Source organism: Mastacembelus armatus, chromosome 9 (assembly GCF_900324485.2).
Source record: "Mastacembelus armatus chromosome 9, fMasArm1.2, whole genome shotgun sequence".
Lineage (NCBI taxonomy): Eukaryota > Metazoa > Chordata > Actinopteri > Synbranchiformes > Mastacembelidae > Mastacembelus > Mastacembelus armatus.
Genome location: NC_046641.1, coordinates 19,997,076 through 20,066,261, shown reverse-complemented (window position 1 = coordinate 20,066,261; position 69,186 = coordinate 19,997,076). Strand labels below are relative to the sequence as shown.

At 39.0% G+C, this 69,186-nt stretch overlaps 8 protein-coding genes across 14 annotated transcripts in view; 1 reads left to right on the top strand and 7 right to left on the bottom strand.

Annotated features, from left to right (window-relative positions):
• Positions 1–60, bottom strand: part of LOC113139442 (ras-related protein Rab-27B-like) — a 3,087-nt gene extending 3,027 nt beyond the window's left edge. The window contains exon 1 of the mRNA XM_026322665.1: positions 1–60. This exon is cut by the window's left edge and continues 804 nt beyond it. The gene's annotated coding sequence lies outside the window, so the exon portion shown is untranslated.
• A 967-nt stretch (positions 61–1,027) lies between these two features.
• On the bottom strand, positions 1,028–5,415 carry poli (polymerase (DNA directed) iota). Its single transcript, XM_026322663.1, has 10 exons — positions 5,211–5,415; positions 4,679–4,804; positions 4,406–4,570; positions 3,887–4,033; positions 3,447–3,683; positions 3,047–3,225; positions 2,849–2,940; positions 2,631–2,761; positions 2,332–2,552; positions 1,028–2,005 (listed from the first exon to the last, which is right to left on the bottom strand). Exons 1-10 carry the CDS (start codon positions 5,302–5,304, stop codon positions 1,232–1,234), a joined length of 2,166 nt encoding a protein of 721 aa, XP_026178448.1. The 5' UTR covers positions 5,305–5,415; the 3' UTR covers positions 1,028–1,231.
• LOC113139439 (RNA exonuclease 1 homolog) lies at positions 3,853–14,074 on the top strand. Of its 7 annotated transcripts, XM_033325344.1 has the most exons (17): positions 5,390–6,250; positions 7,064–7,267; positions 8,363–8,598; positions 8,682–8,777; positions 8,882–9,137; positions 9,372–9,694; positions 9,777–9,920; positions 9,998–10,112; positions 10,211–10,282; positions 10,363–10,506; positions 10,670–10,783; positions 11,429–11,502; positions 11,614–11,718; positions 12,007–12,122; positions 12,348–12,486; positions 13,383–13,503; positions 13,751–14,074. In XM_033325344.1, exons 1-17 carry the CDS (start codon positions 6,100–6,102, stop codon positions 13,837–13,839), a joined length of 2,499 nt encoding a protein of 832 aa, XP_033181235.1. In that variant the 5' UTR covers positions 5,390–6,099; the 3' UTR covers positions 13,840–14,074. The 7 variants fall into 7 exon arrangements, with proteins under 7 accessions (XP_026178442.2, XP_033181235.1, XP_026178443.2 ...); XM_026322657.2 differs by lacking the exon at positions 5,390–6,250 and adding an exon at positions 3,853–4,054 and having other exon boundaries at positions 7,064–8,598; XM_026322658.2 differs by having other exon boundaries at positions 7,064–8,598; positions 9,059–9,137.
• On the bottom strand, positions 14,070–17,944 carry LOC113139441 (UDP-glucuronosyltransferase 2A2). The gene is made up of 6 exons (XM_026322664.2): positions 16,959–17,944; positions 16,609–16,757; positions 16,386–16,517; positions 16,121–16,208; positions 15,625–15,844; positions 14,070–14,862 (listed from the first exon to the last, which is right to left on the bottom strand). Exons 1-6 carry the CDS (start codon positions 17,680–17,682, stop codon positions 14,577–14,579), a joined length of 1,599 nt encoding a protein of 532 aa, XP_026178449.1. The 5' UTR covers positions 17,683–17,944; the 3' UTR covers positions 14,070–14,576.
• A 4,065-nt stretch (positions 17,945–22,009) lies between these two features.
• On the bottom strand, positions 22,010–24,410 carry tal2 (T-cell acute lymphocytic leukemia 2). The gene is made up of 2 exons (XM_026322349.2): positions 23,546–24,410; positions 22,010–22,829 (listed from the first exon to the last, which is right to left on the bottom strand). The coding sequence occupies exon 2, from the start codon at positions 22,813–22,815 to the stop codon at positions 22,483–22,485; it is 333 nt and encodes a 110-aa protein (XP_026178134.1). The 5' UTR covers positions 22,816–22,829; positions 23,546–24,410; the 3' UTR covers positions 22,010–22,482.
• A 2,452-nt stretch (positions 24,411–26,862) lies between these two features.
• Positions 26,863–43,553, bottom strand: shoc1 (shortage in chiasmata 1). The gene is made up of 28 exons (XM_026321119.2): positions 43,519–43,553; positions 40,858–40,930; positions 40,156–40,285; positions 39,817–39,907; positions 39,472–39,662; positions 39,232–39,388; positions 38,968–39,073; positions 38,751–38,892; positions 38,547–38,657; positions 38,299–38,422; positions 37,936–38,030; positions 37,267–37,515; positions 36,673–37,149; positions 35,889–36,101; positions 35,250–35,444; positions 34,966–35,058; positions 34,634–34,815; positions 34,313–34,385; positions 34,165–34,234; positions 32,849–33,024; positions 32,652–32,754; positions 32,043–32,154; positions 30,996–31,117; positions 30,265–30,352; positions 29,612–29,743; positions 28,979–29,128; positions 27,464–28,250; positions 26,863–27,024 (listed from the first exon to the last, which is right to left on the bottom strand). The coding sequence occupies exons 1-28, from the start codon at positions 43,551–43,553 to the stop codon at positions 26,939–26,941; spliced, it is 4,563 nt and encodes a 1,520-aa protein (XP_026176904.1). The 3' UTR covers positions 26,863–26,938.
• A 799-nt stretch (positions 43,554–44,352) lies between these two features.
• Positions 44,353–51,513, bottom strand: krt1-c5 (keratin, type 1, gene c5). The gene is made up of 9 exons (XM_026321743.1): positions 51,419–51,513; positions 50,471–50,877; positions 50,007–50,089; positions 49,264–49,420; positions 47,954–48,118; positions 47,720–47,845; positions 45,663–45,880; positions 45,383–45,411; positions 44,353–44,860 (listed from the first exon to the last, which is right to left on the bottom strand). Exons 2-9 carry the CDS (start codon positions 50,867–50,869, stop codon positions 44,745–44,747), a joined length of 1,293 nt encoding a protein of 430 aa, XP_026177528.1. The 5' UTR covers positions 50,870–50,877; positions 51,419–51,513; the 3' UTR covers positions 44,353–44,744.
• A 7,997-nt stretch (positions 51,514–59,510) lies between these two features.
• lhx6b (LIM homeobox 6b) lies at positions 59,511–68,791 on the bottom strand. Its single transcript, XM_026321658.1, has 9 exons — positions 68,596–68,791; positions 67,842–67,972; positions 67,152–67,283; positions 66,700–66,821; positions 63,614–63,834; positions 62,350–62,450; positions 61,718–61,813; positions 61,338–61,509; positions 59,511–60,014 (listed from the first exon to the last, which is right to left on the bottom strand). Exons 2-9 carry the CDS (start codon positions 67,842–67,844, stop codon positions 59,932–59,934), a joined length of 930 nt encoding a protein of 309 aa, XP_026177443.1. The 5' UTR covers positions 67,845–67,972; positions 68,596–68,791; the 3' UTR covers positions 59,511–59,931.
• Between the last annotated feature and the right edge of the window lie 395 nt (positions 68,792–69,186).

Sequence of the window (69,186 nt, the reverse complement as noted above, 5' to 3'; positions counted from 1 at the left end):
GGAGCTACCAGCAGACATCTCAACACTGCATGACACCACTGCAATGCTTAGGTTACACTTGGCAGGTCAATAAATGCTGCATGGAAAATCAGACTTGGTTATGTAAAGGATGCTTGAGAGCCTCTATGGGCACAAACAAGCCTGAAGAACACATTGATTTTATTTTTTGTATTCAAAAAAATCTTACTGCTGGCAACATTTCCAGGTTTGTGATTAATGTTAGGCTGCAGAACTTCATGAAGGCAAATTAACAAAATGCAGAGTAATAAACCATCTAATGGTATTATAGCAGTATTAGGTTTACCTAACAAAAACATTTCCATGTAGAAAACAAACTGTATTTTTGCTGGTTTCCTAAAATACCCCCAGATTCAGAGAAACAAAGTCACATATTTGTCAGTAAACATGACACAGCAGTGTACCACCTCCTTTAAAACCATAACAATTCAGATCCTTACCAGTTTATCTGCAGCATGTGCCAAGGTCCATTCAGAGATCTTTAAACTCGTCCTGATTGTACAAAATAATGGCTATCATGATGTGATGGGACACAGCATATTCTGAACCTTTCCCTCTTCATACATGTGACCCAGGGAGGAGTTTCAGTCAGTAAGAACCAAACAGGGCTGTGCTTACAGGCCTTGTGTTTTCTGGTATTTCTCAGAAGAAAAAAGGGCTCTTTGAAAACCGGATTGTGTTCTCTGTCGATGAATAATGGGCCACACTTCAAGAGGCACAGTGAAATAATCCTGCTTCTCTAAACTGTGAAAACAATATGTAAACAATGAACCTAAACCTGAAGTCTTCATGTGAACCCTTCTTGTTTTTATAATACAATGTTTTCATCCTGGGTAAAACTAAAATTATCCATATATATTCTGTTTAGATGGAATGATCAGGTCACTTCAGGTTTTAAAGCATAGCAGCTGCTCTGAAAGCAATATTTAGCTTTATAAACAAAATGGTAACATCAGCAAATTCCTAACTTTGACATACACGAGTGAACAAAAAAACAGAAACACCTTACTGAAAACTTGACATAGCTTTATCAAACTCAAGTATTTGGGATTAATAAAGGTGTTGATCAGAGTTGGTTTGAGATTAAACATTTAAAAAATTGAATTTATTTCTTTTACTTTGTTCACTTCCTGTACGTATCACATGAAAATTCAACAGTAAGAAATAAATGACTTTCTGTCAAAGAAAAAACACTTCCTGCCAATGTCTCTCTCTAATTGGGTTTGAAATACTTTAACAGACTGTTTGCCTGATTGCCTTTTGCTGCTGCTTTTCTGTCTTTGGTCATCACACTTTGCCCTGTTTTTTTGGATGAAGGGGCCTTCAGTACCAGCTTCCGTTGCTTCCATTCAGACATGAGTTCCCTCTGAACATCCGGCGGAAGCTCAGAAAACACTTTAAGGTCCACGTTTCCAGGGAACTCACAGTCAGGAGACAGTTTCCCTTCTTCTGTGATATTTTCTTCTGGTATGGCATTTGAGCCTGCAGGCTGATGATTCACGGTGGTTATTCTATCAGTTCGATCTAATTTGTACTCTGAGTCTGTTATGTCTTTAATATTTTGAGATTCTGTAAATGAGCATGGAGACTTGTTTTCTGTCACATGGGATTCATCAGGGACTGCAACTGGGGCCGACGAGCTGGCAGAAGTGCTGGTAAGGGAGTTTCTGTAGGTAGGTGATAACAGTTCCTCCTGGATTTCCTTGGGGAGAAGCCTGAACACTTCTGGATCAATATATGGGGGCAACTGATGTGTCAGAGTGTCATTTGCTACACCAAGGCATGATGCTGCTGTGCTGCAGGGTTGTTTTTGATCCTCCTTTTCTGAAACAACCGTGCTCCATTTCCATTTGAACCCATGTAATGCTGCCTCAGAGCTACGAGGGCTTTTTACGGTTACTGACTTTTGAGAGGTGTTTTGAGTAATCATTCTGCTTGTGCTGAACTGATGAGCCATGCAGTGACCATCACTGCTGGGGGAGGAATCCTATTGAAAAATAAAAGAGGAGGAAGACAAATTATTTCAGGATATTAAGAGCAATTACGTGATATTTCTAAGAAGGGAAAATTCTGCAGGCATCAATTAAAACAAGGAGGGACAACATGGCCCAGAATGATTGATTAAATCCCACTTAATCCCAGTACTCTCTGAATTATCTAACAGTAATATTTACATTCTAAATTAAATTTAAAATGCTTTAATATTTTCTAAGGGCCTATTTGTGGAAATGAATTCAATGCTTCTTTTTAAGCCATACAGATATCCTGATGGAACTTCATCACCATTTTACTGCATCTCCTTTACTGTATTACCTGACATTGTGATGACAAGATTTGTGTTTTTCTGGGAGATGAGCCGTTTGTGAAGAATGATGTTATTGAGCCCTTTCCGCTGATGGCAGCTCCCCTGGTTTGCAGGTTACTAAAGCAAACGTTAATGAGAGTGAGGTGGAAGGTAGCGCTGCTGTCCACCAACTTATGGAAGAGCTTCATGGCCAATGGGACTAGCAGGCCCACAGCATCCTGGCTGCTGCCTGTAGAGATGTTAATGGTAGTTATCCACTGTCTTTAGAGACTGAAAAACAGCCCAGAGGGTTCCTACACTAGCTTACCAGATGTGATCTTCTGTCCTGTGTGGCTGGGGATCGGACACTGTCGGCTTTCCCGACTAAGCCACTTGGTCGCAGAGAACCTCCGAATGGTCAGCCGAAAGGTTTGAGGCTGCCTGCCGTCTTTTTGCATTCTAATTTTCAAAAACATGATAAACATGTTTGAATCAGTGACTCATGCTTTAAAGACTGCAATGACATAAAACGAACCTGGCACTGACCTCTCCACCAGACTGCTCAAAAGTTGTTGAATCTTTTCCAAAACACCTTTAGTTGAGGAAATTTTTTTGAAGGAGTCTTCATCACTGAGAGACTGGAACATGAAGATGAGAATAATGAAGGCAAGAATCATGGTAAAATATAGAAATTTTTCATTAAAAGGGATAAAAATTAAAGGATTAACGTCAGTGGCATTTTACCTGAGGTGCTCCAGTAGGTGTGACAGGTGAGTTATCAACACCAAGGACAAGATTCTTCAAGCGCTGAGCACTGGGACCTCCAAACTCCCGCACCAAGTCATTCAGTGAACAGAGCTGTAGGTCTTTCACACTGATAAATCCCAGGGCTTGAAGTCTCTTAGCAGTTTGGGGACCTACCCCTAAGAATGCATGGGAAGGCCACAAATTTATCATTAGGTCTACCTGATTACGGATGAAGTGGGTCAAAAAACATCAGTGTTGAACTGAAAAATATTCTATCAGCACTGCGTACATATGTAAAAATAAATATTTTGTTTAATTCAGCCTATAGCTTTAAAAAACACAGTAGCATGAAATCTGCTGAAAATAACTACTGTACACATAAGTAGGGCATGTATACCTGGTACTTTGCGGAGGCTGCTCAGGCAGCCGATGATGTTGCTGATGTTCTCTGGTAGCAGGGTAGTTTGCTGATTAGGTTTGAAGGTGCCTGACACCAGTTTGGCCAGTAGCTTGTTTGTGGCAATGCCAGCACAGCCTGTCAGGCCCAGCTTGGTGTGGATGGCATCTTTCAGCTCTGCTGCAATGTGTGAACCTAAAGCCAGTCTCGGGTGGTCACTGGCTTTAACATCTGCACCTGAGCAGGAACAGAAACACATCTGGCAGAGGTGAAAACCAAATCATTTAAGAAAATGAATTTTCACATAGCTAGAAACTGAAACTGCAATGCAAATATTTTACGAATCATAGCTTCTTGGGTTGTTTTAAAACTCAATTTCCTGTTTGGATGATGTACAGATGTACATAAATATGCAACTACACCAGACATCTGTGACTTACTGCAATGATTGTAGACATGTCCTTTAAACGAAACGTTATTAGACTGTGGTGTCTGTGCTAGCCTTCTTTCTACCATCTCTGTGACATCCATGAAGTTTTCATCTAATCCAAGCCTCTCTACCAGTGGACAGTAGGACATCAGCAGCTCTGGGTGGAGGACAAAAAGAGGTAAAACAGAGTGAAAACACAAACAGTTAAGCAGAAATTTGCACTGATGAATATGATCTCTAAATGGTCCTCCATCTTGTGGTTTTTTAGTAGAGGAACCTGTACCAAAATCCAGTTTTAAGACCATAATTATTTGTTAATTATTAATTATTTTGGTACAACAAATAATTTCAGTGCAAGAAGAAAGTGCCCAGTTAACTGCATGTACAGTACAGTTATTTTTGCCCTGGGTCACCTAGGAGGTAAATACTTTAAAAAATAAAAACTTTTGAAATTACTACCAAATACTGTAGTTTGTACAAGAACAAAGTAAATTACAGATTTGTCTGTGGCAGTACTACGCCTGCCTACCTGTCACTTTATAGGACATTTCTCTGTAGTGTGTCAGGTCTTCTCCATTAACCAGCACCAGCTGAGGACATTTCTCCTTAGCATCAGTCACTGACATCATCTTGGTGAGACCCTGCTCCCTTGCCACATAGTTACAGGTGACTATGAAGTATTTTTGTTGAATACCTGGGGATATGAGAAAAGCATTGCTGAAACACAATTTCAGTCTATTCTGGGCTTTCATAAAAAAACAACAACATCAGAGTCCAGGTTTATTCAGTTTAATGTGGTTACCTAAAGGGACTTCTCTCAGTGCAGGGTTTCTGATCATCTCCACCTGAGCATAGAAGCAGTCCAGGTCAAAATGCAGAATGACTCTGTCTGCAGGTGTTGACCCAGATGCGTTACTGAGTCCTGGAACTGGAACAGAGCTAGTTAGGAACTTTATTGTCCATTTTCATGGAAAATTACCTTTGGCTTTAACACACCCTGTACCATGAGCAGTCTGAGCAGTCGGTTCAACAAAACAGTATGTGTGATTGTTCGACAATGATTCTTTCTTCCATGACATGTTATAGTTTTAGTTAAATAAAAAAAGAAGCGGGAAAATAATTGCGAATAAAAATAATTGGTTGCATCTGCAGCCTCTATAATTTTGCTAGCTGTACTTCTTATTCCCTGCAATGTCAGTCTATTTCTAACATTCATATTTCTGCAGCACATTAACATAGAAAAAAATAATTACCATCTGACATGTGATACACATGTAGTTAGATAATGTCAGGTTAACGTTGTCAAACAAATTGATTTCAGTTTCAGTGTTTACCAGGAGCAGCTGCAGGGCTGAAAGGTACTGAGTCCACGAAACTGTTCTTCCACTCGGTTTCATCCTCTTCCATCTCATCCTCGCTATTCTCCATTTCCAACCAGCTGCTCTGCCGTGGCTGCTTTATCGGTTTTGGTAATAAGGCAAATATCGTGTTTTAGCTGCAGCTGCAGAGGGAAAACTCCGCCTGACACTGACACTGACACTGACGGGACTCTTGTGTTTGCGCGTCCTGTTTGTGTTTGCCAAGCTGCAGCAGCGCCACCTGCCGACGAGGAGGGATTACTGCGACACTATAAACTCAGTCATTTGCTGAAGGGAAATGTTTATATTTGTGCTACTCTTTGTACTATTAACTCTGGTTTAAGTTAGATTATATTGCAGAAGTTTAAGGGAGGTGGCAGTCGGGTCCACGTTTACATTTACAAGTGAAATTAGAATAAATAAATACTCCATTACATGAAAAATTGAATTAGAAATGTTATGTAAAATAACTGACATTATAATGTACCACGCTGGGCCTGTAAAGTACTGAGTGTTGGCCTTCATATGATTAGATTATTGTTACTTGTTCACTGATGTAAAAAGGATTTTACTGTAAGAAATGTCCATCTCAAGTACCCGGAGCCCAAAGTGACACCTTAATAATGCTGTTTGCAGCTCGAGGTTATTTATCCGCTATTAAAATAGTTTAATTTTCCTAAAAAAAACAAACAAACAAACATTTTCGTTGTTTTTTCACACCAGTAATAGTTTATATAGTTTTCGAGACCCGACCGCGGCCTATATAAGTGACGTCACCAGGCTGGTGGTGACCACCTGTCGGCCGCGCGCTAATCGATCACACCACACGGTTTCAACGTCGTGAAACTTGGCTCTGTCTTTGCTTATGTTTCCCTCCTCTGGTCTCTTCGCCCGCATTAACTGTCCTTTCGTTAAACGTGGACTTTGTGAGCGGCCTAATTGTCTGTACAGACATGCCACAAACGCGCGCGACATGTTTGGTACCTCGAGCAAATCATCGATATTTGGTGCAGCAGGTCAGTGTTTCAGGTGTTTCAGGTATTTCAGGTGTTTTAGCCTTGTAGTTTTCCATGTCGAAATGTGTGTTCTTGGAGACAAACGTCAAGTTTGGTGGAGTGGACGTGCACTAGTTTTAAAAGCCCCAATGGAGCCAGTTAATGTTTCATTAAAATAGCTTTAAGGGCCTGAACATTCAAAAGTTTAATTTAGCTACTCAGTAGAAACACTGTCTGTTACATCATTTGATCAGGCACACCTGTTAGAATCTGTTACAGGTGTTTTTCTACATCCTCTGTCGCTGTCTAAAGGAAGCTTTAATGCATTGTTTTAGTTTTATCAAATTGCTTAATTTTCAGTTTTAATTAACACTGAGTCTGCCTCTGAAAACCAGCAAATATGGAAGTATAGTGGTGCTGGTAAAAACAAGAAAGAAAAAAAACGTTTTTATTGAATTATTTGTCAATTTTTTTTTTTTAACCAAGCAATACAAAATAGTTGGCTAACTCTAGAAGTAGTTTGCCCTAAGATAAAAACCCACAAAAACCACAAACAATTTTTCAGATGCTTTAAAAGCATCTAAAATCAAAAACAATGGTAGCTTACAGATGTTTGCTCCTCCACACACCCTGAAGTCTTAATTTTTTAACATTTAACCTCAGAACAACTCAAGGTAGCGCCAAGAACCAAAAAAATAATATCCCAGCATATCACAGTGAGGTGAAGAGCTTACTGTGTCAGTGAAGACGAGTGAAATTTTATTTATATAGTCACACTGTATTATTTCCCACCATGTCACTGATGCTGTTCTATTTCATACTGCCTTTGAACAGCCCACAGTGCTGGCTATGGCTCATCAATGAATGATGAGACTAGGGATGACTGCGTCCAGGAGCTCGAGCGGATCAACAGGGAAATTGAAACTATACGGCACGAAGTGAAGCAGGAGCAAAGGCGCCTGTCATGCTACCAGACTGTACAGACAAATGACAAGAACACTGTGCCTGATTTCTCTGTTTCCAAGCCTGAGACTGCAGGTAAGCATGTAGATAGCAGTTCTTATGGACTGTCTCCATGCACAGACTCTACTAAAATATACTCCCAAGCAAGAAAGTATGTGGTTGATAACTCAAAGCCCAGGACCGATTTAGAGTATGACCCTCTGTCCAACTTTTCTGCTAACCTATGCTCTTACAGCTCATCATGTAAGGAGCAAAAAGTGAAAAAAGACCAAGGTTTGAAAAGATTAAGAAACAATGTACCTTGTAATCAAGACATGCCACACACACATCAGGCCCCACTTTCCCGATCACCATCTCCAGAGCCACCTGATGACTCTAATGAAGATGACATGCTGATTATTGACATCCCTCTCTCACCTGAAAAAAAAAGAGGTCGAGCTGAGAAACTTGATTGTGTTGATGGTAAATCCCAGGATGCTGAAGAGGAATTGAAGAAGGCCAACACTGTGCCTGTTTTACTTAATTCCCCACCATCGTGCTTTGTAAATGCTGAGCTCTCCGAGGACACGTCTGGATCAAAGGTCAAAGCCAATAAAGTTGACGACAACTGTGATGCTGAAAACAGTTCAGCTAAATATATAGTGAATATTTGTGAGAACAAAGAATTTGAAATTACACCAGGTAAGAGTGTAGTTGACTTAACTGGATGTTTGGAAGACCGGAGAAGTGAATCTCAGGGAAGTACTTGTTTTCAGGTCACTGAAGCAGAAGTGGAGAACAGTGCTCAACCTACAGGTCTTTCTGCCACTGCAGACCAACAAGATCTCAACTGGAATAATCTGGTGGTGGAAGAGGAAAGAAACACATCTCAGGTTGAATGGTCTCAGTGGGAGCTTCCCTGTAGTGCTGAAAAAATGAATCCGTTGCAGCCATGTGATTTTCCACTGAAGAATTCCCTTGTTCGTAAAGCTCCATTTGCTCACTCAGACTCACCATGCAGGCAACAGGGCGAGTATGCCCAGACAACGGAGCAGCCAGCTCTGAACAACGATCAAAACCACCAGCCTCCCAGGAAAATGCTACAGTCATTGGTACCAGAAAGCCAGAAGATGTTAAGCAAAGGACAGATCCAGAGTAAAGCTGTCATCCACCATACGTCATCTGTTTCAGGCAGCAGCCAGTTTCAAGCTCAAGTTCTATCGTCATCTGTGGACTTAAATTTGACTAACAGAGCAGAGGCAGATAATGAAGAGGTTATAATCATCAGCTCCAGCTCTGATGAGGAGGAAGAGTTTAACTATTCAGAAGTGGAGCTGTCTGACAGTGATCCAGAGGAGGAATGTTACAGGATCTTTATGGAGGCAAACAATGAAGAGAAGAGAAATGAGGAGCTGCCCAGCACATCTGTAAGTATGTTCTAAACACTTTCGGTCTATATGAAGGAAATCTAACAGTATAAAGATCTTCTCCTTCAACCTGGAATTTTTAGGTTAGTGCAATGGATATGGAGAAGTCAGATCCAAATATCACACCCCAAGCATTCCCTGGAAAGAAGAGGGTGGCTCATGAAGCCAAACACACAGAGGTACATGCATTAAACATTAAAAAAAAAAAAAAACTTTAGAATTTAAAATTTTATGATATATATATATTTTTTTTTTTTTTTGAGTGAACATCTTGATTCAACAGTCATTGGGTAAGAGCAGACCTCAGCCCCAGGTTTTGGTCCCCTTCCATGGACCAGTAGCTTCAGGCTTTGGCTCCAAGCCGTCGATCACCCCTAAAATGCAGCAGGTGCAGCAGACAGCCTCGAGGCTGACGAATTCAGCTAAAAATGGTCAGGCTTTTGTTTCCTCCACCTGTCAGAAGAAGCCAGAGATGGTGACTACACCTTCTGCTTGGACTGAGACCCAGAGAACCCTGCAGCCTGCACCTGTGCAAAGTGGTAAGCATCTGTTGGATGAGATTTAGAAGGATTGTTTGATATTAAATGTCACCATCAGCTGTTGGCCATTAAGTTTAAATGTTATTTTTTTACGCTATGTCTCTTTTCATATCACTGGAGATGAAAAAACCCATTTGGGGAAAAAAAGATGAAAAATATGCCCTTCGTGTCAGTCACATAGCATTTTTCTGGTGGCTTTTAAGTAGTTCATGCATTTTCTGTTTTATCCCACAGCGTACATGAACTACATACCTTTCGGAACTACGGTGATTGACGTGGGCAACACCTTGCACCTGATCCTCCCTGAGGGCACCTTCCCTCTGCCTGTTTCTTCTAGTACCAGCCCAGTCACTTCAGTGCTAACTCCAATCAATCAAGTGAAACAGACATATCATCCACCTGGACTTATCCCTGTACAAAGATGCCGCACCACAGCACCTGTGCTCATTCCTCCTCTGGCACGTAAACCTTCGCTGTCTCCTGCCTTTGATTTGGCTCAGTCAAATCCTGCTATTTTCACTACTCCTCAGCCTGCTGTTCATGCAGCTGCTGCTAAGGTAAGACGTTGAACTAACCCTATCTGGTGCAACTTAGAAATGTTTAATCTCTTAAATTTTGATAATAAATGAATTCTTTCAGCCGGTGTCTACTAGACGTAAACTGAAGCAGCAGTGCGAGGCCTCCAAAGACAAGGTGCCCCATGATGTCCGACAGCATTATGTCAACCTGTTCACAAAAGAGTTCATTAAAACTACAGCGACTGTTAATGATGCCTTTCAGAAGGTGAGTGTATGTCTCTAAATGTCATCCTAACATGTTTATTCTGGGTATTTGATTATTTTTCCTGTTATTGTTGATAGGCCCTTGCTGAGGAAAGGACTGTGTACAACCGCAGTGGGAACAAACTGAGATATCAGAGTGTTGCAGTGAACGCACTAAAGAGGCTAAGGAACCAAAGTGTTGCTGCGGCTAAAGGTGAAAATCTCGAGAAAACTCAGTGAAATGTGTAAAATGTGTAAACAGTGCTGAGAAAATCTAATGGAGTTGATCTTGTATTTGTTTTTCTGGTGCAGGTGTAAATGAAGGCAACAGCCAAAGATCCAAAGGCAATGTACCTCTTAACCCAAAGAAGTTTAAAGGGAATGGTTAGAATTGGGTTCCTTTGAATGCATTTGTCATTTCATTAATATATTGACACGTTTTTGACTGTTGATTTTTTTTCTAGCAGATGATGCAGCATTGTACGAGAGTCTGATGGATTATATTTTAACAGAGGAAAAGATGATTGAGAGCAACTATCCGGTCCAACACCCAGAGAAGCCTGGCTGTGCTGTTCTTTTTGCTGACAATAAGAAAGGCAACACTGACCGTACGTGAAAACATGATACTCAAACTATACTCCATGAAAAGACAGTTTGATACTGTTCTCACATTGTATCACTAGAGGGCGCACTTACCCTGTGCTGTGGAGTGAGTTACTTCTTACAGCTCATTTCTTCGGTGACAAATGTTTTCTGTTTTGTTGATAAAAGCCCTTAAGAGGATCTGCTGTCGATGTGGGACTACATATTCTGTGAGCCAAACAGGCAAACATGTTCGTAAAGAGGAGTGCAACTACCATTATGGCAAAGGAGTTGAGAATAAAGGTGAGTAAAGCTTTTTAGTGCTGTGACTTTAGGGCTGCTGGCAATTGATTAAAATATTCAGGATTATTTACATGTGTATGTTTTTGTTTTTTTACATGTACCTGAAAGATTTTTCACATGTGCTTTATGCACATGTATGCTTAATGTTATTTCACCGATCCAAAAATGACAAATATTGTCCAGAATAACTTCTAAGGTGCTCATCCTCCAAAAATATGCTGAAAGCACAACATGGCAAACTCAACAAGCAGAGACAGGTGGTTGTGTTGAGTGACAACTATTGACAGAGGAGGGGGGAGCTACACCATGGCAGCAACTTTTGGTGCAAAGAATTTAGCATTACTTCAAACAGAAAATCTACGGTGTGCATCTAGGAAACACTACAGCTCCTTAAGACCCACACTAATTGAGCCTAGATTATCAACCAGCCAATTCTTTTCCATAATAAAGTAAATCATTTGATTTATCAAACATTGGTTTACAAAACAATTATTAAATGTTATTGCACTTTTATAAAATTTAAAAGATGGTTTACCAATATTTTCAGGCATTTGGGATTTTATAATAAAGAATTATAATATAATGAAACATTAAATAATTACATAATTATTAAATATTAGAATAAAGTATCTATCTATTTTGTAGTGCCAGGTGGGGTGGAAACACGCTACAGTTGCTGTGATGCAGTCATGGGTGCACCAGGATGCCAGGTGTTTAAGGTAGGAAATTTCATTGATAGAGAAAATTACATAATGCCATACATAGACTTTCTCCAGTGTACTAGTTACTGTCTTTTTGTTTTTGTTTTTTTTGTCCTCCCTTCAATCCAGTTGCATGTCGACAATTCGCTCAGCCTGGATGGGTTTGTGTCGACTGGGCCTAGATCTTTCTCGGATACAGGCTGTCCTGGGATCTACTCCTTAGATTGTGAAACGGTGGGGTCAGCTTCTTTGAGGGGAGGGTTTTTTAAAACCATCTTTGCATTAGACACCAAATTTCAGCTAAAACCACCAGTAACTTTACACTAGTGATGTAAAATATTTTGCTTTTTAAATCGGAGTAGCAACTCCAGATTGTTTTATTCATTTATAGTATGTTCCAAAGAAGTTATACTGGGAGTATCTAGGAAATTTCAATAGAGATTTGCACTTGTTCCTGCTACTTGACTCATACATGGATATGGAGTGAAATGGTTAATATTGTTTTAATGTCTGTATTCATAGTGTTACACCATACATGGCCTGGAGCTGTCCAGAGTGACGGTTGTCAACTCTAGTCTGCAAGTCATCTATGACACCTTCGTCAGACCTGACAGTGAGGTCATAGACTACAATACCAGGTAACCTAATAAAACTCGTGCTGTTAGGTAGGTCTCTAGAACCTTTTTGAGTTAATGAAAAGCACTGGTTAAAAATCAGTTGAAACTGTCCTGTTCTCCCATGTCTATAAAGTCAGCTAGTGCAGAGTGATAAAATGGTGATAAAGCCAATAAAATGACACAGCTACTGTATAAATGTATTTTAATCAGTCAGTTGCTCTGTTGATAGCCCATGTGACATTCTAGGTTTTCAGGCATTAATGAGGAAGATGTGAAGGGTATCCACACCTCCCTCAGAGAGGTCCAAGAGACCTTGCTGAGCTTCATCCATGCTGACACTATTCTGATTGGACATGGCTTGGAAGCAGACCTCTGTGCCCTCAAGGTGACTACAATAAGATTTTCTCAGGTTTCTTTCACAACATTTGGCTGTTGCAATCCTGACTCACACGCACATTATGCAACTCCTGGGTTCCCAAAACCACTTGGTATAAAACAAAAGGCTTGTACATTTCACCATGACCCATTTTCCCAACAGCCTTCTTTGTGGTATAATGTCACATGTATTGCATGCATAATTCATGTTATGTAATCATTTGAATGCAATGTGTTTTTTGAATGGGCATCGCCATATAGTTTTAGATTTGATTCTTAAAGCCTAATTTACAGGCTAGTAATGTGAACACCCCCATGAAAAGGGGCAAACTCAGGTGTAATTTCACATTCATGATTACACAGCACAACACTGGTGAAAAGTTGAATATGAATTAGCAGAATTTGTGAAATACATTTTTCCAGTCTGCAGTCACCTTGAGAAGCCACATGTGAAAACTCAGCGCAAGAACATTTCCAAACTAGTTTGTAGACATATGACAAAATATGCTATGACCAAGAGGTAACTACATCCTGTTCTTGTTCACAGGAAAGGCTAAAAGCCCTTAAGCTGGTTTGTTGCATGCCAATATTTTTTCAGTTCCCGTTGTATTAAAGTAAAATACCACAGTATAGAAAAGCTGCTACAAGTGAAAGCATTAAAAAAAAAAACAACAACTAGTAGTCATGCTCAATAGCTCATTTCAGAATATACAAATTGAAATTATAATTGTCTATATATATTTATAATCTTTGTTTTTCATATATTTTAATAATCTATAGACCAGTGCCTGTCCAGTTGTGAGAGATCTATGGTGTATTAAAAAAGTATAGATGGTTCCCTCTAGTACAAAATGGAAATACTCATGTGAGGTACTAGTACTTTAGCTATCTTCCTCTTCACTGTAGTTGCTCCATGGGACAGTGGTGGACATTTCAGTGGTCTTCCCCCACCGTCTGGGTCCCCCTCACAGGCTGACCCTCAAAAACCTCACTGCCGAATACCTGCGAAGGATCATCCAGGAGAGTGGTGGGTTCTTATGGATAAACTGCAGCTGCCATAAAACTTTTATTTGGAGGTTCTGTATTTTAGGTTTTCCATCTATTATCAATCTGAATCAAAATTTAAGTCCAAATAAAGATGGAAATCAAATGAAATTTGAGTGTAAATCTCATGTGTGTGTATATGACACAATACAGTATACACCCTAATGACTTGGTGTAGTTAACTGTCATAGTTGATATGCATTAAAATATTGTATTACTGTCTCTCCCAGTTTGTGGCCATGACACTGCAGAAGATGCTACAGCCTGCATGGAGCTTATGTTATGGAAGGTCAAAGAAGATGGGAAACTAAAAAAATGATGGAAATAAACAGAAAACTTCACATTGTTCATGCATGAAAAAATAGATGTTATGTCACATCTGGAAAGCTCTTGTCAGTATTGTAGATGACATGGGAAGGCCAGTAAAGTTATTTTGATAAGTTATATCATTTAATTTAATACACCATTTTCTGTATGTTAAATTTTGGTTTGCGGCCCATATGATTGTGTGACTGACATGCTAAGAAAAACTAAAGTAAAGGCACAGAATGAAATCCTGTTGTGCTTTTTATTTGTTTATATATTTTAAGTGTCACAAACCTACACCAACCAATGACCATCCAGGTTTTAATGTCAAATTACCCCCAGGTGGAATTATGCAAATTAGTATGCACCTGTGAGCAATTGCACTAATGAGTGGCCATACATGAGGGAGCCGAAGAGAAATGCTCTCCTTTCACTGGGAAGTAAACACATCATGCTTGTCTCTGTGGAGGTTAATGATTTGACTTAAGCTTTTTAGGTTCATGGCAACAAGATGAGTGAAGCAACAAACCCTCCCCCCATGCTGGTGTTCGAATAAAACAAGTTTCACAAATATTATGGTCAGTGGAAACTTACTTTTTTCTTTTGTCTTTTTTTTTGCCCTAGTTTTTTCGAAGTGTTGGCAATTACTGGTCTCAGGCCCCAGAAATCAAAGGACATTGTGGTTGTATTAAATACCTTTAACAGTGTTTTTTTTTTACTCAGTTATTTTCTATGGTTCAAATCAGCCCATCACTCAGCCTTTCTCTTTGTCGTTTGCTTTCTGCCACAGCACCTCCGGAAGCAGAAAGTGCAGGTCTTGATAAAGAGCAGAATGACGAGAGCGACAAGAGCAAAGAGGAAGAACAGGACATCCAGGCTGTGATACTGGTACCAGGTGAGTTCATGGGCCTGGACCCTCAAGTGCTTAGCTCCTTTGTTTCTCATGGTGAACTCGATCCAGAATACCGCCTCATCCAGGGCACTCATTGGTCTGTCATGGTGCATACTAGAAAGATGCAAGGCGTTTTCCTTGTACCTGTGAGTGTGGGCAAACAGCAGAGATGAAAATGTTGTTTTTGACCTTTACACTCTAGTTTTTTTCTGTATATAGAAAAGGGACAAAAATCTTTTTTAGTTCCATGTATTTTGAAACTAATAGTAATATTTTTTATTAGTAATATTAGTCTTGACTGCTGTAGGCAGTTAAATAAGGTTTTGCTATCTGATATTCTGTTGGGAGAAATTAGACACTAATAAATTAGAAGTGGGATTCTTGTAGTGCTGAGCTCGTGTGTGACATTTTAAAATGTTTTGTCGAATCAACAGTCTAAAGATATTCATATTACTTTTATGTACAACAGGTAGAGCAAATCTTCATTCATGAAACTTAAACCTGAAGATAAGTTGCATTTTTCACACTGTATTTGTTTGAAAATGACATGAAACAGTTTTCAAAATTGGTTTGACAGTGGATTGTGCACAAGGTGGTTGTTTCAGTCCTCACTGACACTGTCACTGCATGCTACAGTAGCTGGAAAGCCCATCTTATAACGAACAAGGTAGATACATTTTTAGTTTGGAAAAAACTTAAATCATAAATTATTCTTTTGATTAATTCATCCTTTTATGTTTTGCCTGTTACCTGGGTTTGACATGCTTAGATCATGGCCTATTTATGCCATGTTATCAATGTTGCTTATGTGTTTTTAATGAATATTCTCCCAAAAGATAGAATAGTAAAGAAAAAAGTTCTTTAAGCTCTAAATACCCTAAGGCCCATCTGTTTAAGACAACTTACGATTTCTCATTGATGACAGTATTGATTGCATCTCTAAGGTCCTCGGTCTTCATGGACTTAAAATCCAAGAAAACTGCCATTCCCTTCTCCTTCATATGGATCAGATTTTCTGGCTGGTCACCGAACATGGGGATGCCCACCATGGGAACACCATGATAGATGGCCTCGTAAATCCCGTTTGTACCACCGTGGGTGATGAAAGCTCTGGTCTTGGGATGACCTGATATCAAAAATCATAAGACGCACATTACTTCAGCTGATGAAAACAGCTTTTCATTCCTGTATTTGCCGGATTAAACTTTGAGGTCTCCAGGGCCAAGATTTGTTGTTGGGCCCCAAATGACCCCCACTGAACACTATGTCAGTGTCATTATTTTCTCATACAGCCAGAAACTAACCAGTACCCTAAAGCAGAAGTGATTAATTACTTAATGCACAGGGAAAAATTAATAAAATATAATACACATACTTATACAGTAAACATTATATGTGTTACCCAATAGGTCATTTTGAGGAATCCACTCATATATTCTGGTGTTTGGGCCCAGAGTCTCTGGTTTTTCTCCACTGTATCGCCACAGCACCTACAAATAATGGTAAAAATGTTTTTTAGACTAATGCAAGTACCAGCAAACTTTGGCACTTCACTATCTCTAAGGTCTTTAGACAGTTAGATGAAGCTTTATAGATCCCTGTTACAGAGTAAGCTCATAGTCATAAGAGTCTTTATTTTATTCAGTATCTCAAGCATGTACTCTGACCTTTTGTGGGATCTGAGCAAGGGCTGAGGCGATTATGTTTCCCTTCTCTGTGGTGATATTCTTGATAATGGATCCCAACGTAAACACTACGATGCCTGCGTCTCCAGAGCTCTGCACAAACTCTTCCATATCCTGCAAGAGTAGTGGAGTATTGTCCCAATGCAAACCAAGTCAGGAATAATGTGGAAGATTAATAGGCATGGAATAGTAGAGAGAGTCCCACCTGTGGTAAAGGTTCAGCAGGTTTGCAGTGGATCCCACCAACAAATTTGAAGTTAGGAAGGAAAGGATGAGGGAAGTCAAAATCCCAGTATGTTCGCATCAACCAGATGTCTGCCCTACCCATAGTCTTGCAGGCACTTGTGGGTGTTCCTGTCACAGAGCGAAAGTAATGGATGACAGCTTCCCTTCTCAAAGAATCACCAATACTTGTTTAAATTAGATTTGCTTAAAATATCCAATTGACTAAATTGATTTCATGTAAAAGCACTGCAAGAATCCAGTACAATTAAACAGGACAGTCTGCTGTTCATAAAAAACTGTTGGTGTAGTTTTTGTAGCTGATTTGCTCACCTTGGACTTCAGAGTAATATTTATCTGCTTCTTTCCAGTAAATGTAATGGATCACAACATCCTGCAGTGCATAGAAGAGAAAGTTCCATAGTCTCTCTGAGAAGTTCATCCTGTCTGTCAGTTTGCTCATAGCTCCAGGGACAAAAGAAGGTGGTGCAGGCAGCTGAGCACAGTATCTCTCAAAGTTGTGGGCTACGGAAAATCGCAGCGTGAAGACCAGAGGGATGTCCAAAATCTCTGCCACTAAGTCACTGCCAATGTAGATGGGGTCAGCCAGGAGAAGGTCATAGTTTCCCTCCTTTAACTTCTTCATCATGGTTTCTGATTTCAGCACACCATCCAAATACTTGAGAGAGAAATCCAGGTTGGTTTTCATCACATCAGTTAGTTTGAGGTAAATCTGTAAGTAATTCATTTTGTCCATTTCATACATGGAGAAGTGAAGGAATTCTTCCATCATCTTGATCATGGCTTCCATGGAGAAGGAGACGTTGAAGGGTTCGTAGTGAAAGCGAGAGGGTTCACTGGTGTTCATGTAAATTGACACAGTTGGGACCAGAACCGTCACCTGGTGCCCTCTGTCTATCAGTGTATTCAGCACAGGCTTTATATTAATCCAGTGGCTGCCTTCAGTGTACCACACCAAAATGTTGCCTCCATTTGCACTCCATGTTGCACAAAGAACCAGCAGCACACAAACAGAGACCCGCTGTCCCAGCTCCATGATTGAATGATTGCTGTTCCTTGATCCTTTTTAAAAGCTGCTCCTAGAAAAATAATTATTAACAAAGCTGAACTCTGGCTTAGATTTCCTTTTTGTGCAGCATGACCGATTAGATAACAGACACACCCCGTGCAGTGAGTTAGAGGTAAAAGGTAATGGCTGTAAAATAAACCTCAGTATTAAAAGAAATCCAGAATGTAACCAGAGACTTTAAAACCCCGGGTTCTTATTGTTAGCTGTGGAGTGAAGGAGTGAAGTAGATGAAAAGCGTCTGCTTTTAATCATATGGGCTTGGACACAGTTGTGTAATCTGAGGAAGTTGCAACAGCACGTGTTTGCCTGAGGAAGCCTTCCCCTGCATACCACTGAAGTGTAGGAGAGTGAGGATCATACACATGTTGGGTTTAGTGAAGGGGAATATATTCCCATTTTAGGATTTCTTAGGAGTTCAGAGTGAACAGATTCTATTTAAAGGCACATTTCCAAGGTAGCAGTACACTTTTCATTGCTTCAGTCTTTGGCTCTTTGGTGAAGCGTTTGCACAAAAGCATCATGGCTTGAGGCTTTGATGATTCTTTAAATCTGCAACAACCAGCAGTTCAGTTTTCTTCACTAATACAGTGTAATATGTGAAATCATATAGGTAGATTCATTGTTCCTTTGTTTGACCGACTGTGGCATCATAGGTTTTGACATTTGTGGGTTTTGAATGAAAGTATAACAATTTAATCGATTGTTGTGATTTTTGGTTCGAAGTTAATGTGCTTGTCAGAATGAACTGTAAGAACTTTTCTTTGATCAGTTTTTCAATTTGTCTCAGACTTTGGTTGAACTGAAAAACATTTTTTTGACCTCAACCTTTTTGACAAAAACATTAGTTGATTAAAATCTGCATATCACAGCAAGTGTCTGTGAACTTTAGCATGCCGATATTGGCAAATAATGTCAGTATGGACATTTCTGACATCAGACTGGGGCAGGCTGTCTGACCATTTTTTTCATACTCAGTCTGACTGGGGCAGGATGGACCAGTGTTTGAATTTCTCTCTCAAACTTTATTTTTTACCATTGACACAATTTCTCTTTCTGGCACTTGTAGATACAGCAGTGCAATAATATATTTCAGGAGAGACTGCCTGAAAATACTATCCAGTATTCCTGTGTGTGGTTAGCTTGGTATGCAGTTCTGATGGAGCGTGACCTGAGTGTAGGCCCAGCCTCACAGAGCTGCTAACATGGCTGTAGATGCAGAATGGAGCAGCTGATTGCAAACAGGCCAGAGGGGTCAGTGTGAATGGTGTGAATGTTCGGAGGAGGTGGTTGTCGACCGTGTCTTTAGGAATCGGTGATGTTGACGCTGTGATTTTATTGGTCAGCTAGGCTAAATCTCAACTCTGGGTACTCTGGCCCCCTCATTAACATTGTAGATTCTTTTTGATGCTGGAGTGAGAAGCGTCTGGAAAAACAATAAGCGTTTGAATATTGAATTCAATGGCCTGTTGAGGGACTGTGGCCATTCAGAGGGAGCAAGTACATACTGTTCTGTCCTCAGACCTCCCCTGGTGTTAGAGAGAAACTAATAGGTACAGTATGTCATGGTGAAGGAATGCAGAGTTCTTGAGTCTAACTTTGTCTAACTATGCATTTTTACCTTCGAGTCTTATTTTCTAAGGAATTCAACCATCTAACATCCCCTCTCTACATTCCTGCTGCTTCCTCTCCTTCCTTCCTTCTTCCTTGCTCTTTCCGCCACAGGGTTAGGGTTACAGCGTATTGCTTTTTGAAGTAGATATTTGCATAATCAGATTACGATGCGTGATTGTCAGTGGGCTCCCCATCAGACGGTGCTCCAGAGGAGAGAGGGTGCTGTCCAGCCTAACAATGGAGGACTCCCCTCCTCTCTCAGCCTCCAACCAGCCCTGCACCTGCATCCCTGAGCTGCAGGTCGGCCGAGGCAGCAGTCCTCACTTGGACTTGCAGCCACGGAGGAGTGAGAGAGAGCCAAAGGAAAGACAAGGAGGGAGGGGGGGTTTGAGTGCACGATGGGAGTGGGATGGAAGGGGTTGAGCTGAGATATTTAAACATGCAGAGTGTGAATTGGCTTTAAGGGGATAAAGAGCTCAGGGCCTATCGGTTGGCACCCAACTCCAGAAATTCTTTTTCATGGGCGCCTCAGCCGGGAGAGCGAGGGGCTGCCTGCACTGATCTGGCCCATTGTGATAACGGATTCAGACAGTGTGCTAGACGCTGATAAGGAAATGTGCTCTCAATAGACGATTACCCACATACTTGGGAGAGAATAGTCAATCAGGCAGATATAGTTGGTGGAGGGAATGAGAAGCATACAGATTTGTTATTATTTTCAATGCAGGGTTTCATAATCCTCATATAAAGTTGAGGTCAGAGTAATGCTCATGCTGTGACTGGGTGTAAATAAGGTAAATCAACAAAATGCATTTCAGTTTGTTTCCAAAACCTGTCACGTCATCCTATCTGGTTTCAAATGATGATTGAATACTGAACATTAGGGAGTCTGGATTACACCAAAACATTCCATGTGAAAAGAAAAAAGCAGTTTTTGAAATTGCATGTTTTTACCAGCAAGTCCAGCAATTATTAACCACAGTAGTTACAGTTTGGTGTTATCGTAGTTTGCCATGAAATAGCTCAGTTTACTGTGAAATGCACAAGAGGTAAAGACCTCCCAAAACCATGGGACTTAAAAACTGCTGCTCTACACACGTGTCATTCACCCCCAGTACAATATGATTTTAGGATTTTTGCAGGTTTACAAAGAGTCACCTGTCAGTTCCCACAGGCCTCCAGTCAGTGTGTCCAGCTGCCCTCTGCTCCATTTACACACCATTAGCTAGAGTTTAACAGCCAGGCTGAACCATCTCGCTGTTTACTCTTCAGCTCAGTTAGTTACAGCCTTTTGCTTGAAAATGGGCCACATTTTCTACAGTCACAATAGGCGATTAGGCATATAAATGTCTGCGAGGATACAAGCGCAAACAAACTGCTGATAGTGAAACAAATGGGTCACATTAATCAGTTTCTTAACTGACAGAATATTAATCAGCAACTATTTTGATAGTGAAGCGTTTAAGTCAATTATTATTCAAAAACATTCAATGCTGGAGCAGGTAATGAGTCTTTAATGTGAAGATTTTCTTTGTTTTCTTTTATTGTAAAGTGAATATCTTTGTTTTAGACTGGTCAGTCAGAAAAACAGTAATTTCAAGACGTTATATTGGACTCAGGGTTGTTTTAATGGGCATTTTATAACCTAACCAATTAATCAATTAACAGAAAAAAAAATCACTTTAATTTTTGTTAGTACAGCAACAAAGGCTCATTTTCCTTAACAAAACATTTGCATCTGGATTTTGGTCAACTGGTCAGTGTTTGACTCCAGAGTGGCCTCTGACCTCAGGGGTCATAAGTTAAGCTGTCACTTTCAGCCGAGGACAGAAAACAGAGGTCAGCTTTGTGTCCATATGGTCGTCACAGGACTTAGTGAGTGCAAACAAAAACAGTCTGCAGAAAGGCAGCAGCTTTGCTCTTAACTTCAAATCCACATTGTGCACAGTCTGAAATTATTTTTGTTAATGCAGTGTGCCCCATATACTCTGTACACAAGTGTCTTTGCACACTGTTGTTGCAGTTACTATACCATCAGTCAAACTGCTACTGAGACGTTTCATGTTTTTGAAGCTGTTCTGCTACAAAATATGTTTTTCCGCCATAAGCACTTTGTCTGTTTTCTTTTACATTGTGTCACAATCAACAATGGACTCAAATATCTGTTGTTTAGGCTGTTTTGACACCAAATATACTTAGATTTAGTAAACAGTATGAAGTCAACTGAGTAATTCAGTTTTCTAACACTCACTCATTTAGTAGTGTAACTTTTCAAGTCCCCTGAGCAATGATTTAAATGACCTTTCACTGAAAAGACTTTCATAAACAAATCATTTATTAAATAAATAGTTCAAATAAATAACATACTGTATATTCACAAGCAAACCAAAATAACTTACAAAAGAGGTATCAAGATAATTAGCACACTCTTAATCAATTCATAATCTTTGGCCATATGACATGTGTATTTTACAAAAACTCAAATGACGACATATGTACCTGTAAATGAGAAGATATTTGTGTGGTGAAGTGAATAATTATCGAGGAAGGATTGTCAGTTTTGCCAGAAATTCCTCAGCCCAATCCTAAGTATCGGAAACCAACAAATACTGAACATTCTGGTATAAAAACAGCAAGAAGTGCTTCTTCAAAAACAAAGGACAAAATTGGTCTTCTCAAGAAAAAAAAAAAAAAAACTGCATGTGAATTTTTTTAAAAAAGTGCCATTGAGATGACCGTAGTCTTGAGAACTGAGACGTTACCTGTTCAGATGATATTTTGTGAAATCATAAACTCCCCTCCTTTTTCCTCATTGGCAAAACACCTTCTCATTATAAAGCTAAATGAGTTCCAGGTGGGCTGGCAACAAGGAAGATTAACACGAAGACATGAAGGGAATATTGTACAGGTTTTACACATTCATGCAGAATACAAATAAATTTTCACCTGCAAATTGTATTTGAAAACTGATCAGTGAGGAGGCAGCAGAGTCTACAAATATGACACAATATTTCTTCCTTTGCATTGAAACAAGAGTCACTCACAGGTGACAAAGGTCGAGATTAAAAGGAGCCTTCAGAAAGAACCAGGTCAGTTTGTAGACCCAGGAAAAGGACCAGAGTCCCCTCAGGAGTTGTTTTTAATTTGAGACTGTTTCTACCAGGCCTCTGAGCTGTCACAGCTGGATCCAGGTGATGGAGCTTCGATGTCACTGGCCCAGGGGTGTGGAGGGGACCGTAGCTGCTCCATGTTTCCTCTGAGAAAGGTGAGCAGGGCGGTGGGGGAGTGGCTGGCTGGCTGACCACTCTGGTTCTCCAGCAGCTGCACCAGGAAGTTGATGTAGCGCATGGCCAGTCGCAGGATCTCATTCTTGCTCAGCTTCTTCTCTGGAGGATGGGTGGGAATGAGCTTGCGGAGCTCTGCGAATGCAGTGTTGACGTTGTGTTGGCGCCAGCGCTCCCTCGTGTTGGTGAACACCTTCCTGGTCATTGTGCCGAGTAGAGCTGCAATGATAAGTCCATTGACAGAAAATGAATCAATCATTTTGATAATCAAATCATTTTTGAATTTCAAACATCTTAAATGTGAATATACAGTTTTTGTCATACATCATAGTAAACTGAGTTTCTTTGGGTTTTGGATTTTTTGCTGCATAAAACAAGGCATTTAAATATGCCACCTTGGGCTGTGGTTAATTCTAAGGAGTATTTGTTACTTTTGATTTGATTTTGAAAATGACTGAGAAATTAATCAAGCAATTAATAAATAATAAAAATAATATGTTGCAACCCTAATGCTGACATGATTGATGAGTTCATATAGAGTATGGCAGGAGGAGATTCTGTTTTTAAAATAAAAAAATAAATATTTACCACATTGATTGAAAGCAATATAAAATTATTCAATGACATTTATCTGAAATTAGTGTTTGCAGTTTTTTGTGTAATCCATCCCTTCACAGTTCAAGTGAAATTATTTAGATAAGTAATTTCAGATTCTTAAACTTAAAATTGTCCTTACATCTGAAAACAAGTAGGCTGCATTACATGCAATAGTTTAAGATACTTTCTGGTTAAACACACACTGCTCTGCAAAGTCTAATATATATATATATATATATATATATACACATATATAGTTATCTGGCTTATTTATTTATTTGACCATGATCGAAACATGCAAGCTCAAGAGGAAAAAAAATATGCCACAAATGTCTGACCTGTATGTGGGTATAGATTGTGCAGATATCTCAGGTGCAGAGTCGGCAGATCATCAGTGTCCAGGTGTTTGGTGCGAAATCTCCACTCAGTTGTGTCTTCTCATGTTCGCTGAGAGATCCTTTATGAGCTGAGAGGGAAGGAGAGTGAGAGAGGGATGGGAAAGAGGAGAGAGTAAGGGGGGGAGACTGCTGCATGCTCACATCCCGCATTTTATAGCAGGGTGAACCCTATTGTGTGACGTGTGCTGCTGTAGAGGTTGGTGTCAGCTGAGGAGCGATTGTTAAAACACACGCCCCCTTGCATCTATGATTACAGTGGAGGTGACAGTGATTATATAGTTGACAGATTAACACTTTAAATCATTTTCTTAGGTGTTTCTGTGCAACTTTTCATGGGATTCTGGGTCTTTTTTTGCAGCTTCATGATTCAACAGCCTTTTAAGTGACTATTTGTGCAGCTTTTATGATTCATTGCTCATTTAATCCTTGAAGGTTAGCACTAAAGGTGACAAATACATTCCCATTGAAATGAAACTGAGACGTTCATCTCTCTGATCCTTCTCTGACTGCTGTGGACACTTGTTCCTTTCTGTTCCTCTCACATTAGCCATGGACAACCCACCGTGCCGGTGCTGTGGAAAAGACCTTGATATCACTGCCTGCTCTGCTATTGAATTCAGCTTGATTGGGCCACAAAAGGTAAAAATACCATATCCAGATTGACAGTCGAACAATATGGGTTTTGTTATGACTATGGTAATCTTGTTGAGCCATTCCAAGGGGCCACACATAAATTACAGAGGAAACAGGGAGAGCTCAGCGTTGTGGCTCACCTCTCTCCAACCACTCCCCACCCCTCTCTCCCCCGTCCCCTGCCTCCCACTTTCAACCTCCGTTCAGATAAAAAAAAACAAGTCTAGTTTAACCAATTGTCACTGTTCTTTTTACACCCTTCAAGTGTTGTTTCAAAGACGCAGCCTTCCATAAAAGTCCCTGTGTGGAGTAGGAATTTACATAATCCGATTAGGGGCTGGGATTAGCCCTGGGCTTGGAGAACAGGCCCGGTGGGGGCCGTTTTCTGAATCGGCCATTCATGGGCCCTGCTGCACGTCCAAGAGGCTGCACCTGCAGGCCAAGCACTACTGCTCTCTGGCTCCATCCAGCCTCCACTGCAAGTCTGCAGACACACTCACTGTAGGGAAGCTTGACCAGTCCGCTGATTTTCATCACAGCTACAAGGCCAGGTAACAAATACGCTTGTGCCTTAATTTATCATGTAGGTTAGGGCTGAAAGCAGAGTTGGCAGGAAAAGCTGTGAAACCCCCTACTGGGATAAATGAAGCACAACATTTTGATACAAGTTTGACCAACAGAATAAATGACTCGCAAAACCAGTTGAGTCTATTCAGTCAGCATAGAGCTTTGGTGAGAATTTTCTTAACAGAGCCAACATGAGGTTCTCATTGATGTTGGTTTTGAAGTCATTAAAGTTGTTCAGTACTTAGTTAAGAATATCAATAGGCAATCTGTAATGTTATAGTTTGTATATATACAAACAGGTGAGTTGGCCCATAGTTGAATTTTAGTCCTGTTCTAATTAATATTTACAAATGACCAATCTGTAAATTTGCTCTCTACAATGTGTAATCCATGCTGTCAATGCAGAATTAATAGACTCAGGTTGATAAACAATACAATACACAGGTTGATAAACAACAAAAACTTGGACTAAAAATGCATCATTTTCCATATATCAAAACAAATTCCAAATGAGGCTACAACTAATTATTTTCATTATCAATAACCCTTTTACTGCTTGGCAGAAATAATAAAAACAAAAGCTCTAATCCAACGTTAAACTGCTTATTCAGTCATAAAATACTAAATCCATCTAGTTGCTACTAATACTGCATATAACTGAACACTTATATATTCTTATAAGTGTACAACTATATTATAGTGTTATCATTTACTAAAGGTTATATATACTGCTGATAGATGCTAAAAAAAACTGGATGTAAAGTGTCAATATTGTCCAAAAACACAGCACTTATTAGTTTTATCCCCTTATTTACTGAGGACAGGACACACACAGGTGACTGCTGCCTGCGATTAGAGACAACAGCTGTGACCTTTTCAGCTGTAGCTGGGGCAGGATTCAGATCTATAGGAAAGCTGAGGTTTAAACAGCCTGTTAATTCCCACAGTATCGCTCCTGTCCCATTCAGTCCATGGCTGAAGTAACAGTCACAGGCAATTACTGCTCCATTACTCTGCTGTTTACCAAGCCTTAATACATACAGGGACTCCTTAAACCATCCTGCCTGCTGCTTTTGTTCCTGTGCCATAAAAAAAACAAAACATTTTCTCTCTTTGTCCACCGCTTGTTAAAAGGCAGAGGCCAGACAGACATGTATAAAAAAGAAGCTGGCAGGTTTTTGATGTTGGCTAGCCAGTGCAGGATGTGGCTGTCCAGAGGCAGGGAGGCTTGGAGTCCACGTCCCCAGGGGTTGTCTTTGTCTGGGGATCATTCCTGAGGGAGCTAGCTTCACTCTGCTGGCTCGTGAAGATAAGCACTCTCTCCACATGCTGAGAGACGATAAGGGGATTGCTTCACTTCATGAAAAAAAATAAAAAATAACCCCACCACTGGAGCTGCAAAAATGAGACGTTATCAGTTTAGCTGGGAAAGACCCTCGATCTCACTTCTCCAAACACAGATCAAATTTGTTTCTCACTACTGAGCATGCTCTGACTGGGGGAAACAAAAACAAAACGTACACATAATCTGTTTAATCTGATTTTGTGAAAAGAAATTGCTACTAATATTGCTACCAATATTTACCAACCTTTGTTACTTAGAAAAATACTTAACACGAGTTGTAAACAGACTGTTTATTAATGTTCAGTATTTTCAAAAGCTACATCTATGAAAACATCTTAAAGAACAATTATTCTAAATTTTAATTTATGTCACAAGTTGTTTGTGCTGTGAAAGATAGACTTAACTCTAATACTAATATTTTTAAAACAAAATATTTTAAAATTGCAGTAAAATAAATTGCCATTTTGTATCAGGCTTAGACTAATTGCTGCCACCAATTACTGCATTTTACTAAGTTGAAAATATGTTCTTGGTTTATTTTCTGACCAGAGCTAATTTTAAGAACAGCAAAGATTCAATTGTTGCTTTTTGAATACAGAATGTCTAAAATGCAAATATGTAATATAAAAAATAGGGAACTTAACTTGCAGTAGAAACATCTGGCAGGTAAACCAAAATGTAACTTTATCTGAATAAAATTACAGAAGCCCAAACTTGAATTTAAAAGAACTCTCAGGATATACTCCTCATGTCTTTACGAACAGATCACAGGAACAATCCATTGATGCCTAAAATAATTTAAGCCTCGTCTGTCCATCCCTTCTTCCAGGCACCTTCTCATAGCTCAACCTCTGCTTCTTCAGTGGTGTCAACACTGCAAAACACAAAGAAAACGCTGTCTGCTGAATTAAAACACTACAGGTAATTCGCTTAGTGTGTTTTCTCTACCTTTGATGTGTTTTGGTGATTAATGAAAAACTGGTGGATGGAAATGTAAATGTTTGAGGACCCCTGGGTGAACTGTATAGTTGATTCTTTAAGTGAAATGAAAACAAATAATGAGCCTTTCTTCAAATGTTAATGTACTGCTACTTTAAGAACAGAAACAATTTGTAGACTGTACGAAGCTGATACTCACCAAACTTTTGCAGATGCCATGAGTACTGTTTAAATGTAATTTAATGAAATAAGAGGTAAACAAGGTGCAATAACATTGGAAGAAAGCCTTTTAAAAATCTTTATTTGCTGCCAGGGTTGTATTTCATTCTTGGCAGAAACCAACACTCTCCTAAAGCCTAGCCACTATCATTCACCTGTTTGGACCAAGCCTGCAGCCTCTTCACTCCTCTTGTGTTCTTGTCCTATCCAGAATGTGGAACCATAGCTAGGTGAAGCTGTTGGGAGGCAGCTGTTCCCACTTTGACCGTGACCCCACAGCATGATGTCTGTAGGATGGCTCAGACTGAAGGAAATGTGATGGCTGTCAGGACACTGGTCTTGCTGGACTGCAGGGTATGTGGACATTTGACTGTTGCGTGGCTGCTGCAGGACAGGGCTGTAACTGAACGTGGAGCCCAGTTTGAGAGGACTGTCATCAGTATGTAGGGAGTTGGTGTAGTCATTCTGGTTTGTTGGAGCATTAAGTGGCCACACGTCATTAACTCTCTCAACAACTTTCCCCACCACTGCTGCTCTGCTTCTCCACCCACGAAACGTTAGCTCCTCTCTGTCGTCCTCTCTGTTTAGCTCACGGCTGCTTGAACACTTCTGCAGGTTAACATGTGGGCTGCCAAGAGAGCAGCCACTCAGGTCAAGTCTGAACTCAGTGTTTCTGTGCTGCGCAGTCGAGTCTGGGTTTTTTCCACAGAAGCTGTTCTCTGCACTCTCAGCTCCAAACAGAAAGTGGTTGTTGCTGGTGCTACAGAACAGTTCTGGATGTAGGTTGAAGGAGGGTTTCGAATAGGGGAAGGTCACATGCTCAAATTCACCAGTGCTGCTCCACGGGCTGGTGTGTTGGTTTGTCGCAATGATGGGTGTGTGAGACTTCAGCTGGTTGGGGTCTGTGCTCACTGCGTACAGGGAGGTGGTTTCACTGAACAGCTAAAAGCAAATACAGCAAATAAATAGTTTTGTTATAAGATTGACACACTGACGGATCATTGTATAGTTCAGGCACTTCCCATCCATCCTCAAATCATGTATATCCACGACTTGTCGCTCATAATTAAGGAATTAAGTTGAAGGAGATATTTTGGGCACCCTCGGTCTCAGAAGTGCCATGCAGTTTTCCCCACAGGCAATGTTACTGGACTCTTACAGCACTTTTAGAGTTTGGATCAGTATAAACCTCCACTACTTAAGAACTACATAAGAAAATATGTGGTACTTTAATAAAAGTTTAAGGATTGAGGCATTCTATATCTTTGTGAACCAATTAATTAAAGATTTACACTTCTTTTTACAAATTTTAAGATACATATATTTTGATATTCTCCCAGGGGTTAATATCTGCTGATGATCTGTATGTGGAAAATGTACTTTCCCCATTAGTGAGAATGTAAGTGTGAATGTTTGTCTGTCTGTGTGTAGTCCTGGGGAGTTGGGAGCAGCTCTACCCCCTGTGATGTTCTGGATGTCCAAGTTAGCCATGATAGTGAGCCAGCACAATACCAGGACCCTAAAACAGGTAAATGGATTTTCTTTTCTGTGCTTTTGCCACTGTGACATTGCAGAGTCTAAATTGAGCATGTACTGAAGAGAAATATTAGGATATTCAAGCATGCAGTATATTCTGGTATATCTAAGTGTAGTGATGTGCCCTGGATCACCTTGAGGACTTTATGTGGAACCTCAGGGAGCAGCTGCTTCAGCTCAGTCAAAGAGGCCCCCAGGAGCCACTGGAATGACAGGGCCCTTCTCAGCATCAGCTGACTAACCAGAGGGTTAATACATGGGAACTGCAACAGACACTTCTCCTCCTGGATGGAAATGGGGAAGAAATGTAAGCACACAAACTCAGTTATAGGTAGGTATTCAGTGCTTTAAGAAAAGACGGGGCATACAGTAAAATGTTTAAGTAATTAAGTCAAGACTGTGTAGGGCAAATATATTCTGTCTTATCCTTATTAAACTATGGAAAGTTACTAGACATCCAACACCTAATATCACCAAAGCAGTATTTTTAGGTAACCACTGGTTATTATTATTGTCTTTTCCATGCGTCTATTTTGGACTGCCTCTAAAATATTACCTCTACAGTAAAAGCCCCATTTTAGGCACATACTATGCAATTATTCTACATGAGAAACACTAAATGAAACCCATGTCAACCAAATAGAAGAACAGTCTATGTAATTAACACAGCTGTTGTTCAGCATCCAGGCAGTAAAAACCGTGTTTTTTTTTTTTTTTTTCTTGGCTTTTCTCTGTGCAGGGCTTTGGATTTGTAAATATATGGTCACCTGTGAAGGCATCACAGTCAGCCAGTCTCTGTTCAGGTAGCTGAGAGGGTCCCTTCCACTGGACATCAGACTGTGGAAGCAGATCTGGCTGATCCACTTCGCTACTTCCAACACCTCTGACACTATCAGTATCTGAAAGACAGGGTAGGAAACTTCTGCCGCACTACAATTTAAAGTCAGTATTGCACTTTTTTACACAACTACATTTGTTTAAGTCTGTAGTTACTTGTATTTTTGGATTAGTAATGCAAAATATATAAATTATGTATTATTATAGAATACGATTTATCGAGATTTATTGAAAGTCTCCTGGTAAGTTAATTTTGATGCTTGTACTTTTGTTTTACTTAAACTTTCAATGCATGTATTTACTTTATGAAATATGTATGTGTATTTCTACACTAGTATAGCACCTTTTACTTAAGTAACAGATCATATGACTTGTTCATAGTTTAGGAAAAAAGTAATCTGCAACTATAAAGTGATTAACCAATTTTTTAAAGAAAAAGTATCAATTTAGCTGCTAATTATGTAATAATGAATATGTAAATGGGCCCGGATTTCAGGCAAGACTACTATGGGGTTCTACTCTCATCGAGGGGCTCTAAGAGATACTTGTTAAATGCAGAAAAAGACTCACACTTGTGTTCTACCTTGACATCCAGATCCTCAGACTTCATCCCAAAGAGCACCAGAGATGAGTAAACCAGCACCAAGTTGCTGAAGGCTTCACTGGAAAATCTGCCATCACATGAATGCAAGGAATGATGGTGAGTCTTTGTGAGCAGTGGGTGTGTCTTTCTATAGTTGTGTGGACATATTTTAGTTGGATACCACACAGGGCATTTTGGTTGGTCCTCACAAATTCAAAGGATTGTTTGAGGGTAAGACTTGGTTTTAAGGTAATGGTTGGTGTTAAGTTTAAGTTATGGTAGGCGGCTAGGTAATGCATTGTGTCAATTAGTGTCCTCACAACTGCAGAAAGACCTGTGTATTTTTGTTTTCCTACATTGTGGGGATGAAGTTCTGGTCAACACCATGTAAATCACCAAATTTCAAAGAGACAACTTGGTTTGAGGTGATGTTAGGCAAATAGTCACTATAAGTTTCCAAAACAGTACAAGTTAATTTATAGTCCTCACAAGGAATAAAAACAAACATGTGTGTACTTCTACAGTTGTGAGGACCATTTTGAGCATAATTCTATCGGAGTACAGACATGTTGGCCAGTCGTCACTTTCAAACTCCTGTTTGAGAGTTAATACTTGGTCTTAGAGTTGAGCTTAGAATTAGGGGAAGAGCTGAGGTTAGGATAAGGGCCCAGGGAATACATTAGGTCAGTGAGTGTCCTCACAAAGATAGAAGTGTGAGCGTGGACACTAACCCTCCTCCCTGGATGTCTGGGCAGTGCAGGATGAGCCAACAGCGGCTGTACTGAAGAGAGAGAGCTGTCAGCCTCATCACCAGTTCCTCACTGGCTCGGTCCTGACACAGTTCATCCTGCTCCTACACAAACCAACAGACACACACACTTTTATACTTTGTGGGGACTCTACATTGACTTGCCTTCAGTCAATCAGAAGCTGGAAGATACCATCTCAGACCAGGTGCATATACACGATTATACATGTTTACATCCTATAAATGAATTTGCCTTCCTGATGGTCCATGTGATTTCACTGTTCTGTACACAAGCCATCTATTACATGTCTGTCTTGGAAGAGAGACCCCTCCTCTCTAGCTCTGCTGGAAATTCCTCCTTTTTCTGAAAAACATGTTTTTTTGTTTTTCAGGAGTCATCCACATCAAGAGTCAGAGTATGGGACAGGGGACACTGCATCACTGCAACTTTGCAATCTGTATGACTGAACCCCATAAATAAAATTCACCTGACAACACACATCAACTGACACTAAGTTAAGACCAACATACAAATACTCAAATAATAATTAGCAGTGCCCAGCATACACAAAGGTCAGGTAAATAAAAGGCCAAGCCAAAAAAAAAAAATTAGCATATATAATAGCTTATGTGGTAAATTCAGTATAATGTCCATTTCCATAGCAGAAATTCATCAGTATAACAAAACAGTCATGTTATCACCACCACTCTGGTGCTGAGGTTGTATCATTAACAGAAATGTTTTAATACTCCAATTAATTCTACTGGTTTCTATTTAATGTGCTTCTGGTCAATATTGTCCTACTGTCAAATCACCTCCTGATATTATTCACATTATAATAAAAGGCTATAAAAATAAAAAGCATGTTTTGTGTCTACACAACAGCTATAAACAAAGCCCCTGGTTTTCTGTGACGCTGATGTAAATAAAGAATGACCCAGTTTTGGAGAGGTTTCTTTGAGTTTCTGGTTCTGGGACAGATTTTTCACCCTTTCCATGCACTACTCATGGGTTTAAGTGCCCTGGTACCTGAATAATGATGGCAGTGCTTTCATCGACAGTGATCACAGTGTAGTGACTGGTCCCTCCAAACATCTGCAAAGACGAACAGTGGCTCCTCTCCAGCACAGTTATATTAAACCTGTAACACATAGAACATTTAGTATTTAGCATTTAGTAAAACACATGTTTTACTAAATGCATTTTAATGACAGTATGCTACAAATTATTTGAGAGATTTTTTTCTTTACACATTCTCTGTGGAATTATTCCAGGTGGAGGGTGATGCACTTGCATAACCACTAAAACATATGAGACTAAGAAAATTAGCTCTCAACAACTTTGATTTCTCTGTTTAAATTTAGAGCATGGTCCTCCAGTAGATTATATAAAGTGCAGATAAAGCTGCAAATTTGTGTTGGCCATGGGGTCTGAATCAAACCTGAACCATTTTATTTAAATGCAATTTATCAAGATAGGTCCACTATGAATGTATTCATGTATTATTGTATTCGTTTTTAGTCTTATCACCCAGTGTACATATTATCTAAACATGGCATTGCATTAGAAATCAAGTAAAGAAATTTACAATCTGAATATGATGTAATTAGACTTGAAAAGATAAATGGAAAGATTTACCCTGACTCCAGTGTCTGCAGCAGCAGTGGAGAGTTAAGAAGCCCCTCTGTTGCAAATAGCACATACGGCACATTGTCCTCCAGGCACCACAATGCTTTCTCCTCTTTTGGGGGAAAAAAATAAAAAACACAAAAACAATTAGTACATAAGACCTTACTGCACATTGTGTGGTTAATATGTATTTGATGGCAGTAAACCGGTGTTGTGGAGGATGGTGCTGAATGTGAGGTGACTGATGCTCCTTTCTCTGCAGACTCTGGACCAGGGAGATTGGCCTGGATGATCGTACTCCACCACCAGAGAGAAACAGGTCCAGGGGAAGTCAGGGCCTATATGTTGCTCATACACCACCACGCACACACTGTCACACACACTAGTGGAACAGGATGGGAGTGTGAAAACCACATTTTATCCCTTACAGCAGCTGGAAATATATCCTTTGGCACAGCTAAATAATTAGAAGTTACTTCATGAAATCTTGCTACTTTCTCATATACTACAACTAATGTTCTAGCATGGTGAAAACAAATTTGCTTGAAGGAGGAAAATTAATTTATGCATGTCAGGTTCAGGTATGTTTTCTGAAGTCCTTTTTGGATCAGGTACAAAATTTTGACCACTAGTGTAGCAGCGCCTCAGAATTTTTCTAGCTGGTCTTAAAACAATATTTATACCCATAGGTATTTGAGAAGATGGCTTTAAAGTTTTGCTGAGGCTCACATGAAACTTCAGCTGTTGCCATAAGGTCAGTATCTTTCAAATATACCATTATTTAGGACTTCTCCCTCTCACAGGGCCACTGTGGAGAACAGGAACAATTAAAGCAACTGTGACCTATTTCCATGTATTCTACACATGGACACGTACGTACATGTTTTAAGCCCAACAGGAAATCTTGTATGAGGTGAGATTAGGTTGAGAATCAGCAACACTGAAAACTAGGATTTGTATGTTTGAAAATACATTTTGAATGTGAATTTTGGTTTCAAAACTCAAATAACAGTCTCCTCAATTTATTTGAAAAAATGCTTCATTCCTTTCAGTGTTACAAATCAGTCTCTTCAAGTTTTGCTTTGCAAACATCCAACTCTGTTGTTTCAGTGTTTCAATCCTTTTTTTTTTTTGCAGTGTCAGATCACATTTCTGACCCTGTTTTCACAGGCTACAGATCTGAAACTTTGCAGAAAACCCGGGCGGGAGCTTTCATATATTCAAATTTTATTATCAAAGGTTTACATCATAGCTTTCGGTTTTGAAACCAAATTTTAATCTTCAAAAAAAAAAAAAAGAACTAAAACTTCTATATAAACATGATGGAGCAATGAGTAAAAGTACAGTAAAATGTAGTGAAGTAAAAGCAGAAAGTAGCACAAAATGGAATACTCAAGTAAAGTCCAAGTACCTCAGAAATATACTTAAGTCATGTTTGTGTGTAAATGTACTTGTGAAACTTTCAGTAAATACAAAAAGAAGGCAAAAGCAAACATTTTCTATGGAGACACTACATACATACCTGCTGACCACACTTGCACCATTTAGTCTGGTCTTGTTCTCCTCAGGATAAACTGCAGCTACAACTGCACCTGCAACAACATGAACATACTGAGGTGAACGACACATACATTATCATATGTTTCTGGCTGAGACTTAGAAATGCTCACCGGTTACTTGGCTCAAGCTATTGGTGATCATCGATCGGCTGTTGTCGGTGTCAATTGATATGATGACAAGAATCTACAGGAGGACATACAGAACCACATCAAATATTTCACAGCTCAACACAGAAACATGACAGGTGCTGCAAAGCTGAATATAAGTAAAATGGAAAGGTGTAATTTTTGATTAACTGCATCTACAGCAGGTGTTTACGATTAAATAAAGCAAAATAACAGGTTAACATTTCCAAACTTTAGTAAATGCAATATGTGACAACTTGTACAGTTAAAAAACAACAAAAAAAAATTCTTCTCATGAACACTTACTTTGTCTATTTTGGTCTGTTCTTTCCTGCTGAGGAGCCATGCAGTCAGCAACTGCTGCATCTCCTGCAGTTTGAGGTTAAACTCCTGATTCTTGTGGCTGAGGAACAGGATGATCTGCAGTCTCTTCACCAGCTGCTCCAGACCCTGCTCTGCACTTTCCTCAGCCGCCTTAGTGAGGTACTCTACAGTGCACAAAAAGACCAAAAATATTACAATGTGGTAAACACTGTGCCATCATGGAGTTTCTTATTATGAATGATTGATTCATACATGAAGCTAAAATGAAATTTTATAGTTTATAGAATTTTATAGAATTTGTAGTTTAAACTGACCTAATGCAGTACTGAGGTTACACTTCAGCAGCAGCTCTTTACATGTCACCAGCACATGGATCTGAGCCACCTGACTGAAAAGTAGTTCCTGATCTGCACAACAGATTTCAATACAATTCAATTCAGTTTTATTTGTATAGCACTAATTCACAAGAGCAAGAGATTATAGCTTTCAAATGTAGGTTTAATAGATTAATAACTACAAAACGCTATATGTAGTTCAAGCCATGAATCAAATTCATACACGTGTTTATGAACTGTTACATTTTTTTTTTAATCTTTACCTCTGACAAGTTCTGCATCCTCTGTGTACGTTCTACAGAGAGCCTTCTCCTGTTGTTTGAGGAGAAAGTGAGTCTGGTCCGGGGCCATGCAGCTGAAGTCTCCCCATGCAGGCAAGTTGAGCCCTAGCTCCCTGGCAGAGCTCAAACAAGGCTGAGCGAATGCTAGCAGCTCACTGTAGGCATGCTGCTGGCTGTCTGCACAGGAGGTTTAAAAGACAAAGTTAAAACACCATCTGAATGATCTCATTCTTTCTTTTGTCCAATACAGACATTACTACATTTCAGTCTGGTCAGTGAGAAAAGTGTTCAAGATGATTTAATAGAGGAAACACACCACACAACAAATTAGAAGTGCTGCATTTTATTTAAGCAAGTTTATTATCAAATACTAGAAGGGAGGTGCACCTAAGAATTATTGTTTAAAGATCTATAAAATTTACAGGGCTTGATTCTAATCCATTAAATTAACTTGAGTTAACTTTAAATATTTTTATATCATTTATGGTTCCTTAATCACTTGATATAATGTGTATCAACATCTAACAAAGCATGTGGTATAAGTACATTGTATTACAGTAAAAATAATCATCAAATAAATAAGAAAAAGTGTGAGACCCATGTGTTGTGAATGTGTCATACCTGAAGCCTGGACCTCTACTATTCTCTCCCGGGGGTTTGCCTGCTGGACAGGATGACTGATGAGTTGACCCATTGACTGAGCAGCTGCTTTCTGCCCTCTGGTAGCAGCTCCTGACACAGCACCACTTATGTACAGTGGCCTTCCGTCTTGTCTTTGCATCTGCTCTGGAGGAGGATGCAGCTCAGATGGTTTTTGTTGGTCCACCTTTGGTGCTGATAAAAACATGACATTAAAGTGTGCAGCATTAATGAGTCATTAGACAGTTTAAATTATCCTGATGTCATATGATCTGTTTGTAGAAAAATGAGACATGCCCAGGACAACTGGTGCACTCTGTAGCTTGGGGTTTATGGATGTTGTTCCCCCAGATGCAACGTTCATATTCCTCATATGACCACCAGATGGCACCAAAGTTTTAAACAATAAACCAAACCTACATACTGTATAAGAATTTAAGTAATGATATGAAGTGCATATTTCTGTTTTACATATATATATAAAAATAAAAAAAGTCTTTTAGTGTATATTCATTAAAACCTACCAGATTATCTGAGGAATGTTGGAGTTCAAAGCAGAACATTAATAAAAAAAATATGTGATTATTTAAAAATCAGTACGTTGGGGCAATATAAATGTATGTATCTATTAATCCTACCAAAAGATGGTTAAAAGGTTATCAGGAGAAAAATGTATAAAAGTAAATATCCAAGAACATAAAAGGAAATAAAAAAAAATTTTAAAAAAAATGCATCGTGTCGGCCACAAAAGCACCACAGTCTGTACCTGGAGCACTGTCTGTCTGAAGTGCGGCAGTAACTGGAGCTGTCTGCTGTGATCTCAGTATCATAAAGGTGGACAGAGGGTCAAGGTCCTTCTCTGGTGGACGTCTCATAATTCTGCTATTCAGTCTGCCGGACACAGCCTGCTTAGTGGTGAGGCTGCTTGGCTTTGTGTCAAAGTCGTCTCTGCCCATGCTGCTGACGTTCTTAGAAGCAAACGACATGGCTGCAACTTCTGGAAACCTCTCACCTGAAATTTCATATTTGTTGTCAGTATTAGCAGCAGGTTTTGGAATTATTACAATTTCAGGGTTGACTTCCTGACTGTGCAACAGGAAAGTGTTCCAAGAGAGATCAGCAGCTGTTCCTTTTTGGAAAACAGTGTTGTCTGTAGCAGCTTCAGCATCAGAAATAGCATTTTCAGATTTCCTCGGGTCAGGTGACTGAGTTTTCTTTGTGGGACTTATCAGGATGGGCATGACTGTAACTGAAAGCAGAGGTGGTTAAGAAAAGGACAAAGGTGTATGGTACGAGATGTGCTGTGATAACCTCAAATGTAACTACCACATGCACCGTTAAACGTAACAACAATACCCACACTCCACATATTCAGGTGACACTTTTTCAAAGTCTTCTGCATCCTCCTTAACCTTGGTGGAAAGAAACTCAGAACTAATGCTTTCTGTCAACTCCTGGTAGCTGCACAAATACAGCTGTGGGGTTCCCATCCTCATCTGTGACTGCAGTTCCTTGCCAACACTGAAAAAGCTTTGTTCATCTGATTTAATGGTTTTCAAGGCTTCAGACAGAGGCTGGAAGTCAACAGCTTCTCCATGCATTTGAGGCTCTGTGAGAGAAATATTTACAGTAGATTTTAATAGCATCCTCTGTAGATTTATTTGTAGTATAAGTTCTTAAATGTAATGTTTTCAGAATTTCAATCTTATGCGTAATAAAAGCCAATGTTTATTAAATCTCTGTCAGAGGTGCAGCAGTAGATGCACACATCATCAAAACCATAAAAAATAAGTCCAAAAAACAAAACCTAAAACAAAATCTCTGACATGAAATATTCATGTACTGCCAGCCAAAAGCAACAATGTATCTTCTTCAGAAGATCTTATTTTGATGATAAATTAAAAGACTGTGCATCCGAAGGGTGAGACAAGCTTTGGTACCATACACCCATCACTAATGGCGAATAAATTCATCTTGAGGTATAAAATTGATGGTAAGCCCTTTCACATGCCAAACTAAACCTTATTACCTGCCAACAGAAAGCCCACCACAAAAGCTGGATGCTTCTCTGCTTTCCAAAGCGTCATCTCCATTTCTTTTGGAGCTCCCACTGACACCAAAGACCTACATGACAATCATTAACATCACAAGCACTTTTCAAAACTGGACACTGTATGAATTGTCACAAAAGAGCACTACTGGATTAATTCCTACAGCTGTAGCTATTTGAGGTTTGACATTTAAACTTTCTGACCTACTGGATTTTGTTCTTTTATGTTATATTCATATGTATGTTTAGCCACTGTAAAATATATGAAAATAGGATAAACCTAATCAGGGTAACTTCGGTGTTACCAACGAGACTGAGGTGTGACTGGATGTCATCACTCACCTTCTGTGGAGTGGAGACAGCTCTTCCTTCCGGAGCTCCGAAGTTGACAGACAGAGCTGGGTTAGACTGTTGTTGGTAGTTTGACTCACAACAAGCTCCATTTCACTTGGAAGCACCACACATCCTTATAAAAATATATAACTTTAATGCCAAGGGATAGAAATGTCATTGTGTACTCTATTTCTGTTGAAAAATAATCAGCTTTTGCATAAAAAGAATGGATGGGTTACACTTTCTCTAACATTTACCTGTCAACTCTGACTCTGTCAGGCCTGCATTCATCTGGTGTTCTTCACTGGCCAACTCTGGTACAACATACCAGGAAATGTCCACTGATTGTGATATATCTGGAAGAGAAGCTGAAGGAAATGCAAATATATCCATTTATGTTCTATATTATACTATACCACTACCTTTGTATTTGATTGGAAACATTCTTTTATTGTCTTCACCTTGATAAAGCACATCCAGGACTGGTAGTGGCTCACTTAGCCGTTCAGGTGCAACATTCATATGAGCACAAATGCTTGAAAAGCTGCTGCAGTTTTCTCTGGTCAGCTTTAGTGTGTCCACGACATCAGGCAACAGTAGAGGCTACAGAGGAAGAATGATCAGAAATTAAGTAATTTATCTATACAACAAAACCATATGTCATGCTTTTTTAATCACCTCTTCCTTCATGAGTGACTCTTTTACAAACTCCTCGTGAACTTTTGCAAACATCTGATTGTCGCTGGTGTGCACATCAGGAGGTTTTTCATATGATGCACAGTGCCTGACAGAGTTGCAACGCAACAGGTTTTAATATACAGCTAACGCACTATGATGTAAATAGCATAATAAAGCTTTTGACATAAATGGGCAGATTTTAGGAGGAAACAAGAACTTTGATTGCACAATTATCAAACAGACCTTCACATAAACAGCACACACCTGAATATGGTGTCCATACAAATGGTATTTCCAGTTGAGGTCAGAAGAGGGTCAGCCACACGAAGTGTCCTCAGTCTGGACAGTTTGGCTGTTAGTGTTGGCAAATGTCTAAACTGAGGCAGGTAATCAATGATGAGGTCTTCAGGCAGCTGGAGATCTTTAAACAGATATACATGAGTTGCTTGTTAGAACGAAACAGAATGCTGAGATGAAATAACTGATAGGCTGGTGTCAAGTTACCTCTGTTCTCATTTGCAGGTTTCATCTGGTCAATTGTCCACTTGACAAAGGATTCCTGACATGGTACATTGATCTGTGACTGTTTTAAAAGGTGAATATACTCATCCTGGTCTAGATCATTCAGTGAGTCAGGGTTAGAGCTTGGTATCACCTCCCCATCAGCATTCAGTTCACTCAAAGCCACACTAAATCTGAAATAAATTTTTAAAAAAACTTTTTAAAATCCATCTTGAACTACAGCACTAAATACTTTAATAAATATTTAAAAACATGACATATCTAGTTAAAATATCGAGTTAAAAAAGTGAAAAAAGAGAATTTTTATGTGATTGAAAATGAGACTACCTTTCCAGTGAATTAGCTGCTTGTTTTTTCACTCCCAGGTCATCAAGCACAGAACCACTGACAAAGAGTTTACAGGTAGCGACCACCTGTTCTGTATACAAGTCCATAAGAAATTAATGTGTAAATAAATTCTTTAATTGCCAGTGAAAATCAGTTGCATATATTTTATTAGGCAGATATTTCCTTTTTTAACAATTGATGCAACTAGAACACAGGACTGAGCACAAGTACCCTTGGCAATATATTGTGTTGCAATTACACCCTCATCATGACACATCAAACAGGCCAATATCAGGGCCCATATCACTCAACATAGTGATTTTATGACTACTTGCATACCTCTGATCCATGGTAGCCTGTAGGGGATTTCAGGTATCTTTCCACTGTGAGGGTACAGATCATTGGTACCAGCAAAATAAGGTACTGGCAGTGCCAACAAGTTCATCATTATTTTCAGGCTAGTGGTGGTCTGAAATAAAGTCCCGAAGCAAAACAAAGAGTGAAGCAATTCAGCAATAATGGAGAATCTTTAAGTTACAATTATGAGCAGAAAACTCTGTAGAGAGCCTTTCTCCAGATATTTATTTTCAGAAATACAATAATACAATTGTATCAAAAATCTAAAAATTATAAAACTGACTTTTAAAATGTTACTGGAAACTACATATTAACTAATATCCATGTCCTTAAAGCATAAATGCAGAGGTTATCAAACTATTCCCCATCTTGTGACGTTTATGTGGAGAAAATGCAATAAAATCCCATTTTTATCTCATAAATTAAGTAAAGGTTTCACAATTCAGAATAAATTGGAGATGCATAAACTATAAGATGTATAAACTATAAATTTCTACTCAACATAAGACATTGGTGCATAACATAGACCTCTGTAATCTTTACAGTAAAAAACTTTATATTCCAGGTTTAGTTTTGGGTTAGACCTGGTCCAATGTAGTCTGGACAAGAAAAAAGCTCCAAAATCAACATATAACTACTTAACTGTGTTTTAAACCGTCTTGCTAATCAAATTCACAAACTCACCTCAGAAACATAGTCGAGAGCTTTATATTTGATGGCAGAGAAAAAGGGAGGAGGAATGTTGTCGTCTTCAGACCTGGTTAACGTTACATATATTGAAGCGCAAACAAATCTAGCTAGCTGTTAGCTAGGTACATAACATAAAGAAGCCTATTTTCTTATTTTAACGACAACCTGCAACAGTATTTTTATCTAATGTAGCAAACAAACTTATCAAATGTTTGAAAATAAGTTTGTCTAAGGTTAAATATTAATATAAATTTTTACGAGTTTTAGCACTAGCTAACTGCAACGTTAGCTTGCTTGGCTAGCTTGACGGCGAATTAGTCTTTTTTAAAGATTAAACAAATAAAATCTTCTCTTGTAACTAAAGCCTTGACAGTATATGTTATATATAAATAATATATAAAACTTGATTAACCAGACTTTGTGGTAGTACCAAACTTACATTAATGACGACTTTTACTCGACTGATTTTAAAAGGAAAATTGTCAATGAGGGCAAATTTACATCAAAGATCGTCTAATAAAGATGGACCACTAGTTCATTGTCTGGGTTACTTTAGTCTTCACGCATGCGCTGTGGAGAATTTTAATTCATCTAGAAACCTAATTATAACATGGAACAAACTACGATTGATTTGTTGTTGTTGTTGATCAACTAAACCACTTCGAATAATAACTGTGATTTGTAGGCTATAAATTAAAATATATATATATATATATATTTTACAATTATGACAACTGGTATATGTTGTCTAGCTCAAAAACATTTTTAAGACTAAAAACGTTCCTTTGGAAAGATTTACAATATAAACTAAATTTAAAACAGAAATGACAGAAAGATGAGCTTTTTATGAAATAAAATTCAAAAGAACTCAGAACTTTTTATTATCAAGTATTTGTAAAGATCACGTCCATATTCTTTGAGATTGATAAGATATAGTGTGATTTGTCAATTAAAGACACATCATTCAGTAAAGATTAAGACAAACATGGAGCAGCAGGGCAGTGAAACAGGGCAGTGAAATACTAAGTGCTCTTCAGTGTTTTCTTCTGCAGGGATTCATGTATGCCTGTCACCACAAGTAGGCACTGTTCACTACGTTATGAAAACAAAGTGCAGATCAGGCCTAGAGGATGTAAATGAACCTGTGCTGGCTGCACCTGTAAGCCCTTTATTCTGTCCCTTTCCAGTTGATCAAATTCACAACATATAATATGATACGATGAAATCAGACAGAGTTGCTTAATTGCTTCCTTAGATGTTTGAAAGATTATCTCTTGTGAAAGAAAGTCGGTGGTTTTCTGTCCTATTTCTGAAAAACTGGATGTTTTGTAGTCCCTTTTTTCCTGTTTACAAAACACCCGCTCTCTACTATGTGTGCTTGTAAAGTCTGACCTTATGTGGCTGTGGAACTCTTAATGGGCAGTGACCTATGTTTGGATTTTACTAGTTTCTCATCGAGGTGACACTAAGGATGTCATTCAGTGGTACCAAGGCTGCAATTTAAAGTTGAGACATTAGCAGTGACTTCTGGGAATGCTGGTTTTTTCACCTCATCACAGTAAAATTTTTCACATGAACACTGAAGCAGTTTTTGCTAGCTCTAACCATTCCTCCTGTTCATGCTGGTTATTTAACAGTCCCTTCCTAATGCGTCTTTTTAGTGTGAAATTCCTGCTTTGTGTTAATAGTCCTTCTCTGTGGGTAAGCGAGGAACCACTGTCCGGTGAAAACACAAAAAAGAATTTTGTGTGTGTGAATTTAGAAATAGAACTGTACCATGAGAAAACTGATTTCAATGCAGAACCCCATATTATCTTTATGTTAACATTTGAATTCAATTTTGCATAGTACTGTGTATTATGTCCTAAATCTCTTATGCTGAAGGCACATTAGATAATGATCTAATCCTGGCCATCATGAAAAGGTGAAATTATTACAACAGATAAAAACGTTTCAATGTTTGTATGATTCCTGACTCTTGTTTTAAGAAAGACAAGAAAAACTGTGAACCTATGGGAGACTGGTGAAGTTCCAATGGGACATATAAACAAGTGACATATAGAAAAGCTCACAAATAATAAACATATACAAAAATGCACAGCATCCACACTGTACAGTTGAAAGCATTGTTATCAACTGTATAATTTCACCATACAAACATACCAATTGTGAATGGTCTCACGCTAACAAAACCCTGTGATCAGGTTTAAAAGTCAAAGTGGTTAAAATCTCCATATGACAACACTGCACATGGAGTGCTTTGCAACTCAAGCGATCATTAACTTTCATTGGATATGGTTTAAAAAACAAAAAATCTGAGGTAGAGAAGACAAACCTTAGGCATATCTTTTAAGTTTTGCTATTTAACTGTGTGTTGCCAACATCTAACCTGTATACAGTGACCTAGAATGACAGTACAATGGCTTTTATTCACTGCACTGCAGGGTTTTGCACTGGTTCTTTCTGATTGTCTTGTTGTACACTGCTTTCATACTTTGTGGGCATCCAAAGTGTGTTTTTCTGAAACATTAACCCCCTGAGAAAATATTAGAAAATTATATTAAGAAGCCATTTATTTATGACTCAGCCTGTGATGTGTGCACAAGCTCACAGAGAGACACTGAAAGTCACATATGCACAGACAGGAACTGTTACCTGATATTACTGTATCCTTCATTGTGCTGAATCATATAGTTCTCATTCTATTTTCTTCCTCCAGTGCCAGTCAAAGTTTCAGTTTGACCTAAAATATCTCTAAAATGAGAGATACTGCCTTGAGGGACTTACTTTCTACAATAATCTTACATTACAATACTTATTCTTGTAGTGAAACAATCACGCAGATAGTAAATAATGTTGCAAGACCAAGACATTTTCTTTACACAATTGTATACAATGGAGACACATTTCAAATATCTATTAATTACATTTAACATAACCTTCTAAAAATCTCAGTAATAAAGGAAATAGTTCAACATTTTAGGAAGTATTTATTTACTTTTATGCCAAGAGTTAAGTGAGAAGTCTGATTACGTCTGTGCAGCAAATATGAATCTACAAGCAGCAGCTACTTTAGTTTAACTCAGCTTAAAGACTTCACACTTCATTAAACAGATCAACTGTGTTAATGAGTGTGACATTTCACAGAGCCATGGCACAGTCTACAGGCATTTCTCTGGCATTTATTATCAAACAGATGATTAAAACATTTCAGAGGATGATTGGATAATGAATACAATTTTCTTTTCAGAAGTATGAAATAAACAACAGTTTGATTGTGATTGTTTCTTATTATGTATGATATATACATGAGACCTAAAAACATATTTCAACATAAAAACATCTGAAAAGTAAAGGCAGGTTGCTACACTATAACTATTAAAAATCACACTTAAAATGCTTGAAATAAGTTGATCTACACTGAAAACAAACATTTTTAATTTTTAAGAATATTTTTTTCAAGATTTTTAAGTAAATCATAGGCTCAGTTGGGTAAAATGACTTGATAAGCAGGACAATGCACTGAACAGTGCATCACCTTTATCAACACTTCATAATCTGTTCAAAAGGTTATGAACACTTTGGTCTGTTGAATCTTAATCTGTAAAGTCTAGTGGAGTACAAAGTACCATGTAGCAAATCCTTGAAAGTACCACAACATTGTACTTATGTACTTTACACTGGTACGCATATGCACAGAAACGATTATGTGGCTTAATTTAATCTTCAGTTGCATTTCAGAACATTTCAGTACATTTGGCAAGCTTAAGGCAATAAAATAGAGACAAAATAAGACATAAAATTGGCAAAACGTAACTAAGAGTCAGGAGACACTTTGGGTTTAAGCAATATTACTGCACCTTCTCTGCACACACTTGGACTCATTTTTTACGCTCTTCAATCTGCTCCACCTCACTGGACTCATCTACCACTTTTCCGTTAATCATGGTCTGGGTAACGACCTTTACAATCTTCCTGGTCCTGACATCAGGATCTTCTGTAACACAGAGTAAAACTAGGTTTATCACATAAAATACTGAATGACATAGATCTTTCTTGTCTACTGGAACAGGACTGACCACTGACCACTAGTATTAGTTGGCCATATTGAGGTTATTAAACTCCAAAGAAATGTCATATTTTAACAACCAATCAATACCCTCAACATAATGTAAGTAAACTGCACAAAGCACAAATACAAGAGACAATGTCAATGAGTTCATCCTTCACAGGGTGAATCATTATTTGTGTGGAACAGTTTTTCTGAACTAATCAAGCAGGTGGATCCTGTCCAGATGTCAACAGCTTTCCAGGCTTGATAACACAAGCTGATAATGTTAGAGTGACACAGGATGAGACAAAAGAACAAGCCATCCCTGTTTCATTAACAAGCTATTTTCTATAGATGATACAGTATTTTACAATTGTTCAGTGTTTGAAACCATGTGAAGTGTTGTTTCAGCTAGTTGCATTTGGTCCCTAATAACTTTCAGTAAATAACTTAATAACTTAAACTTACTTTTAGGCGGTGGGGGAGTTTGTTTCACCCTGTAGGACAACAGAATTTGACTTAATCCAATGTGACAGTGAAAGACCAAGCAGGAAGTTGTGCATTTAATATTTGATGCAAGTAAAACACTTCAGCTTTCCTTTTAAGAAATACACTTCATGTGCACCTCTCTATTCTGTTTCATAATCACATAAATATATTTCAAGATAATATTGTTCTTGGAACAATTGTGGTCATAGAACTGTATGTAGTTTTGAGAAAGTATTGTTGTTTCCTTGTTTACACTTACATCTCCTCTCCTTCCAGCAGCCTCCTGTAGGTGGCAATCTCCATCTCTAGGTTCTGTTTGATGCGCAGAAGCTGCTCATAGTCAGTTTTGTTGCGTTGCATGTCCAAACGCAGCTGAGACAGTTCATCCTCCAGATGAGTCAGTGTGGCCTGAAGACGGTCCATCTCCACAGAGTACTTGTGCCCAGTTTCTCCCAGGTTTCCTTCCAATACGCCAACCTGACAACAGACACAGGCATAATGAGTTGTCCTATATAGACTTATACAGTACAAAAGAATGTCAGCAATAAAAATCATGTTAAAATTAATACAAACCCCTCCATATTAATTTTCAAAAGGTGCAACTTAGAGCAACATATTTGAATGATAAATATAGCCAGAGGACAGCCAGGAGAAAGTTATCTTCTTCATTTTTTCCTTTAATTTCAGAATACAGCCACATTAATAATAAACACTAACAGATTATTTGTTACTTGATGCTAGACTAGTGGCGTACAGTGGTAGACGGTGTATATATCAGCTGCTTGCTATAACTGGAAATAACACAGATGACAACAAGCTAAAAGAAACTCTTCACAGAGCTGTGGGGTATTGCAGAATTTAATGCTATTTGTATGTCGATTTTAAATTATAAGCAACTGCTATCACATTGCACTCATTTGATGCAGTGCTGTAAAATAGTTCAGTTCAGTGCATTAAATGGTTGCATGGTCTACATGTACACTAATTCAGACGAAAGGTTAAAGTTTGTGGTTTACCTCAGACTGTTGACACAGGACATGGTGTACTATACATGACACCTCTCTGTTAGGTCCACAACCATGTCACCACTGTCAGACAATCAGTGTATCTTTGATGTACATTTTTACCACCAGTATTGGTTTGTAGACCAGAACTGTTGAGCACCTTTATTCACAAACCCTCACCACTTCACCACAGATACTAGTGACTGTCAGCACAACAATAACTGCATTCAATACTGTTTGCTCACTGTTGGGCTGGGTAAACATCCATGAGCTTTAGTCGCTCACAGTGTACACCTCTGTATGCCTTTTGATCTCTGCTCACATGTAGCAGAAGCAAAGACAAAACATTTTCTTGTTTGACTCTATGTCTCGTCACTGACTGATTATTAGAACACAATGAAACTGCTGTGGACACCTTTTTGCTGTAGCGCTTTGTTGAGAAAACAGCTGTTATCTTTAAATGGATCTAATGTATGCGGTGTGCACGAGAGAACGAAAGACAAGAACCACAAAAAGCCTTTATACAACTGTTGTCACATATGCAGAAGTAATCTCTAATGTCTATAAACAGAACAGTGGTCCTTTTAACATTACATAACAGTATAGAAACTAGTCAGCAAGCTAGTAAAGAAGTTAAAATTAATAGCAAAAGTAATGTATAAATGGGGCAGCATGGTGGCTGAGTGGTTAGTACTGTTGCCTCACAGCAAGAAGGTCCTGGGTTCGCAACCTGGCCTTTCTGTGTGGAGTTTACATGTTCTCCCTGTGCTTGTGTGGGTTTTTTCCAGGTACTCTGGTTTCCTCCCACAGTCCAAAAACATGTATGTCAGGTTGATTGGTGACTCTAAATTGCCCATAGGAGTGAGTGTGAGTGTGTGAGGTTGTTGGTCTCTATGTGGCCCTGTGATGGACTGGTGACCTGTCCAGGGTGGACCCCTGCCTTTCATCCAAAGAGAGCTGGGATAGGCTCCAGCTGATCCCTGTGACCCCGGTTAAGGAATAAGCGGGTATAGAAAATGGATGGATGGATGCATAAATGGTTAAAATTTCCAATGACAGAAATACTTCTAAAAACCTGACCATGTCTACATAAGAAAGGCAAAAAAAGTGGGGTGAAGCATAAACATCATACACTATACACACTGATTTGTCTGTAGTTAAAAAAAAAACAATAACAGGAAACTCAAACATAAAAAGGTTGTGGGCCAGCTCAGGTTTTACTACATGAGAAACACATGGTTACTTATGGAAGTGCACAGGATCAGAGCGCAACCTGTACCATGTGTTGAAGCATGTGTTTGGCGCCTATTACCTGTTTACGAAGGCTGTCAAGCTCGACCTCCAGAGCCTGCAGGAAACGTCGTCTATCACTGAGTTCATTTTGGGCACAACGCAAAGCCTCATTGCTCTCTTTGACCTCTGACTGCACTGCTTCTAACTGCAGACACACATCAAAATAATATATTGTATAATGAATGTAATGCACTCCATAGTACACAAAAAGACAAGTATTAATACCAGAAAAATAAGCACTACAGTGACTCACTTTCTTGAGGTACCAGGCCTCAGCCTCTTCCTTGTTCTTGCAAGCAATGCCTTCATACTGAACCCTCAGTTCAGCCATTATTGCCCCCAGATCAGGACCCTGAGCCGCATCCACCTCCACATTCACTTGCTCGCTGGATAGACGTGCTTTGACGGAGCTCATCTCCTGGAGTGAAGTATATTGTTCATTGCAAATTTACCAGTCACAATGAATAGTCATTTTGAAACAGTAGGTGCATAATTTGAGGTTTCTCATGTTTGGCCAAATAACCGATTTTGCCAGCAACAATGAGAACCTTTGCTTTCAAAATAAAAGGATAGGTTCATAACTTTTTAGGTCTGTCCTAAAACAATACTTATATAAATACTGAAACAGGTTTTGCTTACTGTAATCATTCACCCTGTTCATAGGGGACAATGAACAGTCTGTGATGGAGGACAAAATCTTGATGGAGGACAAAGTCTTTGAAAATGTATTCCAATGTTAATTTTAAGGTAAATATGGAGTTTTGGCAGCCTGACTCAAACAAATCTAGGGTGTCTAGAGGTTGAGGTCTAGATAACTTTCCCTGGACAACTGAGAATCTACACAGACAAATCTAGGGTGTGTTTTTAGTACAAAGTTTCGCTAGAGCAGCAGTGAGGGGTTACTACCACAAAGAGTTTGTTATGCAGCTGTTGAAGTTTAATTATTCCTGATTAACTCATTCTTTGTTCTTCTTTAAGCTTTGACCACCTCAGCATATATAAGTAAAATCTTTAATTTAAGAAAAAAAACTCCAGCTTTGTCTTCAGTGTAGTCTGCAGGGAGCAGTGTGTGAGGCTCCGTCCACATCCTGGACACCACACCTGAATGTCTAAGCACACACAGTCCCTGTGGCTGGATGGGCTTAAATACTCCTGTGTTGTATATCTGGGTGTTATCTTGCTATCATGAAGCACCATGATAGGCCTGGATGTTCACCTCCTGTGGGTACCTGACAAAGGGTGCGTCCATACACTAACATTATCATGTTTCTGGACACTGTTAAACCTTCTGGACTGACCGAGCAACAAGATTAGCTTATGTTAACTTAGTTCAGCTGCGTTGTTGACATAAGAAAAAATACACTAAAAGATACTGCAGCTCAATATCAATACACTCAACTTTCTTTGGCACCTTAATCACATGAGTCAACTGACTTTCACTTCAAATACATCTTCTATTTAAACAGGGCTACACTTCCCAACTTGCTAAGTGTCACATCATACATTCATCAAACATGATCAATGTTTGATGAATGTATGATGTGACCTTGGCAGAGATCTCACCTCGTCATGATTCTTCTTGAGGAAATAGAGCTCCTCCTTTAAGCTGTCCAGGTCTCCTCGTAGAGTTGCAATGATCTGGTCATGATCAGACTTTGCTCTTTTCAGAGCCTGACAGTCCCGCTCTACCGACTGACACAAAGTCGCCTCTGCCTCCCACCTGTAGAAAACACAGTGGAGATTTAAAACCAAAAGGAAAAATGTCATTAGCAGGAATGTACAACACTTATTTGCTAACTCTTTCTCCTGAAATGAATTTTAAAAGAAATTAGACACAAGTACAGACTTTTAAAAAATGAAATCCCAAAATAGCTGAATGGATGATCACGAAAAAAAAGAAAACACCATGCAAACTCAAACAAAAATATGCATGTAATGTACACGAACACATTGCTGCTAATATAAATCACTGACAACTGGGTTACTCATCATTATCATAAAATCAACACATTGTGAAGAAGAACCACAGGGGGGATATCTTGATTCTACCATCTTTGCTCCATCTTTACCTTGCCAACTGTGGACTTCTCAGAAATGAATGATGCCTCTCTGACCTGCACAATCTCTCCTGCACTAACTGATGGCCTGGATGTTCACCTCCTGTGGGTACCTGAGCACCGTGGGAATGGGGCTCTTATTTCACAGCCTGACATAAAGGTCATTTATTCACATTGCTTTGCAGTCTGGCGCTCCCATGTGAACACTCACAGGCAAGCAAAAGAAAGGAACCTCTGTGTGCCACTCACTTGACCCTGAAGTCATCAGCCGCCAGCCTGGCATTATCAATCTCCAGCATGATACGTGCGTTCTCCAGCGTTTTCTTTCTCACCTGAGCAGAGAAACATAGTGGAACGTTAGTTAAGATCAGGCACAGGACTATAGACTATAGACAATGCATTTTATAATGTTAGTGCTCTGATTTATTTAATGTAAGTTATTGGCAAAAAATAACACATCCTCCTATTAAAGCATATCATCACTCTGCACACCGAAACATTTGAATTCTGTACTTCAAGCCAGTGTGTGGCATCCCTGCATTATGTCAGTTGCATAGGTAAAAAGGCAAGACAAGAACAGGTGCCCACACACTGAAGGCATGCTTCAATATTACACCATCAGTAACAGTCAACATGTGACCAACAACCTGTAGACTTTATCTGATTAAGGTGGAGTTTATCAATTACATCACTATGTGCGCAAAGACACCGACCTCCTGCCCGATGGCATGTGCCTGTGCCATCATCCCTTCGATGTCATGCCCTTTTGGAGCCCTCTCAAGCATGAGCTGCTTGATCTTCACCTCCAGTTCAGCGTTGGACCTCTCCAGCGAGCGCACCTTGTCCAGGTAGTTTGACAGCCGGTCGTTCAGGCCCTGCATTGTCTCCTTCTCACTGGCACCACCTCCGAGACCATTGAAGGAGAGGCTGGAGCCCAGCACATTGAGGCCGTTGCCCAGTGAGACAGAGCGGGGCAGAGACAGGGTGTTGACAGTGGAAAGAGGGGAGATGGAAGCCTTAGAGCGGATGCTGCGCCCACTGTCCCTCACAGACATGCTGGAGAAAGAGGGCTGGCGTACGGAGTAGCTGCGCACTGAGAAGGTGGAGGCCATGGTGTCCACTGCAGGAGATTTAGATTAAAGTTAACTTTCTCGACACTTTCGTGTCAATAAGTAAAAAAAAAGGAAAAAACACATGCATAGGATTTATGAATAAAGTTTCCTCTTGATGTTGGAAGCAGCAGATATGAATGAACAGGAATGAAAGTCAAGAATGAACTTTGATTCACATTTTTAGACAGACAAGTCTTCTGATCAAAATTCTAACAATGTTTTACATTGATTTTTAGTTGTGTCACATCTGTTTTTTTTCTCTTTCATGTATCTTTGTAGTCATTTTGCACCTCTTTGTAAAAGATTGCTGACAGTGTTAATTATTTCCAGAGCATTTTGGCTCTGTTCTTTAATAATATACAGAATAAAATGAACGTTCTGCTAGGTTTGGATGCATCACTCAATTTGTGATATACTGTACTATACTGTCAGAACTGTGAGCTTTAAATCTGTTTCATACTGAAAGAAACTGAAAGCCTTATTACTTACGCAGTGACAGTAAGTTAGTTGATTAATATAAACCGAGGAGAAAGAAAGAAAATCACTTACATTTAGCTGTGTTCTTTAGTAGCTCTTCTTTTGTGCTGCTAGATCAGGTTTCGACTGCGACTGATGTTGCTGGACCTGAATTCACAGGTGAGTCCGGCTGCAGAGGCACAACTCATTGTTGGGGTGGGACCACTGTTGCATCCAATCCCACAGCAACAAAAAGGGCATGAAACCTGACACCTGGTGAATGAGGTAAAGAATAACTCTGGTGCAGTGTCATTATCTTAAAAACAATTTATTATCTGCAACATGACAAGTTTGCAAACACTTTCATTTCCTAAGTAATTAATGTTGTAGCTGGTAAAGTTGTGGCTATGTGGCTACTAAAATTTTAAGTACTTTATATACTGCTGGATAGTTTAATATATAACAACAGAAACTGTCACATATCAAGTCATATATCTCAAAATTGTAAGTAAGTTGAATTTTACTGATACATTAACTTTGTCAGGGTGGAACTGATTTTAACTATATACTGTGGTTTACAAAATGATCAAATGCTTTACATGTAAGATCTTTATCTGTAAAGTAACTATAGCTGTCAAATAGTGTAGTGATGTCAAAGTATATTTATCTTCACTCTCATAAAGCACAAATTTGACTTTAACAGCTGTATTTGGCCTCATATCTGCAAACAATGGCATCAGCCTCCTGAGGTCTTTGTCTGACCTGATTCATGAAACTTGGAGCACAAACTAGTAAGCGGGCTGGAAACAGTGGCCATGCAGTCTCCACAGTGATCCCATTGAGTGTGGACACAATGCATGCACAGCAATGTGAGAGGCAGGTTTCACCCAAGGACGGAATGGCAGGACAGGGAAAACAGGGGGAAACAGGAACAATGGAGGGATAGAATGAAAAGAAAGTGAAGACCCTTGAGAAATGCACAAAGAAATGCAGGGCGTAGGTCTCGCCGAACTGGAAACCAGGTTTATATTCACACACACACAGACAGAAACTAGTGTCAGCTATCTCTCAACCCCTTTTCTTCTAATACAGTAGGCTATGTATTATAAAATTCCTCTGGTAAGCATTATTCTCGCTGTAGGATTGGATCTCAGTGACACTGACATGGTTTAGTACCTTACATGCCTTTCAATCCAGACAAATACACACACATACACAAAAGCTTGTGGGGCATTTCTTAATGCCTCACAAGCTTTTGAGGCAATCCTCATGATCAAAGCCACAAGACTCTAAAAGCAAATAAAGAAGATGTGATTTCAGGGTTGCAAGCTGGTTGATTACATTTTGGACCGTTAGTGGGGGAAGTTTCTTTTGTGCCGTTTTGTGTAATCATTATATAGAAGTTATCATCTATCCAGCTTCTTCAGGGGGCAGACACAATAACAGACACCTTAACTCTATCCAGCTTTGCCTGCAACAAGGTTCAATCAACTCCAACACAAGGAAAACTACAATTCTTATGTTCTAATCACAGGAGTATTGTGCTGGATTGCACAACATTGTACAGGTATTTGTATCATTGTGCTTAACAGCAATACAAACAACTCCTAGTGCAACATCAGAATATACACTGCAGAATACATGCCATACTTACATATTGTAACATTTTTTAAATAATACCTCTTGGAAATAAATTTTAAAAAAACAGCTGCAAATGTTGTGGTTTCTTGTGTGTGTGAGGGGTTATTGTTACAGTTTCATGCAGTTTTTCATATTGATTCTCACAACCCACCTAGACTGCAGCATGGATATACCGCCACCTTGTGGGTAAAAAAATATACTACATAATGTAGTATAACACATGCAGTGCTGCAGTTTTACAAGCCAATACCTCATCATGTGTCTTGGTTCAGACAAGAATAGCAGTTCTCTAAAAAACACTTTTTCTCTACGACAGGAGATATTATTTAGGAGTGCCACACTCTTTTTTTGTAGTTTTTTCATTGTTAATCAAGTAATTATTTAACTTTGCTCAAATCAAAGGTTAAATATCCTATAGCAACTGTGGCCATTGAGGATTAGAATATATTAGAATACAGAAAGTAAACATGATCACATCTGGGTGAGTTCTGATCCTGAAATTCAATGAAATATCTCAATCAGCATCACAACCTGTCTTTCTGAAAAAAAAAAAAAAAAAAAAAAAAATCAAGTGTGGTGCTGAGATTTACTTTAATGGAGAACAGAATTACAGTTAAAACCACTGCTCACTTGAACAGCCTGGTAATCCGTCATATTGTCCCAATAATAACATTTCAACAGCTATAAGTAGATAATTGCCCAATTCCACACATAATGTGTCAGCGTCTACTGTACTAAAATGTAAAACAAACAGATGACTGCAGAGGTTAAAACAGTTAAGATTGTTTTTCAGGTCCAATCTACTGAATAATAGTTGTAATAATATTTCCTCTTTAGATTTTATTGGTATAACACAAGACAGGTAGCTTTTTTTATTGTTTCTATAATCCTATGCTTGCTACAATATAAACTGAATAATATTGAAAATCAGGGAATATGTGATATGTATATAAACTGGAGAATACTAATGAGTTCCCAGTCTGTAGCTGTAGCGCCACCATCTGTTCCTAGTGTGCAGCAAACCGTCAAGCATTTCGGCCTCCAACATCCCTCAGAGAGTGATTTAGATCCTGCTCCAGCTTCTTATAAATCAAACTGGAGTGCTGCAATATTTCAAAAGCTGTTGTCATCTCCTCCAAAATAAACACATTCTGGGAACCTGCTGCAGAGTCCTGTGTTTATTTTTGCATGGTGCATGGCTGGCTGTCAGCCTGGGTGAAGTGAATCACATGTTTCAGCTATTCCGCTGCTTTTCATCCACCTTCCCCTTGCCCTTGTGCGCTACTGTAAAAATCATAGTTTATACATTAAAAAGTTTTTCTTGTTTGTTTCTCTGAATGTCTATAGCACAGTATGTACTGGCCCATAGTCCAGAGTCAGATAAAATCAGTTTACTTTGCTTAGGCTTTGTTTGGAAACTTGATACTAAATGCAGTTTTGGAGAGATTTTATATCCAGGATTAAATGGTAGGCCTGTGCCATATCCACATTTAAACAAAACACCCAAAGCCACAAAGTAAATTTATTGTGGTCCAGTTTGCCTAAAGAAAGATCATTTCACCTCATGTAGTGTTAACCCTCCCACTGTTGTTTACTGACCAAGCCTCAGACTTCAATACCAGCTGAACTACAATTTTAGTCACCCTCAGTCCGACAGGAGCTCAAATTCCTGGTTTTATTGTGTTACCAAACAGCTGATGGATGCCCTGACGTTTAGATGTGATGCGTTTAGGTTAAATACTTCTAGAAATAAGCATCTGCTGTTGTAAGAAAGCTCCCCCTGCATTGTGAGGCCAGCTGGCACATCTACTTGTTTGAGAACAAGCCTGAAATCCAGAGAAGAGAAGAGAAAATTCAAAAGGGAACTTTGCAACTAATGAAGGGCTAAACTGAACACTGTCCCTAAGCAATTTAAGTTAACAGTTAAAAGATGATAGTGTGCAAAACGTGGATGTACCAAAAACTCTCATCATACAGCACAAAAGTGCTCTGTCGTCATTTTGAATTAGTTAACGTTTACGCAGTGTAGCTATTAGCACGTCCCCTTCAGTTACCTTTGCTATGTTTATGACATTTCCACACAGCACATACAATTAAAAGTTACACCAGATTTTTCAGCAGGTTGTCTCATTACAAGTGTCAGAACTTCAGATATTTGGTTAGGCTACATTAAAAATGTGCATCTTTATACCAAAAGACTTTATCTTGATTGATAAAGAGAGGCAGCTCTTTTAGTTTCCATCTGAACCACTTTAACCCCAAATCTTGCATCTGTCTTAAATATGCACTTCATTGCTACAAAGGCCAAAATTCACCTTCTCCAGCAGATGATGATCCATGTCTGATAGAAAAATAAAGAAATCTAATTATTCTTTTATGTAGGCTAGTTTATTGGGGGCACTATGTTAACGCAGACAGACACAAAGCAAACACTTTGAATGCAGAGTATCTTAATCCAACCCCTTTGTATCCGTTTTCTTTCACATGGTGGACAAACCCAAAGCTTGAGTGCATGTTGCTAAGCTATGACTGGACAACTGATATTTGGCTGGGGGTTCATTTGGACAAAGTTCATTAGTTACTGAATCTGGAAGGTTTTCAGCCTCCTTTGAATCATTACATTAAAACACAGCCTTCACTTATACCCAGTGACTGTAGAGAGGCTTGACATAGTAAGCCTGCTTCCGGGTTTGAAGCCATATAGAAAGTAGCTACTAGCTCCCATTGACTTCCGTTCAACAATCAGCGCCAATTTCCAAGTCACTATTGTTGCCACTGTGATCATTGTGACTTCGTCGTTTTTGTTTGAACACGCTCTTAATATTCCTATTTTTTATGTCAATATTTGCTCCGTAACATAAGATATTAAGATAAATAACTGACCAATCAGGTGCCTCTTTTAATCCACGTCGCCTCGTTCCATGCCTACGTGAGGATGATTGACACATTTGACTGACAGGTTGCTTTACCATACACATACTATCGACGTAGAATTGATTATGTATAACAGATACTGATATTTATCCTCAGGCTGAGTCTTATGGCTAATGTCAGATCAGATTATAGCCGTCGTAGCTTTAGCCGCTGTCTCCAGGGGGCGTTTACGTTCAACAAGCTCGCTGCTGATTGGCTCAGTGGTCGCCATGGGAATGTTCTCTGATACTGCCTTATTGTCCAAATATGGTACTTCCGACTCCTCAAAAGCAACATGGCGACGCTCATAACGGCCGGAAATGGCGACTGAATTGGCTTCAATCTCGCGGTGCGTAACGTCACAGCGACGTCACATTGTATAGGCACACCCCCTATACACCTATACAACCATGGCTCCCACCTCATAGGTGTCATATGCAAAAGAAAATAGCTTTGGCCCATTGTGATATTAATATTAATGCACATTAGAAGTTCTGCTCATTTAAACTGAGGTAGGCAATGGATCAAGCTGTACTAACACTCATGACTGTGACATGAAGAGAGCAAGGTTCAATGAAAACATTAATAAATCTTTGCAAGGGCCTTGTTTTTTTATACAAAATTTAGCTCTTTTATTTAAGAGTTGAATCTAAGACATTATCATACCCATCAGGCATTCAAATACTTTGCATGGCATCATCAGTGCAGTAATAATATCCTCAAGTGAAAGTGGAAAAAAAAGACAAAAAATAGAAGCTCCTACAAGCATATGGCAGCATCTGAAATAAACTTGAGGAGGAGGAGGAGGAGGAGGAGGCTGCTGATGAAGATGGTTCACATTTGCAATCTTCCACAGAGGTTTTGTTGACTGTTGTGCAGGGGAGAGCTCATCAGTGTGAAGGAGAGAAATGTGAATACGCAGAGACGAGGGGCACTGCAGTGTATCTGCTCATTAGGCGGGCGACGCTGTAATTCAGCGAGCGAGCAGCTCTGCAATCAGGGGCCTATTCATTAGCATGGGGGGCCCGCTTTCATCTGTAACCACTTGAAGCTGCCAATCACAGAGGCGGACGCATGACAGGATGACAAAACGGGGCGGCTTAAACGCTCAGGGATGCTTGTGCATGGAGAGAAACATGTCTAAATGCTGCTTTAAGCGCTTGTATCTGAGAGGGACTTAAATGGGTAAGAAATGTTGGAGAAAAATGTTTTAGCAGTGTAGTGCTGGCAGGTGGCCCAAACTGTGTCAGCCTGATAATCATCTCTCAGCATGAAAACACTTTTTGTTCTATGATTTCACAAGAAGCATCATCATTTTCATGAACAGGTTTTCTCCTGGACTGAATTCATTGAAAGTGACTGATTAAAAGAGAATTTGATTTGAAGGTAAAGTTTAGCAAAGAACAAGAGTACTCCATCAGACTTCTTTTATGTCCTCTGATTTCTGTTCTCCAATCTCTGTCCTTCACACACATACACTCCTGCACAAAGACAGGTATCCACGATGCAGACACTCAAATACAGCTAAGCCATGCAGTCAATGTTTGGGCCTGTGTTTATGTTTTGATATGCTATAGTTCTGTTTCTGCGTAAAAGCAGCTCTAGGTCAAATTGTCAAGTTTCTGACATTCCTGCTCCTCCAAAAGTAACATGAATAACACTACTGTGATTCTATATTTATGCAATTGTGATCACACTTCTTTCTGCATTTTTACTCATCTTTGAGGTTTGTGTACACCTGATTTAATCATATGGAGAAAAACTGTTGAAAAACAAAGCAAACAGTTGACAAAATGTATTCAACTAAAATATGGATATTCACTTTCCTGCTAAAAGTTAAATTTGAGGATGGACACGACTCTCATGTTGATATTCATGTTCAGGTGCATATGACCTATGAGTACATTGTGCATGTCTGTGCCATTTGAATCCAGTGTGGGTAATGGCAGACTTAACCACTGACAATACACACTAGTATTTATAGAGGTTGCAGAATATCTACAAGCCATAAATAGCATCAAATAGTATGAAGAACTGGGCTTCAAGATATGAAAATGTTAAGGATCGTAACATCAAGATATTGTAAATCATTGTGCAGCCCACCAAGCATTAATCTACGGCTTACATGGCAGCATATAATTATATGGTAATGCACCAATGCCCATAATCCCTGAAATACTCAAACCAGCTATACTGTTTACGCATGAGATGGTAGTACAGGCTACAAACACTGGACCTACCCAAACTCACTGCAGTGTTGCCACTTTTGGTCGACTTCTGGAGCACCACAATGACAAATGTGCTGTCGAATAGCTAAAATAATAATGGGGTGATGTGTAATAGTGTACAGAAAAAATTACATGTATAAACTGTACTATAAACTTGCAACCTTTTCATCTATATTGGGATGTTTACTAAGTTCCTACTGAATGAAAAGAAACAAAACTGTTGCTAATCTCACAAAACCGTAGCAGAATATAGTTCGGTTGTTGCAAAGTCTCGTGCTAGCTGCCTTAAGAATAAAAATTGATTGTAAATCAAACAAAGCTGTTGAACAAAGGAAGACAAGCTAGTGTATCAGTGTGGAAAATGAACAGCCACTGCGTGCAGCAACAGAAAAAAGAGCAGAAAAAGCCAATTCTTTGCATTAAATGTGTAACCACACCTGTTCTGTAAGTAATCTAGTGACATTTCCAAAACATGCACCTAAAATTGTATGTTTTTTGTGTGGTGAAAATTCTGCTTTAACTGTCCATATGTGCAACAGAAAGTACTAACAAGCCAAACATCCTGCTGCGTATATTTCTTGCTCAGAAATCCTGCATCTAGCTTTAGTTTCAGTCTTGCTGTCTGAGTGTCAGCAGTGTAAATTTACACACGATCAGGAAAGTATAGGTGCATGGGTGTGACCTGCTCAGAGAACTTCTGCTTTAAAAAAGCACACTGATTACAATGGGATGAGTGTGTCTTTGTGTAACGTTGTGCGCATGTGTGATGTAAAGTATCCCATTCATTCTTCTCACCACAGCAGCTTAGGTTGTTGTCAGACAACTGTAGTCTGTGTAAAAAGACCTCAAAAAAGCAGACAAACTGGCCGATCAATTGCTGTGCTGTGTGAAATTGTCTATAATCATTTTCAGGATTGATCACATTTCCTGTTAAGTATATAATAGCATGTAAATTGGAGATGAGTATGTTTTCCGGAGGGATAAGTTATTTCAGGTACTTGGCACCTGACAGGTGACCTTTAGATTTTCATAGGTGTTGCTGTTAAAATGCGCTTCCAGTGGAGACGATCCATCTTCGAAAATGTCTATTTCATTTGACATTTTCAGCCAAAGATGCACACACATACACACACACACACACACACACACACACACAAACACTTTGTCTTGCTCTCTGCTTAAGGAAATCAACCTGACCCTGAATTATTCAAACACTAACAGATCTGATACACTTTATTAAACCGTAGCAGTATTTACAAGGTACAATCACTGAATTATTTCATTCCAAGACACATTTAAAAGTGCTTTTTTAAAAGTGAAGTTTTTTTCTGAATAAATAAGAGTTTCCATTTTCTGGTAACAACACAACAACAAACAACAGTAAAGCTGCAAATGTGCTCATTACTGATACAAAATAATAAAAAAGGCTGAGGTTTTACCGTAATACTGCTACAACACAAATTTTTTCTTCTTTTTTGAAATCTCACATTGCAGCAATATAATTCAACTACTTTGTGAGTAAACAAAAGGGAAAACAAATCCTGACCTGATGTCATGTGTTGTGTCCCGTCAAAGAGGAGAAGAAAATAAAAGTGGTCTTCTTCTCTGCATCATAAAAAGCAAAACGAATAAAAACCTCCTATGTTACTCCTGTCACCACAGGCTGCTGTCTTTGAAAGTTTAGCTCTGTAGTCTCACACAGAAGAATCTGACTGATTGAAAACAGATCGTCGAGGTCCTGGCACACTACTGGCAGTATGTCCCAAAGAATTTTTTTTTATCACATCATTAGCATGGTGACAATGAAAAAGTTGACACAGGAGGTCAGCGGCTGATGGGAAGCTGTGGTAAGGAGATGGATGAATGGGTCAAGTGGCCCGGAGCAGCGAGGACGGAGAAGGGATGAGCTGCATGAACAGAGAAACAAAATGAGTTTGGGAAACAGTGTGACACATTACTGTAATTTATTTAAAGAAAATGTTACTGAGGTGGGATAAAAACTCCTAAAGCATCCACAGGGAATCAAGGTACTTTACAACCTGTACAGCCTACAACATCCTTTATCTTTAGACACTTTATATTACAGCCTGAAATTTACACTAGAAACTGTGTGAATCAGGTAATAACAAAATACCAACTCTCACTGGGAACAAAATGTAAAAGAAGGAAGGAAATAAAACTACAACTGGACATTTTGGAGGAAACAAGAAATAAGATATTCCTGGATAAACAACAAGGTACAACACTGGGAAACAAAACTGAATTTTGTGAATAATGGTGGTTTCAGTGCTGATATATTGCAGATCTTATAAAATATTACATAACTGACATGAGCAGAGCAAAGGGCAAGAGAGCTTGTTATTAGTATATTACTGTGAATCCACAGAACATGAACTGTTTGGCTGTGGGTTAATGTGTAGCCTGTTATAAGCACATCACTGTACTCCTTAACTGATTAACATGTCCCTCAAAACCATATTTCTCTAGCCCAGCATTGGTCAGCACAACTCTAACCCTATGTTTTAAATGTTGTACAGTGGACAAAAGTAATGAAGTACATGCACTCAGAAGTACTTGTACTTACTTGAGTATTTCCATTTTCTACCACTTTTGCAATCCAAGAATATTTTTTATGTATTTTTTTGTTACCTGATTCATACAAGAAAATTATACTGTCACAGGATGTATTGGAAAGTGTTAGAAGAAAAACTCTCTCCATGACATCTTTCTGCAAGAAAAAAATGGGGATCTGGGATCTCTTCCAAAATCCTTTCCACCTCCCTTCACATTTGTATATTAGCACACATTTTATTGCAGAGTTTATTTTAGTAGTAGTAGCATAGTGTTATGTGTTTGCCATCTTTATTGCTCTTATATTTTATACTCGTAATCTAATCTTTTGTTAATTGAACTCTCAAGCAAGAGATGATTTGAACTAGTCTATACACCATAGTAATGAGTAGTTTAACAGTGCACCATATTGGGTTACCTGATCATGTGTTTTTCTTGTGAAGCTGTGTTCTGCGAAATCTGTTAAATAACTAGAAACCATAGCTCTTAGATAAATTAATATAAATTAGTAAAAAGTACATTATTTTGTTTCAAAATACAGTCCAGTAGAAGTATAAAGTAGCATTATGTAGAAATACTCCATTAAAGAAGTAATATATATTATTTTCTTGTCTGTCACTCATCTCTACTCAGAAATAAAAAAAGTGGCTGACACTCACTGTCCAGGTATCCATGCAGGGCCAGTAGATGTGGTCGGTCTGGGCTGCTGAACGGTGAATAGTGGATATCGTCTGGCAATGATGGAGGCATCCTGGACAGTGGTGCGCTCTGGGAGAAACTGCTCTGAGGCGGCTGTTTTTTGTGTCGTGCACGGCAGTTCTGAAACCACACCTGAGAAATACCAAAGATAATGTGAACATACAGAAGGCAGGGGGAAGTTTATAACAACACTGAGGGCCATGGTAAAGATTCTTCTGTTTCTCTCATTCTCTCTACATTTTACATGTTTGTTTGTAGAGAACATCTATAATTACCTCATGCCTCCACCTGCAGTATAATACAGTGTGAACTTCAATTGTGATGTTTTATGGATGCCTACCTGTATGACTCGTCTGCTCAGTCCGGTCATTTCTGCCAGTTTCTGTAAAGTCTGAGCATCAGGGTTGTTGTCCTGAGCAAACTGAGTCTGCATGACCTGTGAGGACAGACGGTATGAAACAACATGACGCGCTGCAACGAACCCAGTAACCAAGTACATTTAGTCACATACTGCATTAAAGTCACTTTGAGGTACTTGTGTTTTACTTCAGTATTTTGTTTTGTTTTTTTCTGCTCAACTACATTTCAGAGGGAAATATTGTGTTTTTCATTACAAAAATCTAATGTGACAGACATAGTTACTTTACAAATTTAGATTTAACATACAGAGCATATACAGAATAATTTAAAATGATGCTTTGTAAAAAAAATAAAATAATAAAATAATTGAACTTCATCTCCACAAATTTTTGAATCTGCTTAAAAATTCATGCATAAGAAATAAAACTGTAGTGCAAATTACATAAAATACTTTTCTTTTAATAATTCAAGTACATTTTCCTGTTCACATTTACATACTTTGACTTAAGTCAAGTGCAGTATTTGTGCTTGTAATGGAGTATTTTGAATGTGTGGTCAGAGTACTTTTACTTAATTAAGGGCTTTGAATACACACACAGAAACAGAACCCACCTGTAGTTGCTCAGCAGTGAATGAAGTCCGTGCCCTCTTGGCTGGTTTTGGTTGGCAGTCTTGATCAGAGGGTAGGGCCCCCTCCAGAGTCAGTCCTGTGCCTGAAGACAATTAATCAATAATCAATCAATCAATAATGTCACTTGACACAAAAATGAAAAAAAAAAAGTCATTATAGTGTGAAGTTCATGACATAATAGCCAATCCTGCTACAACTGCACAATGTCTGTAACATAAAACCAAAGATTTGTCCAAATGTGCCAAACATAACATAAATAAATGTTTTTCTGCCAACAGCTGCTCATGTTCTTCACTGAAAGCACAGAAGATAGTCAGAAACAGACAGCACCTATTAACAATACAATATGAAGTACATGAAAAATGGTTTGAAATATTCTTTTATGCTGTACCTCTCTCTGTGTCTATCTTATTGACTTCTGAGACTGATTCATTTCGGTTAAGCTCAACAAAAACTCCCTGTTTTCTAAGCTCAGTTAACCTGAAGTCACAGATTTAGCAGCTCCATTTAATCACATGTTGGGTGGATGTCCACTGTTCAAACCTTACGTGCTCTATCTTAAATTCAAGTCAAGAATTTCACGCAGAAACTAAGGCTCAAGGAAACGTGCACTTTCATTGTCTAATCTATATTAGTGCATCTATACTATTAAAAGGGTTCCTGATATTTTAATATTTCACTCAATAACAGAGTTACATGACTGTATCAACGAGCAGGCTTTAGCTCTTATTCAATATATCGCCGATATTGTCAGGGATTGTGTGGAAAAAAAGCTTTTGAAGTCGAGGGATCAAAAGTTGCTTGAATACGAAGTAGAATAGAAACATTTTGGATCCTCCCTCTTGTGGCTGTGGTCTTAGAGGGACCCTGTGTCAGAATCTAGTTTAGTCTATATAAGTAGTTTTAATGTGTATGTGTCAGAAAATAGTAAAAAATTCCTGTGATTATTTGTGAAGCCCAAATTAACATTTTGAACTTATTGTCTGACCAACAGTGAAAACCTTAAATACATTACTGGCATAGGAAAAATTCATATATAAACAGATGGAATCGTTTTTAGCATTTTTGCTTAATTAATTATTTAAAGGAATAATTAGTAGAGCAGAGTACTGGTTGGTTTCAGGGTACAGCGGTAACATGTACGCTGGGATTATAAGAAGTTAATTCAGCCTTGGTCCTGAATCTTGCATATTTTTTTCTGACTGAGGTCATCAGTCACCATCACCTGAGCTACACCTCTGTTACCATTTTCTGCCGCTCTGCGGAGGTTGTCCAGCATGATGTCGTAGTGGCTGCGGCACAGCACCCTGCCCTCCACCAAGCCAAACTCCTCCCCAGTGGACAGCTGCCGCTTACAGGAGAAACAGGCAAAACAGGCCAGGTGGTACACGCTGCCCCGGGCCCGTCGCACCCAGTCACTAGCGTACACCTGCCGACCACACTGGGCGCACTTAGTGCCGAACCTACTGTGAAGGAGATGGAAACAGGCAGGTGAAGGTTGGCTGATTGCAATATCTTCCTCCTGCTTCTTAGTAAAATCTTTTAACATTATCTGCCGACAAAACTCAGTACCTGTTTCTAATCTCTCAAGACTTCCTCTTCACATACACACACACAGTCATACACAATAAAATATTGATTTCACACTGTATGTGCACAAACACTTCATGTACAGTAAGACATCTGTGTATATCTAAGATAATACATACGTTCTGACAGCACAGTTTTACATGTGTGTTGACAGACACAATAAGACTTTAGTGATACATTAGTTGTATTAGTCGTGTTGAAAACACATTATACCAGTACCAGTTTTATAATTTAATTACGAATAAAGGACCACCTGCTCATTTCTATTTTAGTTTGTAATGATTTTATCTCTATTCCTATTGTTCCAAAAAAAAATGTCCTGAATACAACAAGTGTTTACTTTTAATTTTTAAATATTTGTGTAAAATGTGCAAACTTGTGCAATTAAATATTGTCTAACATGTTTTTCTACTGTGGGTCATGTAGTGCAAGTCACTTGTTCTTTGAACCTCCATCATGAGATGATTCTTATTGCCCTGTAATGCAACCTGCCCTCTCCACATTTCTGTGACTTATCTTGCTTCACTCCACACACCGGAAATAGTTTCTTACTACTCTGGTATCCTTTCAATTTGGCTATTTCTACATGTTAAATACAACACTGCCAATGTTTTCCTTCTTTTGTTGCACGTTTTTGGTTTTGTTTACCACAACAATTTGTTCTTTTCTGCAAATTTGAAAATCACATCAATTAACACAAGGCTACAGTTACGTTTCATTGAAAACTCAGTAAAACAAATAAATACAACCAACTGTATATTTTAGGTTTTCTTTTCTCATAATATTTCGGTCCTTTGCTGTGGCATTTTGTGTAATACGCATGGAGAGGAGTGTTGTTGAGCTGTTGTATCAGAAGCTTTGGATAGGAGTCAGAAAGCCTCTCTCCCTCAGTTCAGCAGCAGGTTTTGAAGTGCCTAAAATGGTCTACATGGATGACAAGCTGATTAAAGGAATACACATGGGAAAAACAAAACTTTCACAAAGATTTTCTGCTTTTATTTCAAAATAATCAACACTTTAACTCATCTAGTGTCCTCAGGCAAAACAAGTCACTGCTGGACAGTGCTTCGTTGTAAGGGGTTACAAACAGGCCTGCTGAGAACCACTCTACATGAGATTTCAGAGATTGCTCCACAGCACCATGATAAGAAGGAAATTCTTCAGGTTTATGTGGTTTCCAAAAACTGGTAACTTAAGTAAATTTCAATGTGCCAACATTTTTGTCAACTCAGACCTTTTCTGGTCTGGAGTTTGGAATCTGGTGCAGCAAGCAGATTGTTTTAAAAAATAAAGGCGATAAAACTGTGAGTTTGAAAAACAGAGGATATCGCTCCACTGTTTCAGTTTCTGCAAATCAGTTAGTTTGTGGTACTTTGATTAAAGATGTACACCGTGTGAGCAGAAAATAACCTAACAAAGTCCTAACACCAGATTTATTTTTGATGCAGAGTACAAGGCCACAAAATCAGAGATTATTATAAATCAGCTGATATTGCACATTACTGGTGTAAATGCAATCAACCACTGGGGACCTTTAGGGCAGTTTCCCATTTTGCCTGTTTGATAATGGAGATGTTTTCACTGCAGGACTGTGTTTCTGGTTGCTAGTGGTTTGTTGTGATATAAAAAAAAAATCATGTAGACTAAAAGCCCATTGTGTCCCATCATGCAGAGCATATTTTTCACTGAGAAAAGTAATATTCCCTGAATTTAGAAGATAAATCATGTTATAGGGGTCTATGAGTTTAAAGTTGATCGTGGAGAGAAAATCTGAAGTAGCTGGAAAAACGCCCAGAAAAATAATCCAACCTGTTCCCAATAATTAATCATGTGAACGAAACAATATTTAAGTCATCAGTCATTTCACTGAGAATGAATCGTTTTCCATCGCGGTGCTAAGGTCACGTGCTTCACAAACTAAAACTCTGGAGCCAAATTTAAAGAAAAATCTGAAATATTTAGTAAAAACGGTGCAGAATGGAGAAATATCATAATATCATCTTGCGTGTCTAGAAACAATTATAGTTTCCAAAGAATAATTATTATTGGTATTTGGGCCTATAGTCAACTGTGCCTGTCTGCATGACTTTTTATATTATGAAAAACAGCAAGAAAGACGCTCCTAAAGGTTTTAGTTCACCAAGAATGATGTCACGACTTCAGTGGATTAAATGACATAAAATGACAGAAAAAAGAAAATCTCATCATTATCAATATTTGAGTTGTTTTTATAATGCGGGGGACCAGGAGTATTTATAACAACACACCGATCATTTTTATATTTGTGTGTTTTGTCGCCATTTGGGCTATAATTTACGCTGTAACACTCATCATATCATAATATAAGATATTTACAGCTACAAAATTGTCTGATAAACCCTGCATCGAAATAATATCACATTTCAATATAAAATAACATTTGAATCACCGAATTAATTGATTTGATTTCGCTAAAACAGAAAAGTCTGTATCGAACCCAGGTTCAAATCTATTTTTTAATTATTGCTTGAAGGCTGTAAGAAAATTAAAGAATAAAATAATATAATAGCATGATTCTTTTTTTTTCTGCCTGCATCACTGAGTGAAGCGGCACTTAAATATGTAACTGGCTTTTTCATTTATTTGCCACATTCAATGAATCTCGCTTGAAGCTGTAAAACAGTAACAGCCTGACGCAGAATCAGTAAACAATCAAATTGGAAATCAAATTCCAACCAGTGGCAGCACAGAACAGATCCTACCTGAAATAATCCAGTTTGCAGTAGATTTCTTTGTTTTTGACGTAGCAGCTGCTGTGCTGGCGCAGAGACGCTCTGCACACTGAGCACTCCAAACAGCCCAAGTGCCAGTTCAGGTTATTGACCTGGAGATTAAAAAACACACAATCACACTAATGAGGCTGCAGCGGCGATAATTCCCACAACAACACGCTCATCAAGATGAACCATGACGCTTTAGGGAACCTTAAGAAGAAAGATGAAGTACACCACGGTTTTATTTATTCAGCCTTTGTATTATTCCAGAAAAAATACTGCAACATTAAGTTGTTTCCGCGTACATTTTTGAGCTCAGTGAGTGTTGAAAGGACAACAATAAGCAATAACAGAAACCCTACAAAGCAAATAAAGAAACGCCGTTGAAGATTATTATTTCTTCTAACAGTGTAAATGTTCCAGCGCTGTTCAGTTCTCACCTTCAGCAGGTATCGGTCATGGATCTCCATGCCGCAGCTGGCGCACTGGGTCTTGGGCGCCGGGGGAGAGCAGAGACAGGCGGCCTCCGACGGACTGGGCTCACCGGACTCCTTCTTCACCTCCGACTTAGACTGCGTCAAAAAACAGCGACTAGTTTCATCGTGTCTTTCAGCTTTTTATATCCATTATTTCTAAAGATACTGGAAATAAAAAATAAAATTGTCCGTGAAACATTTCACTTCTATCCAGTTACTGTGCTGGTAAAATGAGGATCCAGTCAGGGAGGAATCATTAAGATCTAACAAAAAATAATTTGATTTGATTTCTCTCTTACATTTAAACATGTGCACCTATAATTCAAAAAATGAAGTTTCGTTTAAATTTTGCAACCTGCAGCCTGAAAATGTTTCACTATTTGCACGTTAACCCGCAAAGTAAAAGTGGATGGACGGGGTTTTGGTGGGTTTACTCTCCATCCCTGATCAGAAATGCCTGCGAACAGTCGAGTCCCCTCCTGATTAAACCTGTACCTCTGCCAAACCTTCACAGCCCTGCGAAGATTAGCCTATCCAGAATGCAAAAAGTTTCAGAAAAGAGCAAAAAGAGGAATCAACCAAAAAATACACTTATTGAAAGAAAATAAAATCAAAAGATTGCAAACTGAACTCGTCCAGATGTTTGTGACTCACCATTTTCGGATCTTGAACGTTGCCTATTTGGAGAGAAGATGGAGTTTGCGCTGCGCATTACGCATCTCTGCCCCAACCCACACTATATCCGGTCCAAAACAACGAATAACAGTTTCTCCTGCATTTAAACCCTGGCAACAAAAGAAATTTTAATGCAATTAGAAGAAAGAACACTGTATATGATCGATCATTCCTCTTGTGCGCGATAGGAGGTTGTATTCCAGTGCAATCAAACGCAGTGAAAAGAAAGGATGGCACTATATCTGCAATTAGCGGTGGATTGAAATGCTGCGCTTGATAAGAGGCAACCCGAGTGTCAATTTCATCTGTCAATCAAGAAAAGGCAACGGAGCCACCAAGCTAAGAGAGGAAAAGCGGCGCATTCTAATTTCAATAGCTGTATAATCGAAAATCGAAAAATCTCCAAAGTGAAGAGGCTCAATTGGAGATGGGTCTATTCATAACAGACAATGTGCAGAAACTGCAGCTGATCTTGAGGCATAAAGGAGCTTGATTGTCTCTTTCTCGTGATGGACCCATTTAAGTACTTGAGGCTCCCCTGGGTGATTACAGTTGCATTCATAAACTGCCAAAAAATCTGCGTTTGGGTGGTAATCCAGAGTCCGTGTTGTCCTTCATTTCGTCAAAATTAACAGGAATGCAAGATTATGTTAATTACCAGCTCCAGTATAAATATTGGAGGCAATAAAATAAGAAGAGATGGCCTATGGGAATAAACATATATACTTCATACATGGAGACTCTCCAAAAGGCAGCGAAAACATCGTCCAGCATGAAGCAAGTTTCGCCAGAACATCACAGGCAACATATCCAAGTAATTCCGTGGACCATGGCGGAAGCAGAAAGACTTTTCTTCTTCTTTCTCTGCCTGTCTTCAAAATAATCCAACATTAACGTTGTGGGACTGGGAATCAAACCAGTGGCACCAGTGTCCCTCCCAGACAAGCTCCCAGTGCTGCTGGTCCGCTGAGGCTGCTTCTCTCCGCCTCGAACACAAAGTTTACACCCAGTTCAGTCAGACCGGATCTGATGCTGACAATTGGACCAGCAGACCCGGGTTTACCCTGCTGCTTTGTAGGCACACGAGTATTTAGGACGAGAATTCATTTTAAAAAAAAACACACACACACATTATCTTCAAACCCAGTCTGGAAACACCCACATATTAACGAGAAAATGTCTGCTTTTCTGACGTGATGGTTGCAGATCAGAGGCCAGACTTTAGTTTCTCCACTTTATAGAAATCACTTGTCTGTATCAGTGCTGATTGCAGAGAGATGGAGGGTAGCTGAGAGGAGCTAAGATGATAATGATGCTGTATAAT

Excerpts from the sequence above, each read along its gene's own strand:
- poli (XM_026322663.1), bottom strand. The coding sequence starts at position 5,304 with ATGGAGAATAGCGAGGATGAGATGGAAGAGGATGAAACCGAGTGGAAG. Across the intron at positions 3,226-3,446 it reads CAGCCTCCGCAAAGTACCAG|GGGTAGGTCCCCAAACTGCT; the intron begins GTATACATGCCC and ends ATGCATTCTTAG. Across the intron at positions 2,941-3,046 it reads CACCTACTGGAGCACCTCAG|TCTCTCAGTGATGAAGACTC; the intron begins GTAAAATGCCAC and ends TTCATGTTCCAG.
- LOC113139439 (XM_026322655.2), top strand. The coding sequence starts at position 6,100 with ATGTTTCCCTCCTCTGGTCTCTTCGCCCGCATTAACTGTCCTTTCGTT. Across the intron at positions 9,138-9,371 it reads GCCTGCACCTGTGCAAAGTG|CGTACATGAACTACATACCT; the intron begins GTAAGCATCTGT and ends TTTATCCCACAG. Across the intron at positions 11,503-11,613 it reads CAGGATGCCAGGTGTTTAAG|TTGCATGTCGACAATTCGCT; the intron begins GTAGGAAATTTC and ends CCTTCAATCCAG.
- LOC113139441 (XM_026322664.2), bottom strand. The coding sequence starts at position 17,682 with ATGGAGCTGGGACAGCGGGTCTCTGTTTGTGTGCTGCTGGTTCTTTGT. Across the intron at positions 16,518-16,608 it reads CTGCTGAACCTTTACCACAG|GATATGGAAGAGTTTGTGCA; the intron begins GTGGGACTCTCT and ends CTACTCTTGCAG. Across the intron at positions 16,209-16,385 it reads TTGCTCAGATCCCACAAAAG|GTGCTGTGGCGATACAGTGG; the intron begins GTCAGAGTACAT and ends CATTATTTGTAG.
- tal2 (XM_026322349.2), bottom strand. The coding sequence starts at position 22,815 with ATGACCAGGAAGGTGTTCACCAACACGAGGGAGCGCTGGCGCCAACAC.
- shoc1 (XM_026321119.2), bottom strand. The coding sequence starts at position 43,553 with ATGATTCAGCACAATGAAGGATACAGTAATATCAG. Across the intron at positions 37,150-37,266 it reads GTCACCTGAATATGTGGAGT|TCATGCCCATCCTGATAAGT; the intron begins GTGGGTATTGTT and ends TTTCAGTTACAG. Across the intron at positions 33,025-34,164 it reads GGTGCAAGTGTGGTCAGCAG|TGTGTGTGACAGTGTGTGCG; the intron begins GTATGTATGTAG and ends CTGTTCCACTAG.
- krt1-c5 (XM_026321743.1), bottom strand. The coding sequence starts at position 50,869 with ATGGCCTCCACCTTCTCAGTGCGCAGCTACTCCGTACGCCAGCCCTCT. Across the intron at positions 48,119-49,263 it reads TCAAGAAGAATCATGACGAG|GAGATGAGCTCCGTCAAAGC; the intron begins GTGAGATCTCTG and ends ACTTCACTCCAG. Across the intron at positions 44,861-45,382 it reads AACTCCCCCACCGCCTAAAA|AAGATCCTGATGTCAGGACC; the intron begins GTAAGTTTAAGT and ends TCTGTGTTACAG.
- lhx6b (XM_026321658.1), bottom strand. Across the intron at positions 61,510-61,717 it reads TGAGCAGACGAGTCATACAG|GTGTGGTTTCAGAACTGCCG; the intron begins GTAGGCATCCAT and ends GGTATTTCTCAG. Across the intron at positions 60,015-61,337 it reads CCTGCATGGATACCTGGACA|CTCATCCCTTCTCCGTCCTC; the intron begins GTGAGTGTCAGC and ends CTGTTCATGCAG.